The sequence below is a fragment of a genome, unplaced genomic scaffold, assembly GCF_019419815.1.
Source record: "Pyrus x bretschneideri cultivar Hongxiangsu unplaced genomic scaffold, Pyrus_bretschneideri_v1 Contig7, whole genome shotgun sequence".
NCBI lineage: Eukaryota > Viridiplantae > Streptophyta > Magnoliopsida > Rosales > Rosaceae > Pyrus > Pyrus x bretschneideri.
The window spans coordinates 2550119-2622207 of record NW_025999809.1 but is presented as its reverse complement, the minus strand read 5'-3'; the positions used below and the strand labels follow the sequence as shown (position 1 = coordinate 2622207).

The following is a 72089-nucleotide window of genomic DNA, read 5'->3' as shown; positions in this document are numbered from 1 at the left end:
CAATTCAATTTCTCTCAATTTGATTACGAATTAGTAAACGCGCCCTAAAGATAATGAAGGAATAGAAGAGGTTGGGAGGAAGATGAGTGTGCAACTGAAAGGAGGAATGAAGAAGGAAGCAGTAAAATTCACTTGGGTCCTTAATGCACTTCTAAAGGACAGATTGAGAAGTATAAGTTATGTGTTTTCTGCTCAAATATGAAAAATAATTTGCATCTTTTTTACAGTATATTATTTTTTTATGTGATTTATATTTGTTGCATTGTTAATTTACTTAATTGTTTCAGGATGCTGAGAGTTTGAGAAGGTGGAAGGAGCATCTTCTTATAACTGTGGATTTTGAGAATGATGGAGGTGTCCATCATCTGAGCTTTCTGATTTTACTAAACCTATCCATCATCTCGGCTTTCTGGTTTTACTAGAATTCTTAATTAAATTCTAGAATATTTGAATTTTATGTCAATTTCCTTTGACTTTAATCACTCACTGTTGATAACCAATGACCAAAGTGATTAATCACTAATTGGAAATATTTAAAGTGTAATTTTCTTTAACCCTTCTTATTCGTTACATTATCAGTTTTCTGCTTAATTATATGATTTCTTATCTTAAGGATGCATGCATCTTAATATTTACGTTAAATATATTAATCTGTCCATTTATCTAGAATTTTGTGCAATGCGAATGTACGTTATTCTCAATCATGCGGGCATCATCATGAGAGCATTTGTTTATGCAATGTTTTTATAATCCATTTAACATCCTCTAGCAATATACGGGCTAAATCTCTAGTGTAATTGCTAAAGGTAAATTGAAATCATATGGATTTTTTAAAAATCCGAAACATAACCTTAAATCCCATATCAGCCTCCAATCCAAATCAAAATCTAACTCAGTAGAATGAAATTTGAAAGTAGAAATTCGAACTCAAAATCGAGCTCAAATCAAGATCAAAAGAAAAATCAATTTAGAAATAAAAAACAGATAAAGATAGAGAGTGGGGTTCCCACTTCAAAATTCTATGAAACCACAACTACTCCTTACTCAACCACAACTACTCCTTACTCAAGTTCCCAAAGAAGATCAAGCAACATTTCTTTGATTCATTCTTCGTTTTATTAAATTACACACCTGAAGAATACTAGAGACACCGCCGTTGTAAATTTGGTGAGTTCGAGAAAGACCGATGAAGAGATAGAGGCGCTCAACAGGATACAGTGGAGATAAGTAAAGATAGAGAATGACGGACATAGTGATCCGACGTAGAGAGATCACCATGTGGGCAGCTCGAACTCGAGTTTGTTTTGTTTTTGGAAAATAAATAATTGTGGATAATGATACGACGTGGTTATTGGTGGTTGAATTATTATTAATATGTTTATTTTTTCTTGGTGACATATCATAAAATTTGCAAGTATAATGTAGAAAGTTGATATTTCTAACACTAGAATCTCTAACCTTCACAATTACAAGGGAATAAATTATCTCGTAAATAGTACATTGACTAGAGGACCACAACATGCAACTAGGCATTGTCTATGAGATTCTCGAAGACAATCATTGTTGTCTTCACAAAAGAGCACAGATACAGCATGTGTCAAGAAATTAGGTAAGCCACAAAGATGCCACGTAGAGTTTTGGGTACATGGACTCTTCACAAAGAGGTAGATTGAAATATGAGTTTTAATTTGTTCGAAACAAAGAGAGTTTTAAATCTGATAAAAGAATTAGAAGAGTCTAACTCATTTCACAACCTCATCAATGAGAATCTAAGAGTTCGCACACCCTATTCTAAGATTAAGGTAAAGAAAATAATTAATTTGATTAATTAATTTGGGAAAATAAATTTTGAGGTATATTTTGTGAAATTGGTACCAGGTGAAATACACTACAATAAAAACTTAGAAGTAATTGTACTGACTAGTTAAACGTACTAGTCAACTGAGTACAGATTGTTAGAATCCCACAAGCATATAAACCAAACAAACTTAAAAGGTTAGAACTTAACCATGTGAACTTCATTTAAGTTTTAGTCTTAGTACTTGAATTAAGTTCACTTGGTTAACGAAGTGTCAATACTAGCAAATCCTACAGGGTGTGTTTGTTTCACCTTCTTAAGTGGGACTGGACTAGCTAGGATTATTGTCCCATGTTTGGTATGCTTGGGGGCTAACTTAAGTGGGACTAGCCCGGACTCGTGTGGACTATCTCCCTCGCTAGGTCGTCTTAGCGAAGCCCCCGAAAACCATGGGACTGCTAAGACCTGCTTCGTCTCCTTTGCGCAGCTTGGCATCCTCCCTCTGCAAAGACCTTGCTTCGTCTACGTTGTGTCCTTTCTCCAGCGAGATCACAGCACCACACCAAGACCATTCCCTCGTTTCGAATCCGAGAGAACTACGGCGATATTCTCGGCGACTTGACCAAATTGCAGCTGCATAGAGCTCCAACAATGACTTCTGTGCTGCAAACCTCGGAGGAAGGTCTCGCTCTTGCTGTCGTCCGATTCCTCTGAGCTCGCCTGGGCCCTCGCCGTTAGACAAAGAAAGAGAGCTTGACATATTCAAATTTACCCAGTACTCAAATCCCCAAATTCAATTCAAACATGCAAATTTGCAGAGGAATCTTCAATTCTTTGATGAAAATAAAAAGGTGAGAAAAATTCGGACGAATCACCTGAAATTCTATTAGTTCGTTTCTCTTGATTTTAAGTTGTGAATATTGATTTGGGATTGTTGATGGTGTTGCTTGAGATTATAATATATATATATATATATATGTTTGAGAATTGGGATAGCAATTTTAATTCGTCGTATTCTATATATGGGTTTGAATGATTTATATGTTACTATATATCAAATCGTTGCTCAAAGGCCGTGGTTGCCGTCGAGGTTGCAGACTCAGATGGGTTTGCTTCCATTCCATATTCGTGAGACGACCAAATGCTCAAAGTTCATGTAACGTAATGCAGCAATGGATATCTTCTCGATCTGGAAATATTTGATTGTGGTTTGTTTGCTGCTGACTACATTTTATTTTTGCTGGGTTGAATTTTCTGTTCTGTGGGGTATTTGGGTTCTCTTGATTCATTGGAAAGATTCAATTCTGGGTTGTAAAATGTAATTTGAGGTTTTCAAATTGATTTTTTGGTCATGCACATACAGTGAAAGATTTGATTTTTCTGGAGTGGTGATCATCTAGTTATGATTTTTCTACAATTTGGATGTTAGGATTTGGATTTTGCAGAAAATGTTGATGTTGGGGTTCAACTTTTTTGTATTTGTATAAAATTTTGTTATTATCCTACTTCTTAGTCCGACACTGCACCAAACGCTTTACTAAGCTAGTCCAGCTTAGTCTAGTCTGAGCCAGTCCAGTTTAGTCCCTGAAGTTAATCCAATTCAAGACAGTCCGGTGCAACAAACGTACCCACAATGTTTAATTCCAACAAGGTTATAAATAAAGCATAGTAAAGTATTAAACATATGAGCTATCTTAATTGTGTGCCAAGATAGCTAGACAACATAAAGAAATTTTGAGTAGACAACTACATTAAACAAAAGGAATTTGGTAAAATAAACATGACATGCATATGCAAATGTATGATTAAAACATTTTGTAGTGAAGATGGTTGGTGCTTTGACAAGTTCAATTCCAGTAGTAATTTCAGATTAGCATTGTACTCTAACTCTAAATTTACAAATTTTGACAAGAGAAGCCAAATAATAAAACTAGTACTTAAAATGTTGAGTGTGTGAGGTGTGAGGGTACATGGAATAGAATGTGAGGTTGTATTAAGATAAATTTTAATGGGTAAATTACATTTTTATATCTTAACGTTAGTTCAAATAACAAACTCACACCTCATGTTTTGAGCATTACAATATCATATATTACTTTACGAATTTGTTGCAGTCAATCCGTTAAATTGATTGTTAAGTGATGATGTGGTCAATGTAGACTCGTATTTTTGCTGACGTGGATATGAAATTTAAGCCACGTGGACATAAAAAACTAAAAAAACCAGCAATTCTCTCTCTTCCTCTATTCTTTCTCCTTCCTCTCGTATTCTCTCCTTTCGCCCATTCACGCTGCAACAGCAGCCAAGACGCAGCACCCCGACGACGCACTGTCCTCCGACCACAACCCAAAAACTGATATACCTAAAATCCTTTTTTCATATCCAGTTCAAATGTCTACCTTATTTCATCAAATTTAAAGTTGTTAGGTTCGAATTTTAGATCTAAGCCTCGATTGGATCCTTCACTCCGACAATGTGCACAGCAAGCACAAGATTCACATTCAAATTCCAAAAATAGAAAGAAAAAAAAAACCAGCAAAATAATCAAGATTTTTTTGTGTGAGTAATTTAAATAAACTCAATCTGTGTGGGATTAATCCCCAATGAAGATGACCGCGGCCTTCCAACAACGACGGGGCCAGCAGCGGGAAGGAGAGCTCGGAGTCGGGTCTTCTACTCGGGGAAGGCAAGCACAATTTCTGGGCTTTGGCATCGATTTTGTTGCTCGCGTTTTGGTCTATGTTCACACCGTCACGCTCCGGTAGTCCGCCGGAAACGTCAACCGTCTCTCCGACGACCTCGACTCGCTCGTTCACGACGATCTCGACGTTCGTGTATGCTTTTTTCTCGTTTTGTTTTTGTGCGTCAATTTGGTTGGATTGGATCTCTGATTTGATGGGTTAATGGGCATTTCGGGTTTTTTTCTGGTGGTGTAGAAAGTGAAGGAGAGGGAGAAGGTGGTGAAGCACTGACTCTAATAGCCGTCAGATCAGGTTACCGAGGTTCGCGTTGAGGTCTAGACGAGGAGGTGCTGTGGTTCTAGGAGTGAATGAAGAAATTGGGGGTGGTGGGCGGCCGGATGGAGGAGGAAGAAAAAAGGGTAGATGATGGTCTGGTTGGGGTGGGTCCCACTATCTTTATTTAATATTTTTGACATAAAAATATTTTATTTTATAATTTTATTTTTTATCTATATGGTCTTTCACTTCAGAAACATATGTATCGTACATTTGTCACGTTATCACTTAACGGTCAATTTAATAGATTAATTAATAGAGGTCTGACACTGCAACAAATTTTACAAGTTGAGGTATGACATTGTAATATTTAAAACATAATGTATGAGATTGTACTACGATCCATAGTTGAGGTAGTTTTGTGTAATTTATCTAATTTTAATTGAAAAAGCAAATGTCGGATGTATTAAGTAAATAAAATGTAATTAATATGTGAAGTGTTAATAAAACAAGCATTTAAATTTTTTTTTTTATTTTCATTAAGTCGAGCAAAATATAAGTTTGAGCTCATGCAAAAATCGAGATGAACCAACCTACCAAAATCTTGCAAAGGAGCCGAGTAGAGCTGAATTTGAGCTTTAAAAAATAATTCAACCAAAATGCTCAAAACTTGACTTACGATGTAGCTTCTTCCATAAACTTTGATTTTTGACCAAGTTGTATTCACAAAGATGATTCCTATAAGGATCTTAATTATGATATTCGGTCCCAAAATTTAATCTTTTATTTATTTTACGGTTTTGGAAAGCCCGCATACAAGGGCGTTTTAGTCATTTAGGATTTCATTTTGGTGTTGTGGGGTGAGGTTAAAATAGGTGGATGGAGCTGAATCTTACGTGCTAGGTTTAATAATTGGTATGAACAGATGATGCCACGTGATATCTGCCCTTCATTTGTCTTTTTTCATGAGTCTGAACGTTTGAATTTTTTGCATCGTCTCTTTTTTATTATTTTCTTAAAGACTCCAAATTGGAAAGGAAACTCCCAAGAGGCAGATCGTCTGCCCTTTTGTTTAGTGTCCTTTTCATTTTCATTTATTTATGTAATTACGATTAAATCACGTTAATATTTTATATTCTTATTATTTTTAGTTTTATTATTTTTAGATCACCGCAACCCCAAAATCAGGACTAGTCAAGTCAACAGGTACAGTTCCCGAACTAAAATATACCTTAAGAAACTTCCAAGTAACAACTGTAAGCTGAGAGCAAGTCCAGCCCTACACATTTGGACCGGCACCAAGTGAAAAAAATAGACTGGCACCCTGTCCATCACCTCCAGCCCGCAAAAGTGACTGGCACCCAGCCCGTGCCAGTCAACAGCCCAGCCCAAAATGGACAGACCCAGAGGCCGGTCTGTTTCTTGGCGCGTGCACAACACGTGGGTTTGCACGAGTAGCCGACAGGCTTTGCAGGCGGTGGGGCCCGCGTGCATGCCAACTTGCAGTCATCCGGCTGAGGGCTACGTGGCCCTCCTCAGAGCCGTTGGATTTCCAACGGCTAGTTTTTGTAGGCCGTTGGATTTCCAACGGTAAAAAAAATTTCAATTTCAATTTTAAATTGGACCGTCCGATCACAGATCAACGGTCCACGTTTATTTCACCAAAAAAAAAAAAAAAGGCCCAACGGTCAGAAATTTGATCATTGGCCAAGTGGCAGCGTGTTGGCTGTTGGATTTGATTATTTTTCAAATCCAACGGTCCAGATTAATTACAACATTAAAATTAATTAAAAATTAATTAAAAAATGTCAAAATTTTTTTAAAAAATACAGAAAAATTTTAAAAAATTAATTTTTTTTTCTATAAATACCTAACCCTCATCTTCCACCTTACACCACATTTCAATATTTTCTACACTTTCTACATTTGAATATTTTGTACACTTTGAGAGAAAAAATGATTTCGTGGAAGCTCAGTGAAGATGTTACGTTGTGTGAATGTTGGGTTCGCACTACTCATGACCCGATTACGGGTAATGAGATGGATGAGCGAGAAATGTGGAGTAAAATTACGAAATCGTTCAACGATGTACATGGAAAAGATGTACATGGAAAAGATGCAAGATCTAGTCAAGGTCTTCAAGGTCGTTGGAAAAAACTCAACGCATCCTTTACTTGTTGGAAAAACGCCCTCTCTCATGCTTCTGGTAATTTGCGTAGTGGGACAAGTTTAGCGGATGAGGTAACAATATTTTTATTTATTTATGTGCATTCCACCCACATCAATGTTTTAATTTATTTAATTTCTTATGTAATTTTTATGTAATATGCATTCCATAATACTTATGTAATTTTTATGTAATTTTTATGCATTCCACAATTCTTATGTAATTTTTATAGACACTACAAGCACAAGCATTCTACAATGCAAAGAACCATAACAAATCATTCAACAAATGGGAATGTTGGCAAATTGTCAAAGATTGCCCTAGATACAAAATTGTGGCAACCGGTCCAGAAGTTGTCATGCACGGTATGGGTCTACACAGTTCGCCAGAAGCAGACACAGCCGAACAAGAAGCCAACACATTTGAAGACACGGAAGGGATGCCTGAACAAGTGCCAGAGACCCAACCGACTCGTCAGTCCCTCAGGCCTCAAGGTAAAAAGGCATCAAAGAAAAAAGGTAGTTCTTCCAAAAATGACTACACTAAATATATGGAGGAACTTACTCGTCAAGGTGAACTGAACATGGCATGGGAAAAGACTAGAGATGAGGAAAAAGTTGTTGCCCTGGCAGCAATTATTGCAGCTACTGAGGCTCGTGATGAGGCAACTGAGAGACAAAGAGAAATAGTTAATCGAGAGAACGAGATGATTAGAGAAGCACTTCATCGAGAGAATGAGATGCTTAGAGAAGAAAGGATGGCTCAAACAGATCGTGACACTATGAACAAGTCTCTAGTAAGACTGTCTCCGAATTCAAAATATTTTTGGACATCAGAAAAAAGAGATGTCGTGCGAAGGAGGCGTGCAAGAGATGCCGAAACAAGTCATGGGGGTTCCAGCTACAGAAATCCTAGCAACCAAGATCCTAGCACCACATATCCTAACTCCACAGACTTTTTAATTTCTTATGTAATTTCTTATTTATTTTTAGAACTTTATTTAATTTCTTATGTAATTTCTTATTTACTTTTAGAACTTTATTTAATTTCTTATGTAATTTCTTATTTATTTTTAGAACTTTATTTAATTTCTTATGTAATTTCTTATGTAAACTTAAAACACCAAATAAAATTACATAAAACACCATTTAAACTTAAAACACCATTTAAACTTAAAATTACATAACCTCACCATTTAAACTTAAAACACCAAATAAAATTACATAACCTCACCATTTAAACTTAAAAAAAAAAAAAAAGCAAAGACACTAAATAAGATTACTTAAAAAACAATACACTTTATTCTTCAACCACAAGCCTTATTTTAATTATCTTCGCCTTCGTGCAATCTCCACTGATGGTCAATCAAGTCATTCTGGCGGGCTATGTGCCAGTATGGCTCTTGCAATGAAGTGTATCGTTGAACGATCAATTCATTGTAACGTCCATCCCGTTCCAACGGCTCGTGTTGCACGGGATCTTCGGTCCGGTCATGAGCATAGTAGATTTGTGTTCTTGAGTTGTTCATCGGATCCGGCTCGTATTCATCGACGACATCATAATCATACTCGTCTTCAACAATCATGTTGTGGAGAATAATACACGTCATCATGATGGATCGAAGAGCCTCGACATCAAACATTCTAGCTGCAGCCCTGACAATGGCCCAACAAGCTTGCAGGATACCAAAACAACGCTCGACATCCTTCCTACACCCTTCTTGACACTTTGCGAAGTGTTTCTCTTTTTCACTCTGCGGGTGTGGCACTGTTTTGACAAATGTTGACCACCTTGGGTAAATACCATCTGCAAGGTAGTATGGTCCCTCGTATTTATTATCATTAACCCAATATGTGCATCTCGGCCCATGCCCTTGTAGCAGTTCGTCAAACACTGGAGATTGGGCAAGGACATTTAGGTCATTCTGAGCTCCTGGAACACCAAAAAAAGCATGCCAAATCTATGTATCAAAAGAAGCCACCGCTTCCAGAATGATGCTTTTGGCTCCTTTTCTGTCGCCATAAGCTCCTTGCCATGCACTTGGACAGTTTTTCCATGTCCAGTGCATGCAGTCGATGCTTCCAATCATGCCAAGGAAGCCTCGCATCTCACCCTTCCTCAGAAGCCTTCGTATGTCCCTTGTCGTGGGTTGCCGAAGGTACTCATTAGTGTAGAGGGCTTCAATTGCAGAGCAAAACCGCATCAGGGACTCCAGAACTGTTGTTTTTCCCATCCTTGCGATCTCATCCACTTGATCTGCAGATGCTCCATATGCAAGCATTCGCAAGGCAGCCGTAATTTTTTGCTCAGGAAGAAGACCTAGAACATGAAAAGCATCCTTTTTTTTGCACAAAATATGGATCATGGTTGCAAACATCACTCATGATTTTAGCGAACAAACTTCGTTGCATTCTAAAACGACGTCTAAAAACATGATCAGGGTAAACGCTGTTGGGAATAAAATAATCTTCCAAGAGATCTTTACCTCGTCTTTCCCTTCTTCTATCGATGTTTGCCGCACGTCCGGGTTTGGCTATCTGACCCATAGCTTCCATGATACGGCGGGAATGTGAGGCCCTCCGCCTTCTATGGTGATCATCTTCATCCTCCTCCATTGCGAAGGCCTCATCTCCACCTCCACCTTGGTCAAGATTGACCAATTCTTCCTGTTGTGCCAACAACCTTTTCTGCTGCTCTTGCAACTGTTTATACGCTCTCCTTGAAGAAGACATTGTAAGAACTCAAGATTTGAAAACGATAAAGAAGAATTCTGAGCTAAAAAAAAGGATTGAGTTTAGTGTGAGGATGGATGTAGGGATGTAGGGTTTATATGGACCAAAAAAAAAGAAGATGAGGTTCTGGACAATGCCACGTGGCACTACGTGATTTGTTGAAAATCTTAGCGGAAATCTATTCAAAAAATAGTACGTTCGGATAATGACACGTGGCGTGATGAGATTGGTTAAAAATCTTATCGAAATCTTGCCTAAATTATTGTAAACAGGAAGTGACACGTGGGTTGTCGGGATTGGTTGAAAATCTTAGCGGAAATCTATTCAAAAAATAGTACGTTCGGATAATGACACATGGCGTGACGAGATTGGTTAAAAATCCTATCCGAAATTAAAACTATTTTTTTTTAATTATTTTATAAAAAAATTATTTAATATTTTAAATGGACTGGGTGCCAGCGCATTTTGTAGGGGTGGAGATCGTTTGTGCCAGCGCATTTTTAGATTAGGTGCCAGCACATTTTTTTTGGGGTGGAGATGCTTTGGCCTATTACTGTTCATTGGGTCTATTACTGTTCAATTAAGTGGATAAATGGGCTGGGTGCTGGCGCAAAGTGGATAGGGGTGGAGTAGTCTCTGGTCGTTTTGATCTACAAGGCTGCACATCTCTTGGAGAGGTTTCTGAGCTTCCCAGGGATAAAAGTGAATTATCATTGGTTGGTTGTGAGAGCCTTGTGAGTCAACCAACCAACATTTGTAAGTTGAAATTTCTCAATAAACTCAATCTCTCTGGGTGCTCTAAACTTGAAAACTTACTGGAGATCTTGGAGCCAATGGAACATTTGGAATATCTTAGTTTAAGTAGAATAGATGTTTAAGAGCTACACTTATCAATCGAGTTTCTCCATGCTCTAAAAAAATTTGAAGTACATGATTGCAAAAGGCTTTCAAGTATCCCAAGGAGCATTTATAAGTTGAAATCTCTTGAGACACTTGATCTTTCTTGGTGCTCTAACCTTGAAAACTTCCCAAAGATCTTGGAGCCAATGGAACATTTGAAATCCTTAAATTTAAGTGGAACAGCTGTTCAAGAGCTACATGCATCAATCGAGTTTCTCTCTGCTCTCAAAGATATTAAACAAGCTTGCAGAAGGCTTTCAAGTATCCAAAGATCATTTGTAAGTTGAAGTCTCTTGAGAGACTTGATCTCACACGTTGCTCTGCTTTTTACGAATTCCCTCAAATCTTGGAACCAATGCAACATCTGAACTTTCTTACTTTGGAAGGGTCAGAGGTCGAAATGCTTCCTGTTAACATGGGTCTAAAGTAGAAGGGTATGCAAAGATTATGTAAATATTAGGAGTCCTTTTTTTTTTATTTGTCGAAAAATGTTAGGAGTGCTTTATTAGGAAGGATATATTTTGTGTCCCTTAATGTTTCCTTGTGGAACAAGGATTGTATGTGTTACTGTGTATATATCTTTGATTTTGTGAGTAATAACATAACAAGAATTCCAGCCGTATTTTTCTATTTGGCATTTGAGCCTTAGTTGTCGTAACCCTAAACCAGAAAAAAAAAAAATTTATACTTTGCTGCTGCTGTTGTGAAACTGCAAGGGATGTGCTTGCTGCCCTTGCCATGAGTATTGTTGGGATCCTACAGTGTTTCTTTTTGCTGCATTTTTGCAGAAAAATCAACATTGTCGTGCTGTGTTGCCATGCTTTCAATGTGCCGAATGTCGTAGCCTGTGACACGTCCAACCTCGATATCCTCCAAACATCAGGGTAGGAATGTGTTGGTCGACACCCGAAGGTGACGAAACCATACTAACATGCATGAGAACTATGAAGAAAGAATGAACATAAATAAAACTTGTAAATTAACTATAATGAATATGCAATTGTGGAACATGTTCAGAGCATACAGCTAAACCAGAAGATTGAAGAGGGAATAATATACAAATGTACGAACAAAGGAATGAGTCCTACACTGAGAGGACTCGAAGCTACCGATGCGGGAGTGTCTTGACGCCGAGATTGTACGCCTTGATTCTAAGTCCAGAGGGGGCGCAAAACAAAACATGAGACCAAGTTTATATATATGTAAGACTAAACAGTTATTTATCAACGCTAACCCCCAATTTAGAAAACTCATTTAGCATAATAAGTAATAGGTTTTCCAAAAACCCTAGAATGCCATAAAACCTTTCATAAAACATATATCATATATGGTGTGCTTAATAGTGGTATCAAAATCGCCCAAAGGCCCTACATTGCCCGACCAAAGCCATATATAAGTCTCTTCTGGCCGAAGCCATCTACAAACGCCCGACTGAAGCCAAATATATAAATATCTTCCAACCGAAGCCACTACATCACCCGACCGAAGCCATATATAAGTATCATTCGCCCGTAGGCACATAGTATGAATAACTACTAAGTGAGCGCATAAAATCATGAACATAATCTTTCCAAAATATATCTCATTGGAGCTCAATAGCTTAAACATCATATCATAAATTTATGTTCATAATATATCATCATAAATCTTTCAAAGAACGTAAATCTAATAAAGCATGATAATTCATAAAGTGTAAACCCAATTTACTCATAAATATTTCATAAAACATAGTCATAAAATCATGTTTTTCATGTATGCATTTCTGGTAGTAAAATAATGCATTTTGGAAGAGGTCCACTCACCTTACTCCGTCGTCGAGTAGCCGTGCAAACTGGAGAAGATGGAAATGCCACTAACAAACACACCTAAGCACATAAAGGGACCAATTAACAAAACTATACTAAAACGATTGAATTTCAGAAAACGTATGTCATAAACGGATTCAAGACGTTGAAAAACCCAAAGAGGGACCTCGGGTACCCCTACGCGCTGTCACGGGGAGGTGGCTCGAAAGGCCACGCGCCAATTTGGGTCGTCGGAAAGTTGGCCATAAAAGTTGTCAGCACGGTGACAGAGCATAGTAATTAGGTTCTAGACTTGGTTTAGTGGGCCAAGGCTTTTGGGTTGGGCCAGGTAGCATGGCCCAAATGTCTGGGTTGGGTACGGATCGGGTTTTGGGTTTTGCGAGTCGAGTGGCCGTGGGTTCGGTCGAAATATGGGCAAGATTTTCTGAGCTCCGTTTGAGCTCATTTCTTCACTATTTGTAATGATTCAAAAGCCAAAATGCAGCTTAGGGTGAGAGGAAGAGATTTGTACCAAGAAGAGGTCAAGGGGTGGCCAGAGTTGGCCGGAAAACGCCTGGTTCCTTGCCGGCAAACTGGGGAAGTGCCCTCGAGTAGTTCCTTCGTAGTTTCAACGTCTAAAACATGTACAAGGGAGTTAATCTTCAACCTAAGATGAGGGAAGGACGATGAAAAAAGGTTTAGAACCTTACCCTCCATCGTGACTGGTCGGGGGAGATGGTGACAGTGCCTCGATCACTGTTGGGGTACATGGCTTCTAGCCTGGGGTATCGAGGTCACGATATTCAAATGGTGATTGTGGTCAAGTTGGGAGTTTCGTTGATATGGTCGTGTGTGGTCGAGTCAAGCTCGGAGGGAGAGGGTGCAGCGAGGGAGAGAGGGAGAGTGAAGAAAGAAAAGAAAGGTCTGAGAGTTATACACGGGAAAGAGAAGGGAGAGAAGAAGAGAGAGTGGTCCAGGGGACCAAAAAGGAAAGTGGGCCCCACATGGCACACCAAACAAGACTCAAAATGCAAACATTTAAAATACATACCCCAAACAAGGGGAAGTTACCAAATTGCCCTTGACGTTCCGTAAAATCCGGCACTGCAACTTGGCAACACCCCAACTTGTTGAGAAGGCCAATGAGATGACCTTTTCCAACAAGGATTCAAAGACTCCTTGTTGATCGAGACTTGGATAAAGATTACAACAAGAATGTTGTAACCAGTCAGTCTCCAAGCAGTGATGTTTATCCAAACTGAAGTTGCTTCTCGGTCGGTTGATTCTACAGCTCTAGTGTTGTCTATTCAAACTAAAGATGTTGCTGGTTTCCTCTATAGTGATGTTTATCCAAATTGAAGGTGTGTTGGTGAAAAAAAAGGTAAAATAAAAATATCTCAAGATTTTGAAAGGTTTCGTATGGAGCGAGAGTTTACGGCAGATTTGTGTGTTCATTGGTAGAGAACTTTGAATGACACATTCCCCTATCTATTTATAGCAATAATTCCCACATGGCCGAAGTAGAGTCCCACTTGGATTATGTTTCCTCAATCTATTCAAATGGGATTCGGCCAATCCTAGCAAATGTAGAACTCTGAATCCAGCCCTATTTTCCTCCAAATTTAATCCTTAGTCCTCAGCGTATCTTCTTTGATTCGAGGCATCATCGATATCTAAGGGTTCCTTATTGTATTAAGACTCGGCCATTAATCCTATCTAGGTTTATGATGTGACCGACTTCTTGTAGGACTCGACCGAGTCTTCTTGGGCTGGGCTTTCATTGGGTATATCTTAAAATACCCTTAACCAACCTTCTAGACTAAGTCCATAATTGCTCTGGGCCCAAAACTATTATTTTGGGTCCAAACACACTTACAAAATATTATAACACACAAACTCTCAAAGAAAGGTGACGCATAATTAGAAGTTATGACACTTTCTCACTCTCCAGAGACAAACACAAGAACACGAACACTCCATGCAAAGATTACTCTTACAAGACCACTCTTACTTCTCACTTCTTGGTTGATTCAAATGGGGTGGATGCCTTCTTATTTCGTAGGCATGGATGGAACCTTGGAGAGGCATGGAAACATCATGCTAGAAATATATAGCTAATTCCACTAACTTCCTTTGCTAGAAATGTCTAGAAATTTTCCGTATTTAATATGAATTTCATGCATATGATAGAATCTTCTAGCATTAATCTAGAGAACACCATGGGTTAGGCTTTAATGGGCTGGAGTTGACCTTTAACAAGGGTGTGCATGATATCATTGCGGTTAAGCTACCTAATCATAGAGGCAAGTGAATGTACAACAAGAAATCTCTAACCTTCACAACTAAAGGAGAATGCTCATAGACATGATTCAAAAATTTAATTTTTGGTCAAAGCATTGTGATTTGGAATGAAGTTCTAAATCTATTGAGTTGAATCATGAATTTATCACTTAGGGACTTGACATGAAATAGCCTAACCAATGTGATTGAGAGCATTCTATTAGAGAATAACCATATTGCATTGTAATTGCAACGGAATAGATTCTCTCGTAAATAGTAAATTGACTAGGGGATCATGACATGCGACTAGGTGTCTCTCATGATCTATGAGATCCTCGAAGGCGATCATTGTTGTCTTCACAAAGAGATGATTAAAAGATGTGTTTTAAACCTGGCAAAAGAATTAGAGGAGTCTAATTCATCTCACAACCTCGTCAATGAAAACCTAAAGGATCGCAAACCCTATTCTAAGATTAAGGTAATGAAAATAATTAATTTGATTAATTAGTTTGAAGAATAATTAATTAAATTGTTTAATTAATTATTATGATGGTTATATGTTTAAAATGAACCTTGTTACAGGGAATCTAATGATCTTTTCAGACTTGATAAAAAGATTCATTCTCATTTTTTATTATTGGCCACTAATTATAAATCAACTTACTTATAGTGATCTAATTTTAATTAGGTCACTAAAATTAGGTCATTAAATGTTCAAAACTGAGCTTGGTGACCTGTTAGCAAAATGGTCACTAGATTCATACTATTAGTGACATTTTTTCATATGGTCCTAAAAAATTGGTCAGCACAAACCTGTTGTGAATCTCAGCCTTACATTTCATCATCTTATAAGATTAAATCAAGTGGCACAATTACAATTCATGAACCACAAATACAAAATGTGACCCGAATATATCAACATGTACTATAAGACCGATAAATACCAACAACAACCCAAATAATTAGTAATATAACTTTTTTTAAACACCAAGAAATCAACAACTTCATTTATACTCAACACCGGAAGGTGCAAAATAATGGAAACTTTCCATCGGCTACAAAATGTTTCTACTTGAAATTTAACCTGCTTTTTCCGTTACTCTTCTTAACAATGATTAAAATATTATGTTAGACTATTTAACTATGTTTTCAAGAATCCGTCGATAATCGAAACATGTTCGCAATACAGCACCCTCTATTGTCAATGTAAACACACACAAAAATAATGCTTGCATTTCCCACTTGGAAGGTGCGCTTATTCCATCACTTGTAAATAACTGTTTATATAAATATGTTATTTGGTATGTATACCGTTGACTTATTTGAAATATTTGGATGACTACATGATGTTTCGAATAATTTCTTATAAGGATGATCTTCAAATGAAGATTAAAAGATTGAACAAGTTTGATTATGAAGTTTTTACAAAGAAAATACGTTATTTATAAGTGAGGAAATGATATCATCCCCCTAAGAGAGGAATACAAGTATTTAGTCATCGTTGACCTATTTGAAACATTTGGATGACTAAATGATGTTTCGAATAATTTCTTGTAGGGATGATCTTCAAAAGAAGATTAAAAGAGTGAACATTTTTTATTTTGAAGTTTTTATGGTGAAGATATGTTGTTTATAAGTGGGAAATAATATCATCCCCCTAAGACCAACTCCAATGGTTGAGCTAAAAGTCAAATTTTTTAGCCTGAAAAATTTAGCTTTTAGCCAGAAAAATTTAGCTTTTAGTCCAAAAACAGCTTTTCTGTACCAACCCTTCTGGCCTAAAATTTTAGCCGGGGATTATTAAAGAATGAACTTAGGCTATTTTTTTTTCTTAAATTAATTTTAAAAAAATAAATATGTAGACTATCGTAAATTAATTTTATGAACATTTTATCTAAAAATATTTAAATTCCGATAAATATTGAAAAATCACTAAATTTTCCACAAAACAAGCCTTCAACTTAATACAACCAATAATTCATAAACCACATAATTAATAAACTACATAAACTTAATACAAACGACAATTAATAAACTTAATTAATAAAACACATAATTCATACACTACATAAACTTAATAATCATATCCACCATCTTCACTTGGTGATGGACTTCGTGATTGAATTAGGATATAGGGTTCAGAGGATTCATCATCTTGAAACATACTCCTTGAAGCAGACTTTCGCAAAATTTCCTTTTGCTTACCACGTAAGAACTTCTTCCTCTCTGGAGTGTATTTGTTGAGGTCCTCCATCATCAAATTAACTTCAAACCTCTCTTGCTCCTTATCTGAGATTTCCTTCATTTGCAAACGCATTCGGGTTGTTTTTTCTTGGTGAGCGCTATGGGTTTCGTTCAATTTTGTAATTCCGGTAGCAAAGTGTCCACTCGTCGGATCTTAGGACTTACCTTTTATCTTTGCTTCCTTTTGCTTATCTCTTCCCGGGGGCCTTGCAAAAGAAGGAGATGGGGTCATTTCATCGACATCTTCATCTCCGGCATTTGTGTGTGCGGCTTCACGTTGAAATAATCTTCCACATTGTTGGTCCGCATCGGTTCCCCACCTCAAACAATCCTTGAGGATGTCCCAAGCATGTTGCAACTTAAAAACTTGATTTTTTGTTGTTACTCTTGTCTTATAAATTTCCATTGCTTTGTCACCCTATGCAAAAAATACATAAAAATAATTAGTTGCAAACTAATATTATGTACATGACAAATAAAATATCAAGAATAAAACTCACAATTTCTATGGCGCCCCTTCCACTAGACATGCCAACCACGGCTCTTTCGAAGCTTCCCTTCCATAAAGTGCATGCTTTGTTGATAGTCTTCCACCGATCATAAACACCACCACCGTCCGGCCCACCGCCGTTGCAGTTTTCTTGAAACCTTGCAGTGATTTTATCCCACAAAACTTTTTTATTTTGATTTGTGCCAACTGCACCATCTTCGCTAACAGAAACTCATGCCAAGCATAAAGCAACATCTTCCTCACAGGTCCAATTACGACCTCTAATATGCTCTCTTGCCATGTTGAACAATTTGGAAATGGAAAGAAATGGTAGAAAGATAAATTGGAAGAATTGTAGGAGAAAATTGAGTTTTGTGTGGATGTTTGAACAAATACATAGGTATTTACAGAGTTTTTGGGTGAATTTTGAGTTAAATAATTTTTTAAAACTATTTTAGCTATTGGATTTAAATTTGGGCCATTAGATCTTTTTTTTACCGTTAGACTTGATTATATTCGATGTCAGCCATTGGATTCAATGTATTTCAAAATAACATATTTTTAAAAAAATTAAATTTGAATTTGGACCGTTGGATCAACCAACGGTCCGTTAAACCAAGCCTTTGGATTCAAATTATAGCCGTTGGGATTTTTGGGTGGCCAAACGGCTGACAGCGGGGCCCACGCCTGTCGGGAAAGGTTTGCAAGAGCACCGCGTGGGGCGCGTTGGAGTGTGACCGGGCTGAGACTGGCCCAATTGCCAGTGAGTCCAGTCGCATGCCCCGGGGGGTGGGGGGGGTGGTTGTGGAATTTTGGGGGTATTTGGCCCAACTTTAACATTTGACATTTAGCCCAATGTCTTAACATGGGTTGAAGATTGTTTTGTGGGGGGGGGGGGGGGGGGAGAATTTGGAGAGTAATTTAGCATTTAGCTCACCATTGGAGATGGTCTAAGAGAGGAATGCAAGTATTAGCCATACAAAAAATGATCTTGATTAACCATTCAAGACCTAATGCCTAAACCGGAGTCCCCTTCAATGTGCAAGCAATTGTAACCCAAAAAAATTTCATGGTTTGTTATTTTGTTTATTTAATTATTTTTTAATTTTCATTAAGTCGAGTAAAACATAACTCCGAGCTCATCCAAAAATTGAGCTGAGCTAACCTACCAAAATCTAGATTTTGATTTACAAACAAGCCGAGTAGAGCTGATTTGAGCTTGAAAAATCATTCAAGTAAGGTGTCCAAACTTGACTTAGATGATATTGGTTGTGGACAATTGTATTTGTGATGATGTTTCTTCCATAAACTTTGTTTTTTGAACGAGCTGTAATCACAGTGACGATCACTCTGGGGATCTTAACGGACATGTTGTTATAGTACATGTATTTGGTAACATAACTAAAACTGTGAAAACCAAATACAATTATTATACTCAAATATTGCTTGTATAGTCACTAACATGAATTTTATCTATGGACATGTCTAATTTCCTTCTCCTCCAATATTGCTTATATCAAAAAACAAAAGTCATTTCGACCCAAAAAACAAAAACGGTTTGGAACCAGTAGCCATGACCCAGCCAACTCATCTCCTCCAGCCATGACCCAGCCAACACATCTCCTCAAACTGACAGCCTCCCCCTGATCTCTATCTTTCTTCACTTTACTCTTCCTTTGTTGGGTCTCCTGAAAACATGTCTATTGAATGGGGAGGACCTTGCTTTTCAAAATCAGACTCGACCAAAACCGATTTGCAGGTGGGCGTTCTCTATTTCAAGGTATTGCGCTTGTTGATTTAAAAATTCAAATGCATTAGATTGGTTTTATCTTCAATTGAAGACTTACTTACACCCAGAATTGTCACCGTGAAATCTTAGACTAATAATGCACCAGCAAGTACGTCACTTAGATGTTACGCTCACGACGTGACATGCCGGTGTAGGTTGTTGGAAAATTGCTTTTAGTATTATTGTTATTTTAATAGGTTATCTTGTGGGCCAAGGATTAGGTTTTATTGCCGGTTAAGTATATGATTACGTATTTGTTAGAGATTAGGGTTTGATTTAGTTTTTTCTATAAATAGGTTGCTTTGTAACTCGTTGAATAACAAGTCAGTCAAAATGTAGACTCTTTAGTGTATTTAGCCTTCTTGGCAGTTCTGTGTTTTCGATTAATAAAGTTTTATATTTCAATTATTCATTGCGTACTCTAATTTTCAACTTAGATTAATCCTTAGTAGAATTAAATTGCACTGGATGCCTTGCTGATCAAGATGAAATCAGTGGATGCAGCATCAAAGTTAAATTTGTACAGAAAGCGCGTAAGAGCAGTTCCACCGGGGAACTGATAAGCCAGCACCCAGCCAAAAAACCAGCCCGGCACCCAGGCTATCCACTCCAGCCTAGCGTTTTGACCGGCACCCAACCCAAGCCAGGCAAGAGACCGGCCTAAAATCGACAGACCCATATGCCGGGCCATCTGACGTCAGCCGGGCCATCAACCTCCCGCACGATCAACACGTCGCAGAGATCTTGTTGCAGAGCTCCTCGAGGCTGAGGTTGAAGAAGGCCAATTTGTCGGCGGAGCAAAGGGCGATGGGGATGGGGGTTTGGGGGCCTGGGTTGTTGGGTGTGGATTGAGGTCTCGCATGACGGCCATAGCGGGGGCTGTCCTGCAGCGGTGGAGAGTGCCGGGTCTCTTCTGATGGCGGGCATTCGGGGCTCCTGACGAAGAGGGCTGCGGGTCTGGTTGGTGGACATAGTGATGGTGGGGTTGTTGGAGGTGGTGGAGATTAGGCTCGCTGTGGGAGGGAGAGATTTTGAAAGAGAAATCATCAGAGTCAGGGACTTGAACAGTGGGGGTGGGGGTGGGTTGGAGGAGTTGGTGTTGGGGTCCTGTTTGGGAGCCGAGAAAAGGCTCCCTTTCCATCGGGAAAAATAAGGGAATAGATTCTCTCTCTCGGTATGGACCTTAGACTTTGGAGTTTGGAGCAGTGGAGGAGTTTCATATCCCTTCATTTTGTTAAATTATTATTTTATAATAAAAATTAATAATATTTTAATAAAATTGACTAGGCTATTTGGTATTAGGGGCGGAGATGCTTTAGTCTATTACTGTACACTTGAGTCTATTACTATTTACTTGAGTGGATAAATGAGCGGGGTGCTGGCACAAAGTATTTAGGGGTGGAGTTGCTCTAAGGCCAGGAAGGGGCCTATTGGAAACTATGTGTTTGCCGCTACCATGCACTTGTGACTGGAAAAGGATAATCGCGGGATCTTTTTTCTAGAAATCTTGTGATCATGGTAGCTTATCGTATATCGTCAGGTAAAAACTTATTTAAAATTTAAAATTAAATATAAATAGCAAGTAATAAAAACTAATTGTACGATGTACAATGAACGATCACGATGATAAAATTTTCGAAATCCCTAAAAAAAAAAATCCTACGAGAATCCTTGTTCCATGTGACTTGTGAGTTGCAGACTCTTGTGAGTAGTCAGCTATCTTTAATAAAAGGTCTGAACTGATGATGCCATGGCCATGTGTTGATGTGCCCTTCATCTGTCTTTTTCCATGTGTCTGAATGCCTTAGAATTTTTGTTCGCGGAGGGTAAGGTGAATGAGTTGGGTAAAGTAACTCAAGTCAATTAGTATAATTGCTGGAAAGACAATTCTCGTTGGATTTTTTTTTTGGGGATTTTGAAGATCTTGTAATTGTAATCGTTTATTATATATCGTGTGGTTAATTTTTGTTAAATACTATTTATATTTAATTTTAAATTTCAAATGATTTCTAATCGTACAATGTAAGATGAACGGTCACGATGCTGAACTAAAATCTGATTCAGTCTCTGCGGGCAACTGCTCTCTCTTCTCTTGCTTGCTTCCCACTTTCAAGCTCTCTCTGTCTTGAAGGGGGCCTATTGGCTACTGTGTGTTTGCCATTGCCATGCACTTGTGACTTGTGAGTAGTGACTCTTGTGAGTAGTCAGCTATCTTTAATAAAAGGTGTGAACTGATGATGCCATTGCCATGTGGTGATGTGCCATTCATCTGTCTTTTTCCATGTGTCTGAACGCCTTGAATTTTTGTTTGCGGAGGGTCAGGTGAATGAGTTGGGTAAGTAGTTAAGTCAAGTCAACTAGTACAATTGTTGGGAAAAGGATTCTTGTCAGATTTTTTCTTTGGAGATTTCGGAAATTTTATATTTGTGATTGTTCATTGTATATCGTATTATTAGTTTTTATTAAATATTATTTATATTTAATTTTAAATTTTAAATTTCAAATAAATTCTAACTGAACAATGTACAATGAACGGTTACGGTACTGAACTGAGATCTGATTTAGTCTCTGCGGGCAACTGCTCTCTTTTCTCTTGCTTGCTTCCCACTCTCAAGCTCTCTCTGTCTTGATTTGCTTAATTGGATTCTCTTCTCAATTGCAACTTAACAAATCTCATTCATCTCTGATATATCCGTTCTCTTTCTTCGATATATTATCAAGCACTCGCTTCATTCTCTTTCTTTGATATATTATTATCTCGCACTCAGATGGAGTGCATCATTACTCTCTGGCAGATCTGCTGCAGATCGTTAACATTTTCTTCTTCGTCGTCGTCTATTGCTATTGATCCTGCAGCTGGGGCCGCTGAAGATGTTGATATCCCCCCTCCTCAAGAAAAGTATGATGTGTTCATCAGTTTCAGAGGTGAGGACACCCGCCTTGGTGTTACCAGCCATCTTCATGCTGCCTTACTTCACGAGAAAATTGAAACCTACATAGATTACAGACTTCACAGAGGAGAGGAAATCGGACCTGGGATTCTAGAAGCAATCGAGAAATCTAGGCTTTCAGTGATCATTTTCTCGAAAAACTACGCTTCTTCCACGCGGTGTTTGGATGAGCTCGTGCATATAATCAAATGCAAGCAAAGATATGGTCAGATGGTTATACCCGTATTCTACGACATCAATCCATCGGATGTCCGAAAACAACGCGGGAGTTATGCGGATGCATTTGCTGCACTTGACAAACGTTTCAAGGACAGTATCGACAAGGTGCACAAGTGGAGGGATGCTTTGACGACTGCAGCCAATCTATCTGGGTTTGATTACTCAAACAATTCCGGGTAAATAACTCATTCTTGAACTAGTATAAAAAATCTTTAAATTTGTGACAATTTGATTTGCGCTAAGATTTGGTAAAGCATATTTAAGACTTAACTATTGCTTTTCTACCTAATCATGTACATATATATGCCAGGACGGAGGCAGATCTAATTGTGAAAGTTGTTGATCATATTTGGACCGAATTGAATGGTGAATCATCAAGCATTTTGGAGTGCCTGGTTGGAATTGGAAGCAGCATCGAGCAAATAGAATCGCTATTAGACATTCATTCACAGGATGCTTGCATCACTGTAGGAATTTGGGGGATGGCTGGTATTGGCAAGACCACCCTTTCCCAAGTTGTTTTTCACAGACTCGCTTATAAATTCGAAGCCAGTTGTTTTCTTAGAAATGTTAGGGAGCACTCAGAACGAACTAATGGACTAGATCACTTGAAAAAAGTACTTCTTAGAGAGATATTAAAGGAAGAAGGTCTATCCCTAGGATCAACTTTGATTCAAGAAAGGCTCAGTCGTACGAAGGTGCTCATTGTTCTTGATGATGTGAGTGATTCAATGCAAATGGAACGTTTAGTTGGCAATCGTCTTTGGTGTGGCACTGGAAGTAGAATCATTATCACAAGTAGAGATAGGGGAATAATTAGGCAAACTGTTAAAGAGGACAAGATCTACGAGGTTGAGGGTTTAAAACCAGACGATGCTCTTGAACTCTTCTGTTCACGTGCTTTCAAAAATAACAGTACTCGTAGAACAGATTATATGGAGTTGGCAGAAAAGGCGGTGGATTATGCTGAAGGCATTCCTTTAGCTCTTGTACTTCTGGGGTCCACATTCCTAAATTGCAAGAGGAAAGAAGAATGGGAAGATGAATTGAACAAATTGAAACAATTTCCCAATGAAAATATCCGGAGAGTGTTGAGACTAAATTATGATGAATTGACAAGAAATGACAAGGAGATCTTTTTGGATATAGCATGTTATTTTAAAGGGAACCATGTGGATGACGTAAGACGAATATTAAATATTCGGGGATTCTTTGCGGTATCCGGAATTAGAGTTCTTGTTGATATGTCTCTCATATCAATTGATTCAACCGAGGAAACCATAGAGATGAACAATTCGCTTCAAGAAATGGGAAGAAAAATTGTTCATGAACAATGTATTCGCAATCCCGGTGAACGCAATAGGTTGTTCAACGATGAGGATGTCTATCATGTACTGAAAAGAAACACTGTAAGAGCCCAATGAATTCCATTTCCTTTTCCTTTATTTCTTTTTATTTACAAAAAACAAAAAGCAAACTTTAGATGAAAACACACCAAAGAAAAGCTCAGTTATAATAAAGAAGTTTGATTACTAAAAAATATACTATTGATTGAATTTTGTTGTATATATAATCACATTAGCATTTGTTCTTATTGTCAGGGGACTCCAATTGTTGAAGCCATATTGGTTAACTGGTTTAAGATGGAAAATCTGCAGTTGAAATGTGCAGACTTCAGAAAGATGCCTAACCTAGAGATGCTAATTGTATTTAACTCTGAAGAGTGTGGCACTTACTGCAAATTAACCGCTTCTCTAGATCTTCCTGATTCTCTGCGTTATCTTTACTGGCTTGGATATCCTTTGACATCTTTGCCGTCGAATTTTTCTCCTGAACATCTAGTTGAGCTTAATATGCGCAAAAGCCAAGTGAATAAGCTGTGGAATGAAGAGCAGGTATATATGCCTATTTAAGTTCTTGTATAAAATAAAGTGTAGAAAGTCTTGCTTATTAATTCTTTGTATTTTTCTTTACTTTTGTTACAGAGACCTGTGAACTTAAGAGTGATCGATCTGGAGTGGTCTAAAAATCTAACTGAAGTTCCAAATCTCTCTGGGAGTCCAAACATTGTGCGCATAAATCTTTGTGGCTGCAAAAGTTTGGCTGAACTTCCTAGGTGTCTTCAACATCTCGACAAGCTTACTCATCTTGATCTTTCAATGTGCACAAGTCTCAAGTATCTTCCAGAGATGCCAGAGAATATTGAATTCTTAGATTTATTTGGTAGTGGTATAAAGGAGTTGCCTGAATCAGTTTGGTCTCACGAAAAAATTTCTTACTTTAATATAAGAGAATGCAGAGACCTTAAGAAACTTCCAAGCAACAACTGTAAGCTGAAAGTCTCTGGTTGTTTTGATCTACAGGGCTGCACATCTCTTGGAGAGGTTTCTGAGCTTCCCAGCGATATAAGTGAATTATCATTGGTTGGTTGCGAGAGCCTTGTGAGTATACCAACCAACATTTGTAAGTTGAAATCTCTCAAGAAACTCAATCTCTCTAGGTGCTCTAAACTTGAAAACTTACCGGAGATCTTGGAGCCAATGGAACATTTGGAATATCTTAGTTTAAGTGGAACAGCTGTTCAGGAGCTACACTCATCAATCAAGTTTCTCCATGCTCTAAAAAAAATTGAACTACGGGATTGCAAAAGGCTTTCAAGTATCCCGAGTAGCATTTGTAAGTTGAAATCTCTTGAGACATTTGATCTTTCTTGGTGCTCTAACCTTGAAAACTTCCCAGAGATTTTGGAGCCAATGGAACATTTGAAATCCTTAAATTTAAGCGGAACAGCTGTTCAAGAGCTACACGCATCAATCGAGTTTCTCCCTGGTCTCAAAAATATTAAACTACAAGCTTGCAGAAGGCTTTCAAGTATCCAAAGATCATTTGCAAGTTGAAGTCTCTCGAGAGACTTGATCTCACACGTTGCTCTGCTTTTTACGAATTCCCTCAAATCTTGGAACCAATGCAACATCTGAACTTTCTTAGTTTGGAAGGGTCAGCGGTCGAAATGCTTCCTGTTAACATGTGTCTAAAGTAGAAGGGTATGCAAAGATTATGTAAATATTAGGAGTCTTTATTTATTTATTTTTTTTTGTCGAAAAATATTAGGAGTCCTTTATTAGGAAGGATATATTTTGTGTCTTTTAATGTTTCCTTGTGGAACAATGATTGTATGTGTTACTGTGTATATATCTTTGATTTTGTGAATAATAACATAACAAGAATTCCAGCCGTATTTTTCTATTTGGCATCTGAGCCTCAGTTGCCGTAACCCTAAACCAGAAAAAAAATAATATTTATACCGTGCTGCTGCTGCCGTGAAAGTGCAAGGGATGTGCTTGCTGCCCTTGCCATGAGTATTGTTGGGATCCTGCAGTGTTTCTTTTTGCCGCATTTTTGCAGAAAAATGAACATTGTCGTGCTGTGTTGCCGTGCTGCTGCTGTGTTGTCCGTGAATCAAGATGGTGAATGTTGAAGAGAGCTCGGGGCTGAAGTTGGAGGGTGGTGCACGTGGCTCAACCAACAACTCAGTCTTGGACCCGGTGGTTATTCAGAATGATACCTCGGCAGTGCCGAGTGCTGTGAAACTCAAATGGATCAAACTATCCTCTTTGGTCAAAGTATTGAGATGCATATCGCTGGACGTGGTAAGAAGGGGTTTGTGACAAGGAACATCAAGGAACCGAGTGAAGGTAGTGCCGATTTGAGATGTGGGAGATTGGGAATGCAATTTTGAAAGAGTTGTTGATTAATTCTATGGAGCCAACTATCATGGGATTTTTCATTCACCTTCGCACGGCCAAAGAAGTGTGGGCAGAGGTTGCTCGAACGTATTATGATGGTTCTGACATCTCCCAAATTTATGAATTGAAGGTGACTTCATCACGAAGCACATCCTACTGGTATATACTATACCGACCTCAAATCCTTGTGGCAAGAATTAGATCAACAAAGATCGATCAAGATGGAATGTGCCATTGATTTGAAGACGCTTCGAGAGGAGGTCCAATTGGATTGAGTTTATGCTTTCGTTTGGATGATATATTTAACAAGGTATGTAGTGATATTTTGCGAGCTCGACCTTTACCATATGTCGAGGAGGTGTTATCTGTGGTTAGGCGTGAAGCACAACGCCATACCACCATGATGGCTGGTAGTAACATGAGCATCCAAGGAGGGGCGCCGTCGATGGCCATGCAGTTTTTCTTCCCAATGCCTCTTCAAATCCATCTTCGAATTTTCATCCCTTTACTCGAGAAAACAAAGATGATCTAAAGTGTACTTTCTACGGTCAAACCCTCCATGCTAAAGATACATGTTTTTCGAAGCACGGAGGTTCTCTCATAAATAATACATTGACTAGGGGGCCATGACATGCGACTAGGCATTGCAATGAGATTTTCGAAACCAATCATTCTTGTCTTCACAAAGAGGTGGATTAAAATATGAGTTTTAAATCCGACAAAAGAATTACAAGAGTCTAATTGATCTCACAGCCTTGTCAATGAGAATCTAAAAGATTGCACACCGTATTATAAGATTAAGGTAATGAAAATAATTAATTTGATTAATTAGTTTGTGAAAATAATTAATTAAAATGTTTAATTAATTATTATGATAGTTAACTATACGTCTAAAATGAGCCTTGTTGCACGGAATCTAAAATAGGCCTTTTTACACGGAATCGAATTACTTTTTCTTTTCAAATTACCTTTTTAGATTTGATGGAAAAAAATAATTTTTATTAGTTATTATAGGTTACTAATTAAAAATCAACTTATTTATATGATCAAATTTTGATTAGGCCACTAAAATTACGTCATTAAATGTTCAAAACTGAGCTTAGTGACCTGTTAGCAAAATGGTCACTAGATACATACTATTAGTGACATTTCTCATATGGTCACTAAGAAATTGGTCACCACAAGCTTCTATTCTTGTAGGGAATCTCAGCCTTAAATTTTGGGAAATTTTAACGAAAAACTCACGGTACAGTTCACTTTAACAAAAAACCACATTTTAACACTAAAAAATCAATGCTGGTACTATTCACTTTACCCTTTATTTTGTCCTTATCATTAAAACTCAAAACTTTTAAACCATTTTCATTAGTTTTCCTTAAATTTTATCATCCTATTACAAATACAAAATGTGTACAGAATTTATTCACATGTCCTTTGAGACTCTGATAACTATCTACAACAACCCAAATACTTAGTAATATAACTTTTCTTAAACACCAAAAAATCAACAAATTCATTTATACTTCGACACTGGACGATGAAAAATAATCGAAACTTTTCATCGGCTACATAATGTTTCTAACATGACAAAAAATGCTAGTGTTTAAACCTGCTTTTTCTCATTACTATTCTTAACAATGATTAAAATATTGTGTTAAACTATTTAATCATGTTTTCAAGAATCCGTCAATATTCGAAAAATGTATGCAATATTTAAACACAAAAGGATAATGCTTGCATTCTCATTTTAGGGATATCAAATTTTTTAAATTAAATTTGTAACTTAAATAATATAATTATAAATGATGAAATTATTAATTAAATATCGATTAATGTGTTTATTTTTTATAAATAAGATTTCAAATTTAGTTTAAAAATTAGATATTCCTAACATTATTTTTTCCCAAATCACAGCAAACCCCAAATCAGGACTAGTCAAGTCAACTAGTACAGAACTAAATTCTGATTTAGTCTCTGCGGGAATTGCTCTCTGCTTTCTTGCTTGCTTCCCAATTTCAAGCTCTCTCTGTCTGTCTTAATTTGCTTAATTGGATCCTCTTCTCAATTGCAACTTCATAAATCTCATTCATCTCTGATATATCCATTCTCTTTCTTCGGTATATTATCAAGCATTCGCTTCTTTCTCTTGATCTTTGATATATTATCAAGCACTCAGATGGACTGCATCATTACTCTCTTGCGGATGTGCCGCAGATCGTTACCATTTTCTTCTTCTGATTCTGCAGCTGTTGATGCTGACAATGTTTATGTCACTCCTTATCAGGAAAAGTATGATGTTTTTATCAGTTTTAGAGGTGAGGACACCCGCCTTGGTATTACCAGCCATCTTCATGCTGCCTTACTTCAGAAGAAAATTGAAACCTACATAGATTACAGACTGAAGAGAGGACAAGAAATCAAACCTGCCCTTCTAGAAGCAATCAAGAAATCTACGCTTTCGGTGATCATGTTCTCGAAAAACTACGCTTTTTCCACGTGGTGTTTGGATGAACTTGGGCAAATACTCGAATGCAAGGAAAGATATGGCCAGATGGTTATACCCGTTTTCTACGATATCAGTCCATCGGATGTACGAAACCAACAGGGGAGCTATGCGGTTGCATTTACTGGACTTGAAAAGCGTTTCAAGGGCAGTATCCACAAGGTGCACAAGTGGAGGAATGATTTGACGACTGCGGCCAATCTATCTGGGTTTGATTACTCAGACAAATCCGGGTAAGTAACTCATTCTTAAACTTGTATAAAATTATAAATTTTCTTTAAACTTTGAGAATTTAATTTGTGCTAAGATGTGGTAAAGCATATTTAAGACTAACTATTGCTTTTCTACCTAATCATACATACATACATACATATATATATATATATATATGCCAGGACGGAGGCAGATCTAATTAAGAAAGTTGTTGATCATATTTGGACCGAATTGATTTGTGAATCATCATGCATTTTGGAGGGCCTGGTTGGAATTAAAAGCAGCATCGAGCAAATAGAATCGCTATTAGACATTCATTCAGAGGACGCTTGCATCACTGTAGGAATTTGGGGGATGGGTGGTATTGGCAAGACCACCCTTTCCGAAGCTGTTTTTCACAGACTCTCTTATAAATTCGAAGCCAGTTGTTTTCTTAGAAATGTTAGGGAGAACTCAGAACAAACAAATGGACCAGATCACTTGGAAAAAACACTTCTTCAAGAGATACTAAGGGAAGAAGGTCTATCCATAGGATCAACATTTGTTCGAGAAAGGCTCGGTCGTACAAAGGTGCTCATTGTTTTTGATGATTTGGGTGATTCAATGCAAATGGAACGTTTAGCTGGCAAGCGTCTTCGGTATGGCACTGGAAGTAGAATCATTATCACAAGTAGAGATAGGAGAACACTTAGGCAAACTGTTGAAGAGGATAAGATCTACGAGGTTGAGGGTTTAAAACCAGACGATGCTCTTGAACTCTTCTGTTCACGTGCTTTCAAAAATAACATGACTCGTAGAACAGAGTATATGGAGTTGGCAGAAATGGCTGTGGATTCTGCTGGTCGCGTTCCCTTAGCTCTTATAGTTATGGGGTCCTTGTTCTTCAATTGCAACAGCAAAGAACACTGGGACGAGGAATTCAACAAATTGAAACGATCTCCCTGTTGTAAAGATATCCATAAAGTGTTGAGACTGAGTTATGATGGATTAGACACAAATGAGAAGGATATATTTCTGGATATAGCATGTTATCTTAAGGGGAACCATGTGGATGGCGTAAAACGAATGTTAACTACTCGGGGATTTGATGCGGCACCCGGAATTAGAATTCTTGTTGATATGTCTCTCATATCAATTGATTCAACCGAGAAAGCCATAGAGATGCACGATTTGCTTCAAGAAATGGGAAGAAAAATAGTTCATGAACAATGTATTGACAATCCCGGTGAACGCAATAGGTTGTTCAATGATGAGGATGTCTATCATGTACTGAAAAGAAACACGGTAAGAGCCCAATGAATTCCATTTCCTTTTCCTTTATTTCTTTTTTTTTTTTTTACAAAAAACAAAAAGCAAACTTTAGATGAAAACACACCAAAGAAAAGCTCAATTATAATAAAGAAGTTTGATTACTAAAAAATAAACTATTGATTGAATTTTGTTGTATATATAATCACATTTAGAATTTGTTCTTATTGTCAGGGGACTCCAATTGTTCAAGCCATATTGGTTAACTGGTTTGAGATGGAAAATCTGCAGTTGAAATGTGCAGACTTCAGAAAGATGTCTAACCTAAAGATGCTAATTGTATTTAACTCTGAAGAGTGTGGCACTTACTGCAAATTAACCGCTTCTCTAGATCTTCCTGATTCTCTGCGTTATCTTTACTGGCTTGGATATCCTTTGAAATCCTTGCCATCAAATTTTTCTCTTGAAGATCTAGTTGAGCTTCATATGCGCAAAAGCCAAGTGAATAAGCTGTGGAATGAAGAGCAGGTATATATGCCTATTTAAGTTCTTGTATAAAATGCAGTGTAGAAAGTCTTGCGTATTAATTCTTTGTATTTTTCTTTACTTTTGTTACAGAGACCTGTGAACTTAAAAGTGATTGATCTGGAGTGGTCTAGAAATCTAACAGAAGTTCCAAATCTCTCTGGGAGTCTAGAAATTGTGCGGATAAATCTTTGTGGCTGCAAAAGTTTGGCTGAACTTCCTAGGTGTTTTCAACATCTCCACAAGCTGACTCATCTTGATCTGTCAATGTGCAAAAGTCTCAAGTATCTTCCAGAGATGCCAGAGAATATTGAATTCTTAGATTTATTTGGCAGTGGTATACAGGAGTTGCCTGAATCAGTTTGGTCTCATGAAAAAATTTCTTACTTGGATATAAGAGATTGTAGAGACCTTAAGAAACTTCCAAGCAGCAGTTGTAAGCTGAAATTCGTTGGTTGTTTTGATCTACAGGGCTGCACATCTCTTGGCCAGGTTTCTGAGCTTCCCAGGGATATAAGTGAGTTATCATTGGTTGGTTGCGAGAGCCTTGTGAGTCTACCAACCAACATTTGTAAGTTGAAATTTCTCAAGAAACTCAATCTCTCTAGGTGCTCTAAACTTGAAAACTTCCCAGAGATCTTGGAGCCAATGGAAAATTTGGAATATCTTAGTTTAAGTGGAACAGCTGTTCAAGAGCTACACTCATCAATTGAGTTTCTCCCTGCGCTCCAAACAATTGAACTAGAGGATTGCAAAAGGCTTTCATGTATCCCGGGGAGCATTTGTAAGTTGAAATCTCTTGAGACGCTTGATCTCTCTTGGTGCTCTAACCTTGAAAACTTCCCAGAGATCTTGGAGCCAATGGAACATTTGAAATCCTTAAATTTAAGTGGAACGGCTGTTCAAGAGCTACACGCATCAATCGAGTTTCTCCCTGCTCTCAAAAATATTAAACTACAAGCTTGCAGAAGGCTTTCAAGTGTCCAAAGATCATTTCTAAGGTGAAGTCTTTTGAGAGACATGATCTCACACGTTGCTCTGCTTTTTATGAATTCCCTCAAATCCTGGAGCCAATGCAACATCTGAACTTTGTTAGTTTCCAAGGGTCAGTGGTTGAAATGCTTCCCTTGTCTTTTGGAAGTTCTAGACCTCTGTTGCACTCGCATATCAGAAATCCCTGATGGTCACATTGGCTCAATCTCAATCCCTGATGGTCACGTTGGCTCAATCTCATTGCGAGATTTAATTCTGAGTGAAACCAGGATTAGGAGCATACGTGCAAGCATCAAACAAGCTTCTTGGTTGCATAGCCTAAGCTTAACCGGGTGCAAGAGGCTTCAATCATTACCAGAGCTCCCAGTGCTATATGATCTTGAAGCTCAAGGCTGCACGTTGCTGAAGACAGTGTCAAGTTCAAGGACAGCACTCACACAAGGTGGGGATAAACACGACTCTTTTGGGATTCTTCTGATTGCCGAAAATTGGATCATAATGCAAGGAGCAACATAAAGGATGAAGCACAACTTAGAATTATGCGAGTGGCAACTGTGCCTTGTGTTAGCACTGTATGTCTGGGAAAAGAAATTCCAAATTGGTTCAACTTCAGCTATCAAAGTGAGGGACCTTCAGTTCATATCAAGCTTCCTCCAGATTGGTTTCGAGCAGGTTTATCAGGTTTTGCTCTCTCTGTCGTTTCTTGGGTTTCAACTGCCAGGGAGACTTAAGGGTAAGAGCTAGTTTCAATGTTAAATTCCTCGGTGAAAGCCATGAACTGTTCACTTCTCTATTCTATTTCCCAATTCGGATATTGGATGACTACTGTTACGATCGACATCACGTGTATGTGTGGAGTAAGGCCTTTATATGTGAAGAGATAGCAAAAAAACTTTTCCCCTGATGTGTACAAACTTGCTTATGCGGCCTCTGTTGAGCATGGTGGACTTTTCCGAAAACCCCATTTCTGGTGCGAAGGTGTTGAAGTGTGGTATATGCCCTTTGTATGCGGAAGATGCTAAGAAATTCAAATTTGATCATGTCTTGGTGCCAGGGGAAGCATAAATACAAGAAACAAGACAAGATGATGAATCTGAAGCCAATTGATCAAGTTATCAGAACAAAGCAAATGAAGGTGATGATGAGTCAGAAGCCAGTGAATCAAGTTATGATCAGGTCGAAGTAAATGAAAGTGGTGATGAGTTCGAAACAAATGAAAGTGATGATGGCCAGAAGCCCTAGTCTTTTTGAGGGGTTTTTTGTCCGAACAGAGCATCAAATTGAACTTGTATATACCTTTGGGAGATGTAAGTCTAGCGATAGAGGTTTATACCTGAATGGAGCATCAAATTGAATTTGGACTAAAATCGCCAAATCTTGTCTTCTCGTTTGAACTGGATAACAAAATCACCAAATACAAAATTTATTTGAGATGAAAAAAGAAATTACAACAAATTAAGTCCTTAAATTTAATAATACAATCATCAATTTGTAACAAACGAAAAATCTATGGGGGTCTTCGCTTCAATAGGAGTAGGAGCATTCCAAAATTGAGGAAATATATGCCCGCAACAAGCTGAAGGAAAAAATAATGACGAAATGGCAACATGCATACACAAAAGGGAATGAATATAAAAGATACATGACAAGCTCAGTGATTTCAAAGCATAAAACACAAGGCCCGTCCCACCCACACAACGATAGAAAGGCTTTGAATGGCGATTGAATAGCAGACACAAAACGAAGCACAACTAACCGGCTTAAATGCACTCCAATGATCAGAGTCCTTTTTCGGAGTCTCCGGAAAGGCCTTGAAGACCCAAATGGGTCCGAGTCTCGTCTCAGAGTTTGACTGTCGAATGACGTCCTAAATGGAGAAGACCAAAATGCGTCCAAGTCTCCTCTTGGAGTTTGACTGTCGAATGATGTCGTAAGTGGAGCTGCTGAAGACCCGAAAATATTTGATTCTCTTCTTGGGGTTTGACTGTCCATTGACATCCAAAATGACCCTGATGATCCAAAGGGGTCTTGAGTCTCTTCTTGGAGTTTGACTGTCCAGTGATGACCTCAATGGCGCTGAAGAGCCAGAAGGGTCTAGGATGTCATCAAATGTTGGAAATCCATGACCCTGATCAAAATCTCTACTACTGTGCATAGAATCAAATCTTCCAAGCGTTTCTGGTTAAGGGAAATGTCCAGTATCTTGGGTGCTTCTAAACGAATCAAAGCTGGAGAAGGTGTCAAATGAAGGTTCTGAACCATCCTTGTACCTTGGTGGTGAATATCCTGAATTGAAGGCAGACATTGGTGTGTTGGGAACAGAATCATCGAAAGCAAAAGGGCGGCTCTTCTGGGAAAAGCTACCTCCTTGTGATGGCCCAGTCTGGATAGGGTTGAGGCCGAAACTCCCCAGGGCCAGAAAAGTAGTGATCCTTATTACTTTCCTGATCATATCCTACATCACACATAATTAAGAGCAGTTACCGCACAGTCCAGCATGCCAGTAATAACAAATATAAAAATGCAAAAACAGAAAGCTTGAAAGTGCTACGCAACCAAGCTATTAGAAAAGGAAGTGGATTCACTGGAATCTAGAATCCATGCCTACTTAAAAGGTGCAAGATAATGGAAACTTTCCATCGGCTGCAAAATGTTCCATGTGCAATACAGCACCCTCTGTTGTCAATGTAAAAATAAAAATGGTATTGATTAACCAAGGCCTAACGCCAAAACCAGAGTCCCCTTCAATATGAAATTAATTGCACCAAGAACAATTCCACGTCCCCTTCTTTTTATATCCACAGTGAACCAAAACTGAAATCAGGAAGTTCGGTTTCGTCCTATTTGGTCGAAAGACCTGTACTTCTAACTGATTTACATGATGAAACCATCAGAACTAGAAACTTTGTGAAGATAAAAGCTATTATTGTTAAAATTCTCAGGCCCTTCTTTAATAACTAAACGCAGCAAACATTAGGACACTTGAGGCTACTCTTGAAACAAAGGATACATGATCACCACCACAAACAACTTGGTGGTATTAACAGCAATCATGGAGCAAGATCCGGTTAGCATAAACACAAGGCCAAAGAATTGAGTTCCATAAAATAATAAAGAATACTGAATGTACAATATCGGCTTACCTTGGTGGTATTAAATGCATTGAAACCCCACTCCAAGTCAACGTCATCATTAGTGTCAAATCCCCAATGCTGGTTCATCAAAACCCTTGTCACCACACAACACAGACCCAGCACACCCGTTATCATCACTGCACATGAAAGTTTAGAATTTCAACAATTTTTGCAGGTATCAGGGTGATGTTAAATATGTAGAAAACTGCAGATCTAAACTATACCTTTGAGATTCGATATCACGGGGCTAGGCATCTGTGCCTACTGTCCTTCCATAGTAAGAATCTAAAAATTTTCTAAATGGGCTTCCAACAGTAGTGCTGGGAAATGGACTGTTCGGAGCACTTTTTGCTCACTCCTCTTCATTTTTATCTTATGCTGCTCCATTTTCAACAACCTTGTCATCCGCACTGAGGCTTTTCTGACTTAACATCAACTTTAGGAGAAGAAGCAGTTGGACTCTCAACTGGGGGAGCTTTTCTTTATGAACTGATGATGATTTCTGTTTTGGAGGCGCCAAGACATTTGACACATCAAAAGAGCTCCTTGACAAAAGTGAATCCTGAAAAGTAAACTTCTGAATCAGTCACATCGAATAGTTAAAATTCTTGAACAGAGTGGGAAACCACCACCAGACGACAAATAAACTATAAGCAAGCAGGCAATATGCTCCATTTACCTCAAGGTGAGAATGAAAAAAGAATTTAAGTGCTACCAGAAATTTATTATCTCAGAGACAATACTGGATCTATAAAAACTCATTTTTAGCATACCTTTGTCTTCAAACTTATCCCAATCCACATCCCACTCAGCAGCTCCTTCTTGGATGCCAGGTTGCCAGCCTCTATAAAAACAAAATAAAATTTCAGATTACAAAATGCAACGTAATACAAATACCACAGCAGTGATCCATAACGAAAAAAATGACGCACTCAAGGAACGCTAAATAGAATTCGAATAAAATGCAATGTAGCACAAATACCACAGCAGTGAAAAATAACAAAAAATAAAATGATGCACTCAAGAAACGCTACATAGAATTCGAATAAAATGCAATGTAGCTCAGCTAATGTCATAGGCTTTCTGCGTAATCCATACTTCTTGCAGCGCTCATTGAGAGTTTTCACAAGCCATCAAGATCCAAATGGATGCGATCAACAGGATCCTGAAAATTTCAGTTGGGATTATCTTACACAAGTTGAGCAAAGGTATTTCTTAAACAGCATGGTTATGCAAAGGTACCTGAAGGATGCCGTCAGCATCACCTTCTTGCTCCATCTTGACAATTGCCCTGTATAGCTCCATTTTCTTCTGTCGCATATAAATCACATAAGATAATCAGTCCGGTGATAATAAAAGGAATACACCACTACTATGGGTATGGCCATTCAACTGATTTTGAATTTTGATTGGCACTTATCGCATAAAAATAAAAGCACGGCATCTCACATGTACAGGCAATTATGACTCAGAACTAGCAAAACGAACAGCAAGCAGTTGTCACTTTGATCTTCGAATGAGCAAAAGCAAACATACAACATGGAGCCACTAATTGTCCACAATTTATATTCGGTGGAAGGTACCTGTAAATCAGGAAATGTGGCTTCTTCAATAGTCAACTTGGAAGCTACATCTCCATCTGGTTTGTATATCTCTTCATATTTCTTAGCCAGGGACTCAGCCTAGATTCATGTCGTCTTCATTAAGCCAAGACAGGTTGCTAAAGATTAACGCAAATATGTGCTTAGGCTCAAGTATCCTACAGCATACCTCACGTCCATCAGAAGATGCCCTTACTGTGATCTCACTAAGGCAAATGTCACATCTGCTCTTGAACAAAACCTTATACCAAAAAGGACAACAGATTAGAGCAAATATAACAAGGTAGTCACATACATCATAGTTTCAAAGCCACACATTATATATGTGATATAAAATAAAGCACTAGCATTCACAATGATGCACAGCATTATGTTAGTAAAACATCACTTCCGTTTAGTATGTTGTTTATCATTTTTTATCATAACACCGTCATACAGTGTTACTGTCCGTCCTTTTAGTTGTTAAAAATCTGCTTTTTTGAGTTGTACATAGAACTCTTAACGTAGAATTAGTAAAATGCAGGTGCAGAATGAACGACTAATCAATGTGGGAGAAGCTTTTAATTTTTTTTGGGTTCAATTTTAAATGGGTTGTTATCAACCATTGAATTGCTTTTGGAGTTTTCATTTGATAAGAGAGACCGGGGGTTCTTTTGGGTGAAACTTTTGATCCGTGAGATTTTTAGTTAGGTTGTGTTGTGGGTTTTTGCAAATTTCTACCGTGTTTATGCATGCATTGTTTGTTATAGATTTGGAAGAAAATAGCATTACAGGGTGTTGAGGGTTTGTTGGCGGGGGAAGGCAGCATCGTTAAGATTTTTCAAGTGAGATATTAGGGTGGGAGAAAAAGGGGATAAAGAGCATTGAAGTCACATTTGGGATTAGGGGTAGCCAAAACAGGGGAAAAAAATATGACAGAGGAATGGACTCTTAATTTTTTCTTAACTGGTTTGGGATTTTGCTTGCCTTTGGGGTCATCATTGGCGTCAAGCCATTTGGTGTCAAGCGGTGTCTGTTTTTTCATAACTTTAATTACTAATTTTTGTGTCGTTTGTGATTTTGTGTCCTGGGATTTTTGAATTTTATAGTTCATTGTCGGTTTTAAAATTTTTTTTTTTTTTTATCTTTGTTTGTTTGTTTAATATTTTGTGTTTGTGTTTTGCAAGTTCTCTTTCCATTGGGACCTCTGCATTTTTAAAGTGTTGAGGGTGAGATTTAGATACTCAAAACACTAAATTTTTTTTTTTTTCCAAATATGCCCGTTTGGTTCTCTTCGGTTTTAAATGTTTAAAATTAAATGGTTATTTGGATAAAATGGTTTATTAGTTTATCTTATGTGTTGTGATCAGGAATTCAATTGGATTGGGTAAAATGCTTTATCAATTTACATTATAGGGAATTTTGTGTATTATGGTCTGTGAGTTTTATTGCTCATCATTTGTTCTTTTTTCTTTGTTTGCCGGTTTCTTTTGCAGGGGATAACTACAATTTGGGCATCTTTTCGAGTTTTAAATTGCTTGAGGGTAACACTAACCAATTTCTGTTCTTTTGCATTTCAACTTAGTCTTCATCTACTGTTCTTTTGTAACATATTTTTTCACACATTTACTCTTTAGTGGACACACCAACCAATTTCTGTATACAACATTGTCTCCAATCACCCTTCATCATAAGGTACACCATTCTAACACTATCTTTTCTGTGTTTTGATCAAATTATTTCTTGGCTATTTTAGTTATTAACAATAACAATGTATTTCTTGCCTTGTTCAATACTAATTGCCTTAACACTTTCCTGCATCTTAACCATCAATTTATAGACTTAAGAACCATTTGCGAACTCACGCTTCAATCAACATTCTTTCACACACTACAACACAACTTTAACCTTTGAATTACAGCTGAACTGTTTCTTACAATTGCTTCATTATCAAGTCAAAACTCAACCATCTGTTATGCCTATATGTTTGTTCCTTGCTATAAATATGATTAATACATATACATATCTGTAAAACTTTTTAAAAATTTTATACACTTTTTAAACCCGCGGCAACGCGCGGGCATAATTGCTAGTATAAACTATATTTATATTATATATATAAGAAATAAAGAGAGGAAAAAACTCTACGCCCGCACTCGTGGACCTCAACGTATGCCAAGTCTGAAGGAGTTTGTCATCTACATGGCAACCGGGTATAGAGAAGGTGTGTATCTAGAACCCTCTAAAACTCCCACGTTCTCCACTCAAGTGATGATTTTCTCTCAGCATCTCCACACCCCTGGAAAGTAGCATCCCACTAACTTCAACTGCCATGTCCACTGTTCGCCTATAAAAAGGCATCGAACCAAAGCAAAGGGACGAGACACAGAAAAAAGAGGAGGTACGCTGCGGGAATTGAGATAGAAATTGAGAGAGGAAATAAGCAACGAAGTACTGCCGGAAGAGATGACGAAACTATGTTTCGTTTCTCTTCATTTTCTCTCCAGTAAATTTATTTTGCAGGCCAACGTTGTCTTTAAAAACTTTGGTCAGTAACAAGAACTTATATGCTAGCAACCGTCGACGTTAGACAAAAACCCAAACGGAAATAGCAGTCATGCCACATCTCCAACCGTCGTCTCCGGTGGTCTTCCAGATGGAGTTCGTGCACTATGCAACTTGAAGAAGATCTTCATCTATCCTCTCAACCCAATGGTCACAACGACATCAGGGACCTCCAAGCTGTTAAAACTCGCACCCCAAACCGCCAATCTCGAGCAGTGTAGCACCCACGACTGCAACAATTCTGTCTCCCTCTCTGCCCAGCGGTGATGCTCCGCTCCCGCTGCAATTACGACTACCGTTCAATTCCGCGAGCCCAGCGAAGTGCAGCAATCGTACAAACTACACCCGTAGCCGGAGATCACCACTCCAACACCACCGCCCATCAATGGCGCCGAAGGAGTAGTGGATGCAGCAGCCGGTGGAAGCCTTGAAACAACGGTGCGTAGCGGCCACGGCGAAGTGACATCGGGCGACAAGCAGGCAATAAGAGATGAAGGCAGCCAACGACACAGCAAGAGGGAAACGACAAAAAGCTGTTAGAGAGCAGGGAGAATAACAGAGGAGAGAACACGAAGGGCTGCTCAGATTCAAGAAGGTTTGCAAAGGAAAAGTGAGTAAAATTGACAGATGCTACAAGACAAAAGGGAAAAGAAGAGAACATATTGTTCAAGAGTTCCACCCAAAGTATTTTGTGTCAGGAATTTAAAAGATGAGAAAAAATGGTCAAGAAGGTTTGCAAAGGAAAAGTAAGTAAGATTGACAGACGCTACAAAACAAAAGGGAAAATAAGAGAACGTATTGTTCAAGAGTTCCACCCAAAGTCTTTGTGTCAGGAATTCGAAAGATAAGAAAAAAAATGGAGACTGCGAACTCTGCAAAAGAAAAGTAGAAAAATGGAAAATAAAGACGAAAAAGAAGAAAATTTATTGTTCATCACATGGGTGTCAGCAAGCTTCAATGGTAAAGTCAAAAAGAAAATGTTCATCACATGGGTGTTAGCAAGCTTCAGTGGTGAAGAAAATTTAAGTCTTCATACAATTAAAGTCACGGCAAAAGCAAGAGCGAGTCCATGCAAATCACAAAGACATACCAAAATATGATGTGGTTGTTCTCGACCCAAAGCCAGCACGTGAGGTGAATCTAGAGGTGAATCGAAGATGATCTGAAGTTGCAATTAAAGCCGCAGTATGTAAGACGAAACAAATGCAAGTTACAAGGAACTTGATAACTTTGAGGCTATCCATCTGAAGCCAAAAAAAAAAGAGAAACAAACAGCAAGGGAGGGAAATAAAAGCTCCTCTAAAATTTGGAATGCCACTCACGTGGGCATTATGAGCATGGCACCATTGATTGAATATGGTTAATGAAACAAGCAAATATGGAGACAAAATGACAAAGGGTACAAAACAAAATTTGCCTCTTGATGTCTCTACAGCATGTAAAGGAAATTGGGAAATTATCAAGGACTTTATTTTACTCTCTCAAAGAGAATAAGTCCTATGAATAAAAAACAAATATGAATGAGTTCATACCAGTTGGCCTCTTCGTACTAGCAACCATGGATCAACATCATATGATCTTTTTCTTACAGCAAAAGGAAAAGACTCCAAAGGCATAGGCTCAAGAACAAAAAAAAGCACCGAGTCTCCCAATCATATTGTGGTAGCAGCTCCAGCATACATGGGCCTTTTTTTTTTTTTTACAAACTTGAAGTACGCTCAAATTAGGCTCAAGGCATAAAGCGGCTCCAAATACTTAAATGGCACAAAGCCACTAACAAATGGCACAAAGCCAATACAAATGGCACGAAGCTGCTCCAAATTCAAATGGCACGAAGCCATATCAAATCCCAAAAGGCACGAAGCCGAAGAAAAGTCAAATATCAAATGGCACGAAGCCGCAACAAAATCTCAAATGGCACAAAGTCGTATCAAGTATCAAAGGGCACAAAGCCGTAACAAGACTTAAATGGCACGAAGCTGCATAAAGCTCCAATGGCTCAAAGTCCTCACCCGCATGAGCTGAAACTGCACAAGACGTCAAATGCTCCAACGGCTTAAAGTCCTCGTTCGCATGAGCTAAAACTGCACAAGGCATCAAATGCTCCAATGGCTCAAAGTCCTTGCTCGCACGAGCTAAAACTGCATAAGGCATCAAATGCTCCTTGCCTACATGAGCTAAAACTGCACAAGGTATTAAACCCCAACAAATACATAAGGAACTACGAGTAGCTTGATCCCTCAACGAGGGTAAGTAGGCAATCTAGGGCTCTACGTAGATGCAGTCACAAAATCAAATAAACACCCGAATCCCCAAGTTACAAATTATTAATATTAGAATCAAAGGGTATTCCTTTCCCAAAAGAAGGGTTGTAGTTAATAGGCGCGTAGCCTAGAATGGATCGAACTCAAGTTAATAAAACCCTCTTCGGAAAAATGAACGAGGGTGAAATTGTGTCAAGTGAATTATTTGTTTACATATTTTGTACAATTTTTGCTCAACAGACTCATCACTAGGTACGGTCTCTCCTTTTCTTTCCTACTCATTATTCATAGAGATCCCTACTAACCCAAGTGTTTAGAGTCGTGATTTCTATGACTTTTGTGAAGTGAACAGAACAAGCTCCACTCGCAAGTCGCAAACTGGTTAGGCTTCAATCTACCAATTAATTAATGCCCTGTCTTCTAATTTATATTACTTCAGGCTTTCAAAATTAATGCTTGATTTCTACCATTTCCGATATTGTTCTATTGTTTTAGGCTACATGTGAAGTGTTAAGTGTTATACATGTTAGGTAGAATGAAGAAGTGAATTGGGTCCTCTTGAGAATATAGGGGATAAGTCTATGGGTGTTAACTAGGTTTTCTTATTGTTCGTTTAGTAACAACATAAAATCTCAGTATTCACATCTCCAAAATATTTAACATCATCTACTAAGTATTAGATTGCATTGATCTAAATAAGAACCTATTAAATCATTGAAAATAAAGTTCTCTCTAACTGGTATAAACCTATGTTAGGCTCAAAAAAAAAAAAAAAGCTGGTATAAACCAGATTCATTTCCACCAAAAACACTAGGTAACCATACTTTATTCTTATTTTCTTCGTAGTATAAATCTGTTGATGTATAAATAAATTGCATGTATTTTAATATTTCATTTTTTTTTTGCCTAGGCTACTTTCTTGACAATCAAGAGTAGTGGAGTGGAACTTTTGGTGCTCCGGTGAACAACTTTTGTCATATTTTCTCAATGTAAATCAAACAATATTCCTTAGTACTTTTAGCATGTAAATAACCCAATGTTTCATAATATTTTGTATATAAGTTCTACTATTGATCGAAAACCACAAAAACTACTCAAAAACGTCTCGATCTATTTTGTTTTATGTAGATAATCAAAAGTTTCTACGATTTTTTGTATGTAGAGTGTATCAATTATATCTTTTGTATGAAAAAAACCTTTCTATTGTTTTCAAAGTAGATAATACTAATCTTCTATGATCCAATCTTTTATATATAGGAAAACTAATGAAAAGAGCTTGGAAACTTTGAGTTTTAATGATAAGGACAAAATAAAGGATAAAGTGAATAGTACCAGGTTTGATTTTTTAGTGTAAAAATGTGGTTTTTCGTTAAAGTGAACAATACCGTGGGTTTTTCGTTAAAACTCCCTTTATATATTTCATACATAATCATTCTTATAATTTTAATTCCACTGCAACGAGCGAGCTGCAGTTTCTAGTTGGTCACTAAACTAGAAAAATTGAAAACCTCGTAGGTAAGAAGTGTTTATGTAAACGCATGTCAATTGATGAATGGGAAGCATCTTGCTTTTTTTTCTTTTTTTCTTTTTTTTTAATTATAAGCAATCTTCTAGACTAATCTACAGTGAGTCAAGGAGAAATGCCTAACCGTAATAGCAATCCACCACTTATTTTCTAATGTTTACTTTTATCCTTAATTGAAGAGTTGCTTATACTTGGTTTGCTATCCTAACATATTTTTTTTAGTACAACGATATATTTTATACTAAAAGAATAAGAAGTTCAATTAAGCAACACAATGAATAATCTTATTTAATATCAAAATTGTCATCTACGAAATTTGAATCTAATTAAGATCTTGGACTGTAACATCTTAAACTAATAACAAGACAACAAGTACATAACAAGGGCGTCACGTGACCCACTGGGTGTAGATTAGCTGTATTTGTCAGGATTAAATTTCATTGGATCTATAATAAAACATTGTACGTAAAAGCGCGTCAGGGGGGCCTATTGGCGCCACTATGCACCACTTGTGAGTTCTGAGTAGTCAGCTAGCTTTAGCAAAAGGTGTGAATGATGATTTGCCCTTAATTTGTCTTTCTTCGTGTGTGTGAACGCTATGATTTTTTCGCGAAAGGTGCCTGAGTTGGGTGATTTCATGTCTACTTTTTATTTTCATTTCTTTGATGATTTTCTTGGAGATCGACATAGGATACTCCGCATCATAGAACTTTTGGTAACTTTGTGCAAGTCAACTAGTACAATTGTTGAACTCAGAATTGATATAGTCTCTCCTGGCAATTGCTCGCTCCTTCCCTATATTGCATTGACACGAATACGGATACAACAATACGATAAATCTTAAAAATAAAATCATAGACATAACTCGAACACGACAATTAAAGTAAAATAAATATTACATCTAAGGAAAAAAAATACTTCGAATTCATAATATAACAAAATACTTATGCTAGATGCTAGAGGTTGCGCATTGGATGTGGAACCAAGTGGCTAAGGAACTAAAAAGAAAGAGAACCATGTTGTCGTCGTCGTCGTCGTTTTGGCGGGAGAGGGGGGGGGGGCTAGATTCGAGACAAGAGGATTGAAGTTAGGTGTAGGTCATGAACATTTTTAGGTTTTAATTTCAATATTTCTAAAAATGTTCCAAAATGTTTTTGAAATTTACAAAAAGGCTCATGCAGTGTCTTGACCGTGTTCAATGTGTGTTGGAGTGTCTGATACTCTAACACTTTAGAGTTTTGGAGTGTTTGTGCAACCTAGCTTCTCCCTTGCGCTCTATCTGTCTTCTACCTCTCTCTCGCAACCCTTTGTGTTCCTCCAGAAAAGCATTCCCGCAGAGTCTCGAGAAACCCTACCGAAGCTTTCTCTCTTCCCTTTTGCTCCTCACGTCCACAGGCCACTAGCCCAAGAGGAAAAGCGAGTTGAAGAAAAAGCAGCTCAGCAAATTGATTGGGAAGGATGATGGGGGAGTGGCAACAGTAGCAGCAACAAATAATCCACCAGAATTTGCAGAACCCAGAAGAAGATGATGGGATTGAAAATGGAAATGAAGGGTTGTTCGTGAAGGTGATGACGTACGAGCAAATGGAGCAGCGCCTTGGAAATGAAGAAGATGAGAGAGAGAGAGAGAGAGAGATTTATTAATTTTTAGGCATTAAAAATTATTTTTTTAAATTTCTTAATTATAAATATTTAAGATAAAGTTTATCAATATTTTTATTTTAAAAATAAAGTATATTTAGTAATTTACCTTTATTTGTTAAGAAAATTAAATTAATGGCATATCTAGTATTATACATTTTTTGGTCATTTCACATAGTCACAGTTGTTTTACATAAAAGTTTACCAAATAGTATCATACTGCTTTTTTTTCCAAAAGCACTACCAAACACTCTACTGCTTTATTTCACAGTTGCTTATTCTCATAGTACAGCAGAAGCAGTATTTTTTCATAGCACATCAATACTAAACCAACCCATAGTAGAGCCGAGTAGAAGCTTGAAAAATCATTCGACCAAAGTGCTCAAACTTGCTTAGATGATATTATTCGCAGATAATTGTACTTACGATGTTGTTTCTTCCATAAACTTTGTTTTTTTTTTTTTTGAACAAGTTGCAATCACAATGACTATTCCTCTATGGATCTTAAGAGCAACTCCACCCCTAAAGACTTTGCGCCAGCACTCAGCACATTTATCCACTTCAGTGTACAGTAATAGACCCTAATGAACAGTAATAGGCCAAAGCATCTCCACCCCAAAAAAAATGTGCTGGCACCCAGTCTAAAAATGCGCTGGCACGAACAATCTCCACCCCTACAAAATGCGTTGGCACCCAGTCCATTTAAAATATTAAATAATTTTTTTATAAAATAATAAATAAATAAAATAGTTTTAATTTCGGATAGGATTTTTAACTAATCTCGTCACGCCACGTGTCAATATCCGAACGTACTATTTTTTGAATAGATTTCCGCTAAGATTTTCAACCAATCCCGACAACCCACGTGTCACTTCCTGTTTACAATAATTTAGGCAAGATTTCGATAAGATTTTTAACCAATCTTGTCACGCCACGTGTCATTATCCGAACGTACTATTTTGTAGATAGATTTCTGATAAGATTTTCAACCAATCCCGACACGCCACGTGTCACTTCCTATTTACAATAATTTAGCCAAGATTTCGATAAGATTTTCAACCAATCACGTAGTGCCACGTGGCATTGTCTAGAACCTCATCTTCTCTTTTTTTGTCCATATAAACCCTACATCCCTACATCCATCCTCACACTAAACTCAATCCTTTTTTTTAGCTCAGAATTCTTCTTTATCGTTTTCAAATCTTGAGTTCTTACAATGTCTTCTTCAAGGAGAGCGTATAAACAGTTGCAAGAGCAGCAGAAAAGGTTGTTGGCATAACAGGAAGAATTGGTCAATCTTGACCAAGGTGGAGGTAGAGATGAGGCATTCGCAATGGAGGAGGATGAGGATGATCACCATAGAAGGCGAAGGGCCTCACATTCCCACCGTATCATGGAAGCTATGGGTCAGATAGCCAAACCCAGACGTGCGGCAAACATCGATAGAAGAAGGGAAAGACGAGGTAAAGATCTCTTGGAATATTATTTTATTCCCAACAGCATTTTCCCTAATCATGTTTTTAGACGTCGTTTTAGAATGCAACGAAGTTTGTTCGATAAAATCATGAGTGATGTTTGCAACCATGATCCATATTTTGTGCAAAAAGAGGATGCTTTTCATGTTCTAGGTCTTCTTCCTGAGTAAAAAATTACAACTGCCTTGCGAATGCTTGCATATGGAGCATCTGCAGATCAAGTGGATGAGATCGTAAGGATGGGAAAAACAACAGTTCTAGAGTCCCTGATGCGGTTTTGCTCTGCAATTGAAGCCCTCTACACCAATGAGTACCTTCAGCAACCCACGCCAGGGGACATGCGAAGGCTTCTGAGGAAGGGTGAGATGCGAGGCTTCCCTGACATGATTGGAAGCATCGACTGCATGCACTGGACATGGAAAAACTGTCCAAGTGCGTGGCAAAGAGCTTATGGCCACAGAAAAGAAGCCAAAAGCATCATTTTGGAAGCGGTGGCTTCTTTTGATACATGGATTTGGCATGCTTTTTTTGGTGTTCCAGGAGCTCAGAATGACCTAAATTTCCTTGCCCAATCTCCAGTGTTTGACGAACTGCTACAAGGAAATGGGCCGAGATGCACATATTGGGTTAATGGTAATAAATACGAGGGACCATACTACCTTGCAGATGGTATTTACCCAAGGTGGTCAACATTTGTCAAAACAGTGCCACATCCGCAAAGTGAAAAAGAGAAACACTTCGCAAAGTGTCAAGAAGGGTGTAGGAAGGATGTCGAGCGTTGTTTTGGTATCCTGCAAGCTCGTTGGGCCATTGTCAGGGCTGCAGCTAGAATGTTTGATGTCGAGGCTCTTTGATCCATCATGATGACGTGTATTATTCTCCACAACATGATTGTTGAAGACGAGTATGATTATGATACTGTCGATGAATACGAGCTGGATCCGATGAACAACTCAAGAACACAAATCTACTATGCTCATGATCAGACCGAAGATCCCGTGCAACACGAGTCGTTGGAACGGGATGGACGTTACAATGAATTGATCGTTCAACGGTAAACTTCATTGCAAGAGCCATACTGGCACATAACCCGCCAGAATGACTTGATTGACCATCAGTGGAGATTGTACGAAGGCGAAGATAATTAAAATAAGGCTTGTGGTTGAAGAATAAAGTGTATTATATTTTAAGTAATCTTATTTAGTGTGTTTTTTTTTTAAAGTTTAAATGGTGAGGTTATGTAATGTTATTTGGTGTAATTTTAAATAAAGTTCTAAAAATAAATAAGAAATTAAATAAGAAATTAAATAAAGTAGTACAAATAAATGCGAAATTATACAAAGTCTATGGAGTTAGGATATGTGGTGCTAGGATCTTGGTTGCTAGGATTTCTGTAGCTGGAATCCCCTTGACTTGTTTCGACATCTCTTGCACGCCTCCTTCGCACGACATTTCTTTTTTCTGATGTCCAAAAATATTTTGAATTCGGAGACAGTTCTACTAGAGACTTGTTCATAGTGTCACGATCTGTTTAAGCCATCCTTTCTTCTCTAAGCATCTCATTCTCTCGATGAAATGCTTCTCTAATCATCTCGTTCTCTCGATTAACTATTTCTCTTTGTCTCTCAGCCGCCACATCACGAGCCTCAGTAGCTGCTATTATTGCTGCCATAGCAGTAGCTTTTTCCTCATCTCTAACCTTTTCCCATGCCATGTTCAGTTCACCTTGACGAGTAAGTTCCTCCATATATTTAGTGTAGTCATTTTTTGAAGAACTACCTTTTTTCTTTTATGCCTTTTTACCTTGAGGCTTGAGGGACTGACAAGTCGGTTGGGTCTCTGGCACTTCTTCAGGCGTCCCTTCCGTGTCTTCAAATGTGTTGGCTTCTTGTTCGGCTGTGTCTGCTTCTGGCGAACTGTGTAGACCCATACCGTGCATGACAACTTCTGGACCGGTTGCCACAATTTTGTATCTAGGGCAATCTTTGACAATTTGCCAACATTCCCATTTGTTGAATGATTTGTTATGGTTCTTTGCATTGTAGAATGCTTGTGCTTGTAGTGTCTATAAAAATGTGGGATAAGATAGTATTAAAAAATATTGATGGACGTGGAATGCATATAAATTACATAGAAATTACATAAAAGAAATTAAATAAATTAAAATATTGATGTGGGTGTAACACAAATAGATAAATTACAATATTGATGGGCGTGGAATGCATATTACATAGAAATTGTTGGAAATATGCCCTGAAAGTCAATCTTTGGAAGAAACCTTTCAGGACAATGAATTGATGTATATATGACTCTTATACATCGGAAGGCAAAGATACTAATTGGGACTATCTCAATGAACGAAATACGTCCTAAATAGTGAATCCATGGACAATGGATTGATGGAAGAAGTAACCTAATGATGTTAGATTACAGAGACCTTCTTCTCAGAACCATCATGTCCAAAAAGGTTCCTGGTCATAAGGATTGTCGGAGGGATACTGGCAATCCATAGACTGGTACATACTATGTCCGCTTCAATTGGAAGGATGGAAAGTCTCATCCCATTCGTGTAGCGACACTAAGACAAGCATGTAGGTGCTCATTAAGGGAATGAGTTCACTGAACACAATCGAACGAGAGTACTTGCATGGAGGTCTACTCACATGTCAAGCAAGTAACTCTAATGGTTGGAATAATGTAAGTAATCCTTTGACCTGAGGCATCTCGTTGTCTTGTGGTTAAGTACTTAATCTTTGATTATGTTAAAGCCATTCCATTCGAGAGTGTCCAAGGCATCGTTGGGGTTAAGCCACTTAGCCATGAAGGCAAGTGAATGCGCAACAAGGAATCTCTAATCCTCGATAAGAGAGGATGAATACTCTAAGATATGATTCGGGAATCTTCGGCCGAAGTATCGAGCGTAATAAAGGAAAGCGTTCCTATACGTCTCAAATGAATCGTATAAGAAGGAATAATCACATTAGGGGTTTGACATTATAAATCCATACCCTAGTAATGTGATTGAGAGTATTGTTTTAGAGAAGGATCGAATTACATTGTAATTCCAACTGAATAGGTTCTCCGAATAACTTCTACATTAGCTTGGGTAGCCATGATATATGGTTAGATGTCACTCATGGCTTGTGAGTTCTTCTAGATGATTAAATGTAGTCATTAAAAGGAAGGTGAATTAAAAGTAAGTTTTAATTCACTAAGTGATTGGATAATCAATTGGATTGGTGCCAATCACCTCACTGCCTTGCTAATTAGAACCTAAAAGATTGTTCACCGATACACTCTTGTAGTGAGTAACTAATGGATGAAGGAAATAATTAATTGGATTAATTAAGTGTTTTGATTAATTTAGAAAGTCTAAAGAAATCATAAAAGCGATAAAGATCGTTTTGGGCTTAAAGAAACGTTCGGGTTTAATTGGGCCCATTGGGCCAAAACCCATTGGGCTTTTATTCAAGCATTGGATGACTTGAAATAATTAAAAGCCCAAAGCCCAAACCAAACACCAAAGGCCGGCCAAAGAGAAGGGATAGAGTGGGTCAATTGTTGACTTGTTTCTTTAAGTAATAAAAGGAACATAATAATGAAAGTGTGTGTGAGTGTGTTAGGTAGTTCATAATACACAAAAGAAAAGAAAATCATTCTCTCTAATCTTCAAAGGGCCGGCCACCAAAGGGAATTCTAGCTAATCATCTTATCACCCTTTGGTTAATTCCTTCATCTTTCTCATTACAAAGTGGGTGAGGATCTTTAGAGGTTTTCATATCTTTGGAAACTTGAAGAGGACCTAGGAGCACTCATTCTCAACAAAGTGGAGGAGGCAAGGAGGGAGGCTAGGCTCAAGGAGTTCAAGGAGCAAAGAGCTTGGAGGTGGTCAATCCTTGGTCTTAGATCTAGATCAAGAGGTATAAAACTACTCCTAAACTTTGTTCTTCAATAAATTGTTTTTGATGCATCATATATAAACCTATGCATCTTGAAGGGGATTTGCATGACTATAGCTTTGATAAAATGTATGACATGCTTCCGTTGCTTTCGTATATAAATTTTGAATTGTATATGCATGCTAGTCACTAGAAATCCCACATAAATCTCATATTTTCCCTTCAGAAATTACATAAGAAATTAAATAAATTAAAATATTGATGTGGGTGGAATGCATATAAATAAATAAAAATATTGTTACCTCATCCGCTAAACTTGTCCCACTACGCAGATTACCAGAAGCATGAGAGATGGCGTTTTTCCAACAAGTAAAGGATGCGTTGAGTTTTTTCCAACGACCTTGAAGACCTTGACTAGATCTGGCATCTTTTCCATGTACATCTTTTCCATGTACATCGCAAAACGCTTTCGTAATTTTACTCCATATTTCTCGCTTATCCATCTCATTACCCGTAATCGGGTCATGAGTAGTGCGAACCCAACATTCACACAACGTAACATCTTCACTGAGCTTCCACGAAGTCATTTTTTTCTCTCAAAGTGTACAAAATATTCAAATGTAGAAAGTGTAGAAAATATTGAAATGTGGTGTAAGGTAGAAGATGAGGGTTAGGTATTTATAGAAAAATTAATTAATTTTTTAAAATTTTTCTGTATTTTTTAAAAAAAATTTCACAATTTTTAATTAATTTTTAATAAATTTTAATGTTGTAATTAATCTGGACCGTTGGATTTGAAAAATAATCAAATCCAACAGCCAATCAACTGCCACGTGGCCAACGGTCAAAATTATGACCGTTGGGCCTTTTTTTTTTTTTAATTTTTGGTGAAAAAAAAGTGGACCGTTGATCTGTGATTGGACGGTCCATTTTAAAAGTCAAATTTAAATTTTTTTTACCATTGGAAATCCAACGGCCTACAAAAACTAGCAGTTGGAAATCCAACGACTCTGAGGAGGGCCACGTAGCCCTCACCCATTCGAACCCACTTACGCTGAAATGCGGGGCCTGCGCGCTGCAGCGCTGTCGCCTACTCGGGCCCAGTCGTTAGTGTTGTGCACGCGCCAGGGAAATGGACCAGCTTCTGGGTCTGTCCGAAATGGGCTGGCCTGCTGCCTGGCATGGGCTGGGTGCCAGGCTGTTTCACGGGCTGAAGGGTTTGGACAGGGTGTTGGGCTGCTAATTGGACAGGGTGCTGGGCAAAAAAAGGTGGGGTGGATCTGCTCTAATGGACACGTAGTCATAGTACATGTATTTGGTAATATGACTAAGAACAAGTTGTAATCACAATGACTATTCCTCTAGGGATTCTTTTTTGGGGATTTCAGAGATCTTGTAATCATGATCGTTCATCGTATATCGTGTGATCAGTTTTCGTTAGTTATTATTTATATTTAATTTTAAATTTTAAATTTTAAATAATTTCTGACCGCACGATGAACGATCACGATGCTGAACTAAAATCTTATTTAGTCTTTGCGGGCAACTGCTCTCTCTTCTCTGGCTTGCTTCCCACTTTCAAGCTCTATGTCTCGAAGGGGGCCCATTGGCTACTGTGTGTTTACCACTACCATACATACACTTGTATCTTGTGAGTTGTGACTCTTGTGAGCAGTCAGCTATCTTTAATAAAAGGTGTGAACTGATGATGCCATTGCCATGTGATGATGTGTCCTTCATCTGTCTTTTTCCATGTGTCTGAACGCCTTGAATTTTTGTTCGCGGAGGGTAAGGCGAATGAGTAGGGCAAGTAGTTAAGTCAAGTCAACTAGTACAATTGCTGGGAAAATAATTATCGTCGGATCTATTTTTTAGGGATTTCAGAGATCTGATGATCGTGATTATTTATTGTATATCATACAATCAATTTCGTTAAGTACTATTTATATTTAATTTTAAATTTCAAATGATTTCTGACCACACGATGTATGATGATGTTGATATCTCTTCTCATCAAGAAAAGTATGAATACGTTATTTGGTAACTTATTTAAAATATTTGGATGACTAAAGAATGTTTCGTATAATTTTGTATGAGATGATCTTCAAATGAAGATTAAAATATTAAACGCTTTTGATTATAAAATTTTTATGGTTTTGATTATAAAAATTTTATATTCAAAACCATAAAAAATTATGGTAAAGATGCATGCGTTATTTACAAGCGGAAAAATGATAACATCCCCCAAAAAGAGGAATGCAAGCATTATCCACACAAAGAGTATCTTGATTAATCATTCAAGACCTAATGCCTAAACCGCAGTCCCCTTCAATGTGCAAGTAATTGTACCAAGAAACATTTCAAAATATCCATGGTTTGTTATTTTGGTTATTTATTATTATTTTTTAATTTTTATTAAGTCGAGCAAAATATAAGTTCGAGCTCATCCAAAAATTGAGCTGAGCCAACCTACCAAAATCTAGATTTCGGTTTACAAACGAGCAGAGTAGAGTTGAGTATGAGCTTGAAAAATTATTCGACCAAGGTGCTCAAACTTGCTTAAATGATATTATTCACGAACAATTGTACTTACAATGTTGTTTCTTCCATAAATTTGTTTTTTGAACAAGTTGTACTCACAATGACTATTCGTCTGGGGATCTTAATGGACACGTAGTTATAGTACATGTATTTGGTAATATAACTAAGAACATGTGAAAACCAAATACAATTATTATACTCAAACCCCAATTCAGTTATTTCATCCGCTATGTTTCTTTCACAAACATGAATTACATCTGTGGACAGAGTCTGGTGTCGAATTTCCCTCTCCTCCAATATTGCTTCATCAAAAACAAAAACCATATAAACCATTTCAACCAAAAAAAAATATATATATATATATATATATATATATATATATTGGAAAACCAGCAGCAATGACCCAGCCAAGTCCTATCCTCACATTGCCAGCCTCCCAATTGATCTCTCTTCCATCACTTTACTCTTCTTTATTGGGTCGATGACTCCTGAAAACAAGTCTATTGAATGGGAAGGACCTTGCGTTTCAAAATCGGACTGGACCAAAACCGATCTGGAGGTGGGCGTTCTCAATTTCAAGGTATCGCGCCTGTTGATTTAAAAATTGAAATGCGTTAGATTCGTTTTATTTACATCCATTATTGTCATCATGAAATCCTAGACCAATAATGCAGTAGCAAGTTTGTCACTTAGATGTTACAGTGATAGGCCGAGGTAGGTCGTTGGAAAATTAGTTTTAGTTTTATTGTTTTTTAATAGGTTTTTCTTGTGGGCTAAGGATTATGTTTTCTTGCTTGTTAAGTTTGTGATCACTTGCCCGCTAAAGATTAGGGTTTGATTTAGTTTTCTGTATAAATAGGTTAATAGGAGTTGCTTAAATCTTTTAAAAGCAGCTTTTTAGAAGAGTTGGGCCCTTAATTGTATTTGGTAAATAAAAAAAAGTGTTTTTAAAGTCATGGGTTCAAAATAGCAGAAAGTAGAAGCAGCTTTACACATGATCTTCTGAAAAGCGATGTTTTTCATTAGAGTCAGGTGAACAATACCAATTGATTGAACTTTTATATTCACAGTCAGACCTTTTTTTTTTTTTTTATAACTAAAAGCATTTTAGCATTATAGTTCACCAAACACGTATTTGCTTTTTTCACAAAATTGTTTATTCTCATAACTCAACATAAGCATTTTAAAAATTAAAAAAATTAAAAAAATAAAAAAAATAAAAAAAAAAAACACAACAACCCCCATACTAGGCTGTAATCTCTTCAGCTTATGTAGCCTTTTTAGAATAAATTTTTATATTTCATTTGTTCGGGCGGGCCTTGGCTACTCTGTGTTTGCCATTACCATGCACTTTTGACTTGCGACTCACCTAGCTTTAAAAGCAACTTCAGCGTTGGAACCCTTACCCCAGGATATTCACTATTCAATTCATCTTATGAACAGTAACTGCCCTAATGAACAGTAATAGCCCTAGCAATAGCCTTTGCATATCCATCGTTACACTTCAATAGCCCTGGCAATAGGTAATAAAATATTAGTATTTTTTTTATTTATAAAATAATACAAAATAATTTTAATTGTAATTTTGAATAAGATTTTTAATCATTCTCGTTGCGCCACGTGTCATTATCCGAAGTATTATTAAATAATACAAAATAATTTTATTTGTAATTTCGGATAAGATTTTTAATAGTTCTCGTTGCGCCACTTGTCATAAAATCCGAAAAGACAATTATTGGGGATGGATTTCCGATAAATTTTTTAATCGTACTCGTTATGCCACGTGTCATTATCCGAAAATACAATTATTGATGATGGATTTCTGATAAGATTATTAACCAATCACGTCGTGCCACGTGTCATAATCTGTTTACAATCTTTGAGGATAGATTTCCATCAGATTTTTAACGAATGACGGCATGCCACGTGGCATTATGTACAACCTAATCCTTTCTGAATCCTCCATATAATCCACCATCCATCCTCACAAATCTCACACCAATTTTCTCAAGATCTCTATCATTATTCATAGTTTCTGCTTCCTTCTTCACAAAAATCTGTATCATTATTTATAGTTTCTGCTTCTTTCTTACAATGTCTTCTTCTTCCTCAAGGATGATGTGGGAACTCGATCAAGAAGAGGAAGAATTGTTTAACCAATCAGAAGGAATGTTCAATCACCAGGGGGCAAAAAATGAGAAGGAAGGGGATGAGGAGCGTAGAAGGAGAGATAACGAAGTAAGAATGGGCAGAGCCTCACATTCCCATCGAGTCATCCAAGCTGTGGCTCAGATCTGCAGGCCCAGCCGTTCCGGAAACTTTGATAGAAGCAGGCAACGACGAGGTATGGAACTCTTGGACGATTATTTTGTCCCTAATAGTGCATTCCCTGATACATACTTTAGACGTCATTTTAGAATGGAACGACATTTGTTCAACAAAATCATGATTGTTGTTTGCAACCGTGATTCTTACTTTGTGCAAAAGAATGATGCTTTTGGTGCTATAGGTCTCCTTCCTCAACAAAAAATTACTGCTGCCTTGCGGATGTTTGCATATAGAGCATCTGCAGACCAAGTGGATGAGATGACGAGGATGGGGAAATCAACCATTCTTGAGTCCCTGATGAGGTTTTGCGGAGCAATCGAATTTATCTACACCGCTGAGTACCTCCGCAAACCTACAAACATGGACTTGGAACGGCTGCTAAAGAAGGCTGAGATGCGTGGTTTTCCTGGGATAATTGGAAGCATTGATTGTATGCACTAGACGTGGAAAAACTGTCCAAGTGCATGGCAAGGCGCTTATGGGTACAGAAAATGAGCAAAAAGTATCATTCTGGAGGCGGTGGTATCTTTTGATACATGGATTTGGCACGCCTTTTTCGGGGTTCCGGAAGCTCAAAATGACATCAACGTCCTTGCCCAATCCCTAGTGTTCAATGATGTTCTGCAAGGAAAGGCACCAAAAGTCACGTATGAGGTCAACGGACATATGTACGACGGGCCATACTACCTAGCTGACGCATTTACCCGTGATGGTCAACATTTGTCAAAACAGTGTCATGTTCGCGAAGTGCAAAGGAAAAACACTTTGCAAGCTGTCAAGAAAGGTGCACGAAGGATGTGGAGCGTTGTTTCGGTATCCTCCAAGCTCACTAGGCGATCGTCAGGGGTGTTGCCAGATTGTTTGATGTAGAGTCACTTCGATCCATCATGATGACGTGCATCATTCTTCACAACATGATTGTGGAAGATGAGTACGATTATGAAGCCGTTGATGAATATGAGCCAAACACGATGAACAATTCAAGAACACGAATATATTGTGCTCATGACGCCACCAATGAACCCGTGCAACATGAACCATTACAAAGGGATGGGCGTTACAATGAAAGGCTCATTCAACGATATACTGCATGTCAAATGCCAGACATGAACAATGCTCGGCAAATTGACTTGATAGAGCACCAGTGGGCATTGAAACAAGCTGAAGATAATTAAGTTCATTTAGTGTGTTTTTTTGAATTTGCTATGTTTATGTTATTTTATTTGGTGTGTTTTATTATTTGGTATGTTTATGTAATTTTTTTTAGTGAGTTTTTTATTATTCGGTATGCTTATGTAATTTTATTTGGTGTGTTTTTGTCATTTCAATAAATATTCTCTTAGTATAAATAACTTACCAAATTCATTTGAATAAATATTCAATAAATTGGAAACAACATAAAGTACTATATTGAATAAATAATAAATTACAACCCAAAGTGATTAGAAAATTATGGGCTCCGATTACAAAAACTACTCTATTCATCATCACTTAACCAATTTGTGGTGCTAGGATGATCTTCTCTTGTGGTGCTAGGACCATCTTGGCTTGCTCTCGCTTCTCTTGCACGCCTCCTTCGCACCACGTCCGCCTTTTCTGACTTCCAAAAAAATTTAGAATTTGGAGACTTCCCTTCTAAAGGCGTGTTCATAATCTCACAATCTCGTTGAGCCCGTCTTTCTTCTCTAACATGTTCCCTTTCTTGCCTAAGTAGCTCTCTTTCTCTCTCATTAGCCTGAAATTCTATCTCAATAGCTGCAACTTTTGCGTCCTCTCTAGCCTTATCAGCCTCATATTTCGCCAGTTCCTTCGCCAAAGTCAATTCATCTTGGCGAGTAAGTTATTCCATGAACTTTGCATAATCATTCTTGGAAGCACTCCCTTTTCTTTTTGAAGCCTTCTTACCTTGAGGCCTAATTGGATAACGGGTCGAACCCGACGCTTGTTCAGGGAGGGGCGTTTCGGGCACTTCTTCTGCATCATCTTCATGAACATGCGAGAAATGATCAGGTGTAGAGTGTAGATGGGTGTTGTTCATGAAAACTTCTGGACCGACAGGCACAACTCTAAATTTAGGACAATCTTTAACAATATTCCAACATTCCCACCGGTTGAATGATTTATTTTTGCTTTTGGTTTTGGCAGCCTACCAAGCTTGTGCTTAAAGTTCCTACACAATGCGGGAGAAGAAATACTTATAATGAAAATAAGTAACAAATAATTATAATGTAAGTAGGTAACAAATAAATAATACAAACAAAAAATTATAATGTAAGTACGTAACAAGTAAATAATACAAACAAATAATTATAATGTAAATTTGGGTATAGTACAAACAAATAAATAATATATTGCTACCTGATCCGAGTAATTTTCTTTACTTCGAATATTACTACTAGCTTGTGCCAAGGTGTCTCTCCATGTACTAAACGATGGGCTAAGTAATTTCCAACGACTGGACATCGATTCTTTGGTTCTTTTCCCACCAATTTTCTCAAGATAATTGGTATGAATAAGACTCGACATTTCTCGCAACTGCATCTCATTACCCGTAAGCGAACTATGAGTAACTTTAACCCAGCTAGTACACAATGCAACATCTTTAAGAAGCGACCAATTCGTACCTGCATCAGTAGTCATTTTGTTGAAAAAAAAAGGATTGAAACTTTGAGAGAAAGAAAGGAATATGATTGAAAGTAATTGAGAAAATATGAAATTGTGGTGTAAGGTAGATGATAATGAGAAGGTATTTATAGAAAAGTAAAAACAATTTTTTTTAAAAAAAATTCAATTTTTTTTTTTTGAATTTTTTACAATTTTTTTTAATTTTTATTCAACTAATTAATCTCTGCCATTGGATATAAAAAAAAATTGAATTCCAACACTCCAGATTGTGCCACGTGTCACAACGGTAACTTTTCTTAATTTTAAAACTATTTTTTCTTTTATTTTTTATTTATAAAGCATATTAATATCCACCGTTGATCTGAGATCAACGGTGGATATTAAATAAGACTTTTTTTATTTTTTTGACCGTCGAGATTGAACGGACCGTGGGAAGCCATGTGCCTTCCCAACGGTAACTGAAAATTCACTTTTTTTTTTCTGATTTTGTGTCGGCGACGCGCCCCCACGCGCAAGTGGGGTGCACAAGCCTGATAGAAAAAAAAATTAAAACGGCCTGACGCCAGGCTGACGTCAGCGCTGGCGTCACATCCACTCAGGCTCTCGGGCTGGCAATTCTCCACGGGCCCGAAGTTCAGGTCTCCACCTCCGCTCAGGCTCTCCAACGCTGGAGCCGGTCCACAGGGCCTTGGGCCTTTTTCTCTGGCCTGTCCCTCGAGCACCCAGCAACGCTGGAGTTGCTCTAATAGAAGGTAGGAGCTGATGATTCAAGGAAGGCAAGGTGAATGAGTTGGGTAAATTTCATTTCCACTTATTTTGCATCTTATCTTTTTATTATTTTCTTTAAGATCTGATGTGATCTATGCTGGCAACTGCTCTGTCCTCTCTTGCTTGCTTCCCAATTTCAAGCTCTCTCTCCTCTCTCTCCCTCTCTCTTAATTTGCTTAATTGGATCCTCTTCTCAACTGCAACTTAATAAATCTCATTCACCTCTGATACATCCATTCTCTTTCTTCGATATATTATCAAGCACTCGCTTCTTTCTCTTGATCTTTGATATATTATCAAGCACTCAGATGGAGTGCATCATTACTCTCTTGCAGATGTGCTGCAGATCGTTAACCCTTTCTTCTTCTCCGTCGTCTTCTGCTACTGATTCTACAGCTGGTGATGCTGACAGTGTTAAAATCCCCCCTCATCGGGAAAAGTATGATGTGTTCATCAGTTTCAGAGGTGAGGACACCCGCCGTGGCATCACCAGCCATCTTCACCAGGCCTTAGAACAGAGCAAAATTGAAACCTACATAGATGACAGACTTCAGAGAGGAGAAGAAATTGGACCTGCCCTTGTAGAAGCAATCGAGAAATCTAGGCTTTCGGTGATCATTTTCTCAAAAAACTACCCTTCTTCCACGTGGTGTTTGAAGGAACTTGTGCATATACTCAAATGCAAGGAAAGATGTGGCCAGATGGTTATACCCGTATTCTACGACATCAGTCCATCGGATATACGAAACCAACAGGGGAGCTATGCGGTTGCATTTGCTCGACTTGAAAAACGTTTCAAGGACAGTATCAATCAAGTTCAAGAGTGGAGGAATGCTTTGACGACTGCAGCCAATCTATCTGGGTTTGATTACTCAAACAATCCCTGGTAACTAACTCATTCTTGAACTTGTATAAAATATCTTTAAACTTGTGACAATTTTTTATTTGTGCTAAGATTTGGTAAAGCCTATTTAAGACTAACTACTACTTTTCTACCTAATTATACATATATATGCCAGGACGGAGGCAGTTCTAGTTAAGAAAGTTGTTGATGATATTTGGAACAAATTGATTCGCGAATCATCATGTGATTTAAAGGGCCTGGTTGGAATTGAAAGACGCATCGAGCAAATCGAATCTTTATTATGCATTCATTCACCAGACGCTTGTATCACTGTAGGAATTTGGGGGATGGGTGGTATTGGCAAGACCACCATTGCTGAAACTGTATTTCACAAACTCTCTTCTAAATTTGAAGCCAGTTGTTTTCTTAGAAATGTTAGGGAGAACTCAGAACAAACAAATGGAATAGATCGCTTGGAAGAAAAACTTCTTAAAGAGATATTAAAGAAAGAAGATCTATCCATAGGATCAACTTTTGTTAGGGAAAGCCTCAGTCGTACAAAGGTCCTCATTGTTCTTGATGATGTGAGTGATTCAATGCAAATGGACCATTTAGCTGGCAAGCGTCTTCAGTATGGCACTGGAAGTAGAATCATTATCACGAGTAGAGATAGGAGGACGCTTAGGCCAACTGTTGAAGAGGATAAGATCTACGAGGTTGAGGGATTAAAACCAGATGACGCTCTTCAGCTCTTCTGTTCCCGTGCTTTCAAGAATAACAGTACTCCTGTAACAGATTATAAGGGGTTGGCAGAAAAGGCGGTGGATTATGCTGGAGGCATTCCTTTAGCTCTCGTACTTCTGGGGTCCTCATTCCTAAACTGCAAGAGCAAAGAAGAATGGGAAGATGAATTGAACAAATTGAAAAAATTTCCCAATGCAAAAATCCATGAAGTGTTGAGACTGAGTTATGATAGATTGGGAAGAAATGAGAAGGAGATATTTCTGGATATAGCATGTTTTCATAAAGGGAAGGATGTTTACAAGGTAAAACGAATGTTAGATGTTCGTGGATTGTTTGCGGTTGGCGGAATTAGAGTTCTCGTTGATATGTCTCTCGTATCAATTCATTCAACAAAGAAAACAATAGAGATGCATGATCTGCTACAAGAAATGGGAAGCACAATTGTTCTCGAACAGTGTATTGAAGATCCTGGTCAACGGAGTAGGTTGTTCAAGGATGAGGATGTCAGTTGTGTACTGCAAAATAACACAGTAAGAGCTAAACGTATTCAATTTCTTTCTTTTCTTTTTTACTAAAAACAAATAACGAATTTTAGATGATAACGCACCAAAGAAAAGCTCATCTATAAAATTTAATTACTGATTGAATTTTGTTGTATGTATATTCACATTTAAAATTTGCTCTTATTGTCAGGGAACTCCAATTGTTCAAGCCATAGTGGTTGATTGGTATAAGATTGAAGAGCAAACATTTGCAGACTTCAAAGTGATGTCTAACCTAATGATGCTAATTGTGCATTGCACTGGATGGTTTCGCGCTAGAACCGCTTCTCTAGATCTTCCCAATTCTCTTCGTTATCTTTATTGGGATCAATATCCTTTGAAATGTTTGCCGTCAAATTTTTCTCCTGAAAATCTAGTTGAGCTTCATATGCCCTGGAGCAATGTTAAAAAGCTATGGAATGAAGAGCAGGTATATACGCCCCATTTTAGTTCTTGTATAAAAATGCAGTGTAGAAAGTCTCCCTTATTAATTCTTTGTATTTTTCTTTGCTTTTGTTACAGAGACTTGTGAAATTAAAAGTGATCAATCTGAAGTGGTCTAGAAATCTAACTGAAGTTCCAAATCTCTCTGGGAGTCGAGAAATTGTGCGCGTAAAACTTAATGGTTGTGACAATTTGGTTGAAATTCCTGGGTATTTTCAACGTCTTGACAAGCTTACTCATCTTGATCTTGAAGATTGCGAGAGTCTCAAGTATCTTCCAGAGATGCCAGAGAATATTGAAATCTTAAAGTTATGTGGAAGTGGTATACAGGAGTTGTCTGATTCAGTTTGGTCTCACGAAAAAATTTCTTACTTGGATATAAGAGGATGTAGAGACCTTAAGAAACTTCCAAGCAACAAGTGTAAGCTGAAAATCTCCGGTTGTTTTGATCTATGGTTATGCACATCTCTTGGCCAGGTTTCTGAGCTTCCCAGGAATATAAGTGAATTATCATTGGGTTATTGCAAGAGACTTGTGAGCCTCCCAACCGACATTTGTAAGTTAAAATCTCTCAAGAAACTCAATCTCTCTGGGTGCTCTAAACTTGGAAACTTCCCAGAGATCTTGGAGCCCATGGAACATTTGGAATATCTTAATCTAAAGGAAACAGCCGTTCAAGAGCTACACTCATCAATCGAGTTTCTCCCTGCTCTCGAAAAAATTAAATTATTGTTTTGCACAAGGCTTTCAAGTATCCCGAGTAGTATCTACAGTTTAACCAACCTTAAAACTCTCAGGTTTCGTTACTGTCGGGAACTCAAAGGGTTGCCGTCTGGCTCGATTCGTTTGCTATCTTTGGAAGTTCTTGACCTCCATGGCACCCGCATATCAGAAATCCCTGATGGTCTCGTTGGCTCAACCTCATTGCAAGATTTGGATCTGAGTAGAAGCATGATCAGGAGCATACCTGCAAGCATCAAACAAGCTTCTCAGTTGCATAGACTAAGCTTAATTGGGTGCAAGCGGCTTCAATCATTACCAGAGCTCCCAGTGCTATGTAATCTTGAAGCTGAAGGCTGCACGTCGCTGAAGACAGTGCCAAGTTCAAGGACAGCACTCACACAAGGTTGGGATAAATACACATACTTTGGGAACCGTAATTTTTTGAATTGCCGAAAATTGGATCATAATGCAAGAAGCAACATAATGGCTGAAGCACAACTTATATTTATGCGAAATGCAACTAAGCCAAGAAAGGAATCTTGGATACCTATGTTTAGCATTGTATGTCCGGGAAAAGAAATTCCAAAGTGGTTCAGCTTCAGCTATCAAAGTGAGGGATCTTCAGTCCATATCAAGCTTCCTCCAGAGTTTATTCGAACAGGTTTGTTGGGCTTCGTTCTCTCTATTGTTGTTTCTTGTGTTTCCAACTGCAATAAATGGTTTGCAATAAGAGCTAGGTGCAATGTCAAATCCCTGGGTGAAAGCCATGAACTGTTCACTTCTTCCTTCATTGTCAAACGAAAGAGCCGGATATTGAATGACTGCTGTGACGACGGACAAGATCACGTGTACATGTGGTATGAAAGCGTTATAAGTGAAGAAGCAGAAATGTGCTCCCCTGATGTTTACAAACTTGCAAATGAGGCCTCTGTTGAATTCCGCGTGGAGGATTCTAATCGCACTCCCATTTCCAGCGTGAAGGTGAAAAAATGTGGTATATGGCCGTTGTATGCGGAAGATGTTGAGAAATTCAAACTCGATCGTGTCTTCCTATCTGGGGAACCAAAAATACAAGAAGAAACAAGAGAAGATGAAACTTGGGAAGCCAGTGGATCAAGTTATAAGAATAAAGCAAATGAAAGTGATGATGAGTCAGAAGCCAGTGAATCAAGTAATAAGGCACAACTATCTCAACTATATGATGAGCAACTAGCATATGATATTATGCTTTTCAAGGATCAAGTGAATGCCCTTTTGGATATGTAGGCTTTGTTGCCTAAGCCCAGTACAGGTTTGGGATTGCTTTAACTTTTTATACAAACAGCTACGAAAAAATCTAGTGTAAAATGTGTTTGGTAAATGCAAAAATAAGTGCTTCTTTTCAAAGTTCCAGCCATGATAATCAGAAAGGAAGAAGTCAAAACCTGCTTTTTCTCCACCTCACCTGCGTGAGATCTTTGGCCTGCTGAATCCGTCCACCAAATTAAGTCCATCTGCATGCCCAGTTCCATAATCAACTAAATAAAATTAAGAAACGCACAATTAAACCCAGAAAATCAGCTCAATTAACTCTGAAAGTACCTTATAAAATAGCTCAAAAATCAGAAAATCCACCGAACCACCAAGAGCAAACAAGTCCCCAGCTCCAAGGGGTCCGCGACAAGGGTGAGACCCTGCTTCAAGTGTGCTGAGAAACGCTGACTCCGATATCGGTGACCTTCAAGTTGCCGTCCTCGTTGAGGTGGAGGTTCTTCAGCTTCAGTTCTTGGTGGTAGATGCCGCGGCTGTGTCACGTAGTTGAATTTGACATCGTGAAAGTGGAAGTGACGAGTAACGTAGTTGACATTGAATATTCAACAAAAGAAAGAAAACTCAAATAGTTCGATAGCTCAACTGCAATGAGTGAAATATACGAATCACCCACACCCAGTTGGACTAAAAACGCCAAATCTTGTGTTCTCGTTTGAACTGAATAACAAAATCAGCAAACAAAATTTATTTGAGATGGAAAAGGAAATTACAACAAATTACGTCCTTAAGTTTAATAATACAATCATCAATTTGAAACTAACGAAAAAACTATGGGGTCTTCGCTTCAATAGGACTAGGAACATTCCAAAATTAAGGAGGAAATATATGTCACGCAACAAGCTAAAGGGAAAAATAATGAAGAAATGGCAACCTGCATACATAAAATGGGATGAAATACAAAAGATACATTACAGGCTCAGTGATTTCAAAGCATAAAACACAAGGCCCGTCCCACCACGCCACGATAGAAAGGCTTTGAACGGCGATTGAATAGCAGACACAAAACGAAGCACAACTAACCGGCTAAAATGCACTCCAATGATCAGAGTCTTTTCTCGGAGTCTCCATTGATGTCCGGAAAGGCCCTGAAGACCCAAATGGGTCCGAGTCTCGTCTCGGAGTTTGACTGTCGAATGATGTCCTAAATGGAGAAGACCCAAATGCGTCCAAGTCTCCTCTTGGAGTTTGACTGTCGAATGATGTCCTAAATGGCGCTGCTGAAGACCCGAAAAAATCTGATTCTCTTCTGGGGGTTTGACTGTCCAGTGACGTCCGAAATGACCCTGAAGATCCAAAGGGGTCCGAGTCTCTTCTTGGTGTTTGACTGTCCAGTGATGACCTAAATGGCGCTGAAGAGCCAAAAGGGTCTGGGATGTCATCAAATGTTGGAAATCCATGACCCTGATCAAAATCTCTACTGCTGCGCATAGAATCGAATCTTCCAAGTGTTTCTGGTTGAGGGAAGTATCCAGTATCTTGGGTGCTTCTAAACGAATCAAACCTGGAGAAGGTGTCGAATGAAGGATCTGAACTATCCTTGTACCTTGGTGGTGAATATCCTGAATTGAAGGCAGACATTGGTGTGCTGGGAACAGAATCATCGAAAGCAAATGGGCGGCTCTTCTGGGAAAAGCTACCTCCTTGTGATGACCCAGTCCTGATAGGGTTGAGGCCGAACTCCCCAGGGCCAGAAAAGTAGTGATCCTTATTACTCTTCTGATCCATATCCTACATCACACATGATTAAGAGCAGTTACCGCACAATCCAGCATGCCAGTAATAACAACAAATATAAAACCGCAAAAATCAGAAAGCTTGAAAGTGCTACGTAACCAACAAGCCATTAGAAAAGAAAGTGTATTCACTGGAACCTAGAATCCATGCCTACTTAAAAGGTGCAAAATAATCGAAACTTTCCATCGGCTACAAAATGTTCCGTGAGCAATGCAGCACCCTCTGTTGTCAATGTAAACATAAACAGAGTCTCGATTAACCAAGACCTAACGCCAAAACCAGAGTCCCCTTCAATGTACAATTAATTGCACCAAGAACAATTCCACAACCCCTTCTTTTTTATCTACAGTGATCCAAGACAGAAATCAGGAAGCTCGGTTTTGTCATACTTGGTTGAAAGACCCATACTACCAACTGATTTACATGATGAAACCATCACAACTGGAAACTTGGTCAAGATAGAAACTATTATTGATAAAATTCTCAGAACCTTCTCTAATAACTAAACGCAGCAAGCACTAGGACACTTGAGGCTACTCTTGAAACAAAGGATATATGATCACCACCACAAACAACTAGGTGGTATTAACAGCAATCATGGAACACTACCGGGTCATCATAAACACGAGGCCAAAGAATTTAGTTCCATAAAATATTAAAGAATACTGAATGTACAATATCGGCTTACCTTGGTGGTACTAACTGCATTGAAACCCCACACCGAGTCAACATCATCATTAGTGTCAAATGTCCCCCATGCTGGTTCATCGAAACCCTTGTCACCGGAAAACACAGACCCAGCACCCCCATGATCATCACTGCACATCAAAGTTTAGAATCTCAACAATTTTTGCAGGTATCATGGTGATCTTAAATATGTAGAAAACTTTCTACTGCAGATCTAAAACTATACCTTTGAGATTCCTTATCACGGGGTGAGGCATCTGTGCCTGCTGTCCTTCCATAGTTAGAATCTGAAAATTCTCTAGATGGGCTTCCAACAATACTGCTCGCAAATGGACTGTTCGGAGCACTTTTTGCGGACTCCTCTTCATTTTTATCATATGCTGCTCCATTTTCAACAACCATTTCATCCGCACTCTGAGGCTTTTCTGACTTGACATCAACTTTAGGTGAAGAAGCAGTTGGACTCTCAACTGGAGGAGCTTCTTCTTTCTGAACTGATGATGATTTCTGTTTTGGAGGCGCCAAGACATTTGACACATCAAGAGTGAGCTCCTTGACAAAAGTGAATCCTGAAAAGTAAACTTCTAAATCAGTCACATCGAATAGTTAAAACTCCTGAACCGATTGGGAAACCACCACCAGACGACAAAGGAACTACAAACAGCAGGCAATATGCTCCATTAACCACAAGGTGAAAAGGAAAAAAGAATTTAAGTGCTACCAGAAATTTATCATCTCAGAGCCAATACTGGATCTATAAAACTCATTTTTGGCATTTACCTTCGTCTTCAAACTTATCCCAATCCTCATCCCAGTCAGCAGCTCCTTCTTGGATGCCAGGTTGCCAGCCTATATAAAAACAAAATAAAATTTCAGATAACAAAATGCATTGTAGCACAAATACCACAGCAGTGAACAATAACAAAAAATAAAATGAAGCACTCAAGAAACGCTACACAGAATTCAAATGATGATAATCAAACAAAGCAGAGTGATTAGGAAAAGATTACAACGGTGAAAAAACAAGGGTTTCTCTGTAGGATTTTGATGATTTAACAACAGAATGACTTTCAGCTTCTAGAAAGGCAACGCTATTAATAAATTGAAATAAATTGACTACCCAAAGCCAAAGTCCATAAAAAAAAAAAATTAATGTAAAATCCATCACATAGTTTGATAAAGAATAAGCTCATGGAAGTACTCTTATCATTAATTTATATAGGATTCTTAGATTGCCAAGAAATTAGCAAGGAATGAGATCAACTTACCAAAGGGAAGCTCAGTTAATGTTGTAGGCTTTCCGCGTAATCCATACTTCTTGCAGCGCTCATTGAGAGTTTTCACAAGCCCATCAAGATCCAATTGGATGCGATCAACACGATCCTGAAAATTTCAGTTGATAATGATCTTAGACAAGTTGAGCAAAAGTATGTTTTAAACAGCAAGGTTGTGCAAAGGTACCTGAAGGGTGCCATCAGCATCACCTTCTTGCTCCATCTTGACAATTGCCCTGTATAGCTCCATTTTCTTCTCCTGCATATAAATCACATAAGACAATCAGTCCGGTGATAATAAAAAGAATACACCACTAGGGGTATGACCATTCAACTGATTCTATTTTCCCACCCTACTTTCTCTCTGTCATCTGCTATCAATCCCACCAGGCCTAAAAAACTACTATGAATTTTTTTTTTCTTTGTTTCTCCAGAATGTAATACTTAAAGTTAAAAATATAAAACATAAAAGCACGCCATCTCACATGTACAGGCAATTACAACTCAGATGAACAAAACGAACAGCAAGCAGTTGACACTTTGATCTTCGAATGAGCAAAAGCAAAAACACATGGGCCACTAATTGACCACAATTTCTATGTGGTGAAAGGTACCTGTAAATCACGAAACGTGGCTTCTTCAATAGTCAACTTGGAAGCTACATCTCCAGCTTGTTTGTATTTCTCTTCATATTTCTTAGCCAGGGACTCAGCCTAGATTTATGTAGTACTCATTAAGCCAAGACAGTTGCGAAAGATTAATGCAAATATGTGCTTAGGCTCAAGTATCCTACAGCATACCTCACGTCTATCAGCAGATGCCCTTTCTGTGATCTCATTAAGGCGATTGTCACATCTGCTCTTGTACAAGACCTTATACCAAAAAGGAAAATAGATCAGAGCAAATATAACAAGGTAGTCGCATACATCATAGTTTCAACACCACACCCTATATATGTGAGATCTAAAATAAAGCACTAGCATGCACAATGATGCGAATCAGAATTCAAAAGTCGAAAGTTAAAAACAATCATTTCCTTATATTAGTAAGTAGATGTAAAATTGCTACAATTTTTAGTCCATGCCTTTTAAAATACTGCGAGCCTACAATAACATAATGAAGCCACCTTGAAATACAGCATAAGCTGTGTCCTTTCTCCCACATTTAAAGCTACATTTAAAGCTATAGGACAATGATAAAACAGATGATCTGCACTTTCTCCCAGTAGTACTTGTCAATTCAAGAACCAATACTGACTCAGACCACAAACATCCACATGTTCAAAAAATAAAACATCTTACACCACTGCAAAAATCAAATAGTAAGAAGTCTGCAGATTATTTAAAAGCAACAAATGATTAGGACGTCCAAAAATCTATCACTCAGTAGAACAATTATATTCAAATGCAAACAGTAAAACTATGGTAGAATGTTCATTATGCACAACCAGCGGCATACAAGAAGGAAAGGGCAGAAAGAACGCGAGATACTCACTAGTTCCTGCATTTTGACTCGGAAATATTCAATTTTTTCTCTAGCATCCAAAATTTCTTTCTCCAATTCTTCTACCTGCAAAGAACAAACAGAATCAGATCAAAAGGGTGAAGAAACACAAGCTGAAAATGGAACAAACTTCAATAAAGTAAAATGAATGCTATAACAAAAGGATAGTATAATGAATGCCATGCATTAGAAACATGTGAAACACCAATCATTAAGATTACTAATATCAAAAAACTGATCATGAACTTCAAAACCCGCACAGCATCCCTACTTAAACTTGATCAAAATCTTCTCAACAGAAAGGAACGATATTAAGATCAAAGTAAAATCCACCATCACAAGAAATCCAAGTCTTTGGGACATTTGTTATGCTTTGATACTTATCAGGAAGTAACATGTACACATAACTTTGCTGCTCCAGCTGAATAAATTGAGAAACATTAAAGTTCTAATTACCTTTTTATCAGCTTCAGTTGCTTCTTTGAACTTTGAGTTCAGTGAGTTAATCTCCTCTGTACTCAGTTGATTTACAAGATGTTTCTCCAATTCTGGTACTCTGGGTTTCTGCTGATTGGCCTGCTGCCTTTCCTCAGCATGAGAAGGAGCAACTGGCTTCGGTGGCCTTCCTCCAGCTGGGGGTGCCATGTGCCGAGCACGAGGACCAGGCATCGGTTGCTGTTGTTGAAAGCCTTTTAAGGTGAAAAATAAGAAACAATTCTTCATCAAAGAAAGACGTATGAATTATAAATAAAAAAATTGATTTGTTTTATGGATGAATACCAGATGCTGGTCTCCAGGCTACATTGCCAGCATTGGAATAATTATTTGCAGGTTGAGAGATGTTGGATAAATCAAGCATAACATTGCTTGGTAGCACTGCTGGAAGAGGGCGTCCCTCTCTAAACCGCTCCATCAAATATAGTGCAACACAAAACTCCCTGACAGAAAGCATGCTATCATTATCCTGATCGGATAAATCCCACACCTGCTTTAAAACCTCTGACAGATGAAAACAAGAGCATAAAGTTAAGAATGGGGGAACCTTTAACACCCTGAAATTTCATATGCAATAACGACATGTTCTCTTGCAAGATAATGTGGCATGATGGGTCATCATTCTATCAATCTAGACTGCACTTCAGACGTGACTCAATTTTATAGTATTTATGGATGTTTGTATGTCATTGTCAATTGTCCGGCGAAAAATTACTCCCAATTACATATAATTTATATCTACAAAATATCCATGGCATCAAGTAAGTTTTGAGATCAAAATACCAACACATCAAGCAAAGAATGAACATCCAGCAGCAAAGCATCTTGCAGAAAAATATGCTTGATCTAGCCTGTTATGTTCAGGAATTCAAGCTAAATGCCACCAACTAAACATTGTGAGTCAGCCACCACCCGGAAGAGGAAAATTAAACAACTTTAACTCCGGGATAGGGATAATACAAGTTTTGCAAAGATGCATTAGTTCAGTTACAAGCTAACATAGAAGTGAAACAAACAAAAGAAAAGAGCTTCAATAAACCACATGGCACCTGTGCCAGAAAAACACAAGCCAAAAGATGAATTAAAAAAAAACAGTCCTACCTCTTGGTAGTCCCCATTTCAGAAATAGGTCGCGGGCTTGTTCACCAGTGATTTTCCCATCTCTGTCTGTGTCAACTTTCACAAAGATATTGGTGTACTTTTGAACATCAGTTTGAGTCATCCTAGGCCAAGACATATGGGACTGACTAGAAGCAGAGTTCCCAGCTCCAGGTGAAACTCCAGAAGGGCTAGTCTGAGCTGAGACCTGTTGGTTTGGTCTTGCAAATGACTGGGCCTGCTGAGACTGGCCACCAAACTGTGTACTTGGGATAGCTGAAGACTGGGTCCCAGCAGATACTGGCACAATGGCTGATGAGACGGGTACGCTGCCAGGAGGAAAATTTTGCTTTGGTTGAGATGAGGTTGCAGAAAACACATCATCTCCAAAGGATGAGTCAGGAGCAAAGCCATTCCCAGATATATTTAACGGTTTGGAATCCTTAGCCGGTGGTCCTGATGGTCTAATTCCAAAACCTGCATGTGGTCTAGGTGGTAGGGAAGTTGTTGGTCCTGATGTTGCCAGACCAAATACATCTTGTGTTGCAGGGGGAGTGACCCCTTTGTTTACAACTTGCGATGGTACCCCGGTCGTTGCTCCACCAACCCAATCGTTTGACATGCTCAAGGTTTGTGGATGAAGCCCAACTGCTGAACCTCCCCTGGGAAAGCCTTGTGCAGCGACACCCTGTGAGGGTTGGGTATCAGAACTAGATGGAGGCACTGGAGGCCTAATTGACTTACCATCTTGGGGAATGAGATTGTTCTGGTTCACATTCACACTTGAAGGTAATCCCCTGAACCCAAGATTTTGGGAGGATGTTGGAGTAACAACACTACCCTGAGTAGAAGGTGCTGTTGGAGCAGAATTGAACTGAGATTGTACTTGTGGTCCCCTGAACCCAAGATTTTGGGAGGACATCGGAGTGACAGAACCACCCTGAGTGGCAGGTGCTGCTGCAGCAGAATTATACTGAGGTGGTACTTGCGGTTCCCTGAACCCAAGATTTTGCGAGGACATCGGAGTGACAGCACCACCCTGAGTCGAAGGTGCTGCTGGAGCAGAATTGAACTGAGGCGCAGGAGTTGCTGCGAGATTTATCTTGGGTGCAGGTATTTTAGCTGCAGCTGGGCCATATAATGCTGCCTTCACCATTTCCGGCGTAAGCTCTCGCTTACTTTGTGCCACAGTGACAAGTCTAAGGGCATTGTAAAACTCTGCGCGACCAAGGAAACCAGTCTGCCTCTGGTCTGCATGTGCCCATATCTGCAAATAAATATAAGCAACCAATATAAAATTGAACAGATGCAAACTTCTGTTACAAAAGATAATGAGAAAGTTCTTTCATTTAATCAGTATTTAACATCTTATGCCCCCGGTTATCATCTTCTACAGAAATTCCTTCAGCAAAACAAATATACAGCTTCAAAAACCTATTTGTCAATATGATCATGACCCATGAAAATTTCCCTTATATGCTACAATCCTAACTATTCCCTTATGCTGTAGGTTTTCACTACTACATTATTGTAATGTCATAAAGAATCCTTGGGTAGTCACATCTTACAGTCAGTACCCATATAACACCATTTCTATAGTCTGCTTACCACCTAAGGTCGACCTGATAACATAGCTCTCTTAACCTTCACCAATTGTAGTATAAATCCTTCATCTACTTGTTTTATACCATTTCTTTCCATAAAACTATAAAATTGCAACTAAATGAACATGAAATCCGCATTTATAATATACGAAATAAAAAGCTCGGTTCAGATCAAAGAATTACGACATCCCGAGACCTCTTCACCAACAATTAAACTTAAAATTCAAATCAATCTGATTTGGAGCACATTTCCACCGGTACCAAATCCCGATCAACCACTACATACACACTACAATACACATACAATTATACATATATGTATATATATTCACACACAAAAAAATATAAATATATGTATAGAGAGAGAGAGAGAGAGAGAGTACCTGCGCAAGGACCTGTTTGGGGAGACCGGAGCCCTGGAAGAAAGCGACGGCTTCATTGCCACTAATCCGGCCATCGCGGTCCAAATCGGCTCGTCGGAAATACGCATCGAAGAGATCCACATTCGCCGATTGGTTCTGTGCCGACGCCATCGCAGCCGCCGGATTGCGATTCGAGAAGGATCAGACCATGAAATCAATCGAGAGCGCCGCGTTTTCGGCTAACGTACGCGTGAGGAGCACCGGGAAAGAATCAGAAAACCACGAATTCGGCGGACAAGGAATTCGAAACCCTGAAAACGACGACGTACAGCTGGGATTTGGTTGCCTTTCTTCTCCGATCAGAAGGAAAATCAGAAGCCGATGGAGACACTCAGAGATGCCAAATAGTCTAAGGAAAAAACGATCGGCGTTGATCGATTTTTGCTTTGATTTTTTTGTGACAAAAATGGTACTGTATTTGTTGTGATATATCAAAACTGCCACTGGAGCTAATGAGCCCGGCCCATTAGGTACTACCAAATAATGCTCAATCTTGAAAACCGACCCCACCAAAAATGAAGGTTCATGATTAGATTTGATGACGGCCTTGTTGGAAGACCATTTTCCAAGTTGCTTCTTATATTAGAGGAGAGGTCATTGCATGTTCCATGGGACATATTTTCTTGGGCGAACAACCCAAAGCAAATTGGCTTTCTCATCATGTGTCATTTCCGAACTAATTAGTTATCACAAATAAAAGATAAACAACTTCAGCGATTTTCACATTCTCGTTTTCTCTTTCTGTTCTCATTCTCTTGTTTATGTCACTTGATTGTCTAT

At 38.2% G+C, this 72089-nt stretch overlaps 5 protein-coding genes across 5 annotated transcripts; 4 read left to right on the top strand and 1 right to left on the bottom strand.

The window, feature by feature from the left end:
• The first annotated feature begins 21849 nt into the window (after nt 1-21849).
• LOC125472448 (disease resistance protein RPV1-like) lies at nt 21850-23554 on the top strand. The gene is made up of 3 exons (XM_048573911.1): nt 21850-22487; nt 22622-23492; nt 23543-23554. The coding sequence occupies exons 1-3, from the start codon at nt 21910-21912 to the stop codon at nt 23552-23554; spliced, it is 1461 nt and encodes a 486-aa protein (XP_048429868.1). The 5' UTR covers nt 21850-21909.
• LOC125472485 (disease resistance protein RPP2B-like) lies at nt 23436-25549 on the top strand. Its single transcript, XM_048574016.1, has 3 exons — nt 23436-23720; nt 23913-24206; nt 24297-25549. Exons 1-3 carry the CDS (start codon nt 23556-23558, stop codon nt 25206-25208), a joined length of 1371 nt encoding a protein of 456 aa, XP_048429973.1. The 5' UTR covers nt 23436-23555; the 3' UTR covers nt 25209-25549.
• Nucleotides 25550-28021: 2472 nt separating this feature from the next.
• Nucleotides 28022-32914, top strand: LOC125472484 (disease resistance protein RUN1-like). Its single transcript, XM_048574015.1, has 4 exons — nt 28022-28793; nt 28956-30057; nt 30256-30549; nt 30640-32914. Exons 1-4 carry the CDS (start codon nt 28234-28236, stop codon nt 31549-31551), a joined length of 2868 nt encoding a protein of 955 aa, XP_048429972.1. The 5' UTR covers nt 28022-28233; the 3' UTR covers nt 31552-32914.
• Nucleotides 32915-58246: 25332 nt separating this feature from the next.
• LOC103937710 (disease resistance-like protein DSC1) lies at nt 58247-62447 on the top strand (the record flags this gene model as incomplete). Its single annotated transcript, XM_009347655.3, has 4 exons — nt 58247-58770; nt 58904-60002; nt 60166-60444; nt 60537-62447. Coding segments are annotated over 4 exons (3813 nt in total), but the record flags the coding sequence as incomplete, so codon positions are not given.
• Nucleotides 62448-63162: 715 nt separating this feature from the next.
• On the bottom strand, nt 63163-71697 carry LOC103937709 (epidermal growth factor receptor substrate 15-like 1). Its single transcript, XM_009347654.3, has 13 exons — nt 71271-71697; nt 69287-70550; nt 68471-68689; nt 68147-68379; nt 67682-67756; nt 66988-67059; nt 66802-66900; nt 66375-66446; nt 66182-66296; nt 65694-65762; nt 65140-65482; nt 64915-65044; nt 63163-64220 (listed from the first exon to the last, which is right to left on the bottom strand). Exons 1-13 carry the CDS (start codon nt 71418-71420, stop codon nt 63516-63518), a joined length of 3546 nt encoding a protein of 1181 aa, XP_009345929.2. The 5' UTR covers nt 71421-71697; the 3' UTR covers nt 63163-63515.
• Nucleotides 71698-72089: the final 392 nt, after the last annotated feature.

Coding starts and splice junctions, on each gene's coding strand:
- LOC103937709 (XM_009347654.3), bottom strand. CDS start 71,420: ATGGCGTCGGCACAGAACCAATCGGCGAATGTGGATCTCTTCGATGCG. Junction 68,380..68,470: donor AGCCTGGAGACCAGCATCTG/GTATTCATCCAT, acceptor TCACCTTAAAAG/GCTTTCAACAACAGCAACCG. Junction 67,757..68,146: donor CAACTGAAGCTGATAAAAAG/GTAATTAGAACT, acceptor TGTTCTTTGCAG/GTAGAAGAATTGGAGAAAGA.
- LOC125472484 (XM_048574015.1), top strand. CDS start 28,234: ATGGACTGCATCATTACTCTCTTGCGGATGTGCCGCAGATCGTTACCA. Junction 30,058..30,255: donor ATGTACTGAAAAGAAACACG/GTAAGAGCCCAA, acceptor TCTTATTGTCAG/GGGACTCCAATTGTTCAAGC. Junction 30,550..30,639: donor AGCTGTGGAATGAAGAGCAG/GTATATATGCCT, acceptor CTTTTGTTACAG/AGACCTGTGAACTTAAAAGT.
- LOC125472448 (XM_048573911.1), top strand. CDS start 21,910: ATGGAGTGCATCATTACTCTCTGGCAGATCTGCTGCAGATCGTTAACA. Junction 22,488..22,621: donor GATTACTCAAACAATTCCGG/GTAAATAACTCA, acceptor TATATATGCCAG/GACGGAGGCAGATCTAATTG.
- LOC125472485 (XM_048574016.1), top strand. CDS start 23,556: ATGTCTCTCATATCAATTGATTCAACCGAGGAAACCATAGAGATGAAC. Junction 23,721..23,912: donor ATGTACTGAAAAGAAACACT/GTAAGAGCCCAA, acceptor TCTTATTGTCAG/GGGACTCCAATTGTTGAAGC. Junction 24,207..24,296: donor AGCTGTGGAATGAAGAGCAG/GTATATATGCCT, acceptor CTTTTGTTACAG/AGACCTGTGAACTTAAGAGT.